Raw genomic sequence first — 72,089 nt, forward strand, 5'->3', positions numbered from 1 at the left:
TGGAAAGGAAGAGGATCATCCTCTTGATTGTATATGTGCATGAGCTGGTTGAGTGAAGTTGTGTGGAGCCGGGACCGAATGAAGTTCTATGTGAAGGTTGTCGGCTCGCTCTTCACTCTTTCCTTCTTCCTTTCTCTCTTTCTCTCTATTTTTTTTAAATCTCTCTTTTTTTCTTTATTTTTATATTTTTTTATCTCTCCCCTCTTTTTTCCCTTTTTTTGACCTCACATTTTTTTTCAAGCAAGCTAGGGCTGACACCTTCTTGAAATAAGGATAGTCTTTTGGATGGCCGGAACTTGCAGTGTGATGCTCAGCGATTTCCCCCACACTTGGACTTTTATGTGAAAGTCAAGTGTGCAATCGGGTCTCCTTTCGAGTGTGTTCCAACTCCAAAGAGCATCAAAGTGTTCAACTGATGCAATCCTGATGTTCTCGGGCATCGTATGTCCCCTGTTCTTCTTAATCGTCACCTGAAATGGTTAGGATCAAGAATACCCGAAGGTGCATACTATGCTTAAAAACATGTTCTTCCTTTTATTGTTTAGGAGAAAGATTTTTTTAAAGATTATTCGGGCTATCTCCCGGTAGTGCTTTGTTTATGGTCGCAAGCTCGACCATAGGGGTTTATCCTGCAGCTATCAATGGTGATGTAGTTCCCAGCTTCACCACCATTTATTGATTTATCGTCGTTCAAGCTGCAAGGTTAGTGCACAAATACAACTACGAGCCCTGCAAAGATGTTATGATAAGTTAAACCAACTACAACCATCGTAAAGGGTGTCTATGATTGGAAACCCTACGAAGATCGTAAGACTCGTAGCGACTTGGTGCAAAGGACAAAAGATCTCGGAGATGTCAAGGACGAGCATGACTTTTGTGAAGAAACTTCATGCTCATGGAGTGAGTAGCTTGATTACCAGATAGAGAAACTTAGGAATGTTCATGGCCCCATAGTGAAAGAGGATGTGTAACTCTATGGGCCAAATGAACAATTCCGAGTTCGGGTCATGAGGGAAATGAATTTCTTTCAACTCATCCCCCTCTTAGGTGGAAAGCCTCACATTTCATCAAAGATGAACGTGGTGGCAAAGCAATCCATCTTAAGCTTCCAATAGAAGTTCATGAAGCGTGAACATAACTTCTATTGGGCATCAATCAAAATCAAGGAATAAGATGTGAACTTTGATTCACTTGATTTGATTGGCATCGATCAATAATCGAGGATATGAATGTGAATTTATTTCACCCGATTTGATCGGTAAGGCGTGAGGGTGAATCTCGTAGCCGGATGAGGAACTAAGTCCAGAAAGGATGGCTCTAAAGACTCACCCCGATGGGGTGGAAGGTGTGTACGAGGATAACCTTCCAAGGGTATCGGGGGTAGAGGTAGAGATAAGAAAAGCAAAAAGATACAAAGATAGAATGGGTAGCAGGGGTGAAAGTAGGGCTAAAGAAAAAGAAAATAGATTTTTTTTGTTTTTTAAAATATACGAGGACGAACAAGATTCAAAGGCAATACAGCAACCGTTCCCCAGCAACGGCGCCAGAAATGCTTGTTGGTATTTCTTAACGTTCACAGAATAATCCGCAAGCGTACGGAGATACCGTTGTAGCACTTCACCCGTGAGTATTCAGGGTATCGTATTTCCACGGGGAACAGAGGTACTAACCTTCTAACAGGTTCGTCCAAGGACAAACAAGAGGTAGGTAGGCAAGGATAGAGAGGATTCCTATGGCTTAGAGTTCTAGTAAGATAGGTTCTACCTCTACTTGCTTACTTCGGGCACCGGCTTATTCCTGGTCTGCCAAGAGTATCCAGCTATTAGCTCTACACCCAACCCTCACGTGGGGGACTACAAGGGACGGATAGGGCTGTCACCACCTGCCGCCTACCCCGACAGACCGTGGAGAAGGTGTGCAAACAAAGGTAACCTCTAGCCTAGACTCCATGTCTACGCTATCGATTACTGCTCTAGCCCCGACTCCATCCACGACTCGAGCCATTAGACTATAGCACCCGTCACGAGGACGGGCGATGATCCCGCAAGCAAATAAAGAATAGAACTTACTTTACTAAAACACTATCTACCATAGAAGATCACGAACACTTACTTAAGAAAGAAGCATCCGTCGAGGTACAAGTTGAGAAGAGCGCCGACAAGCCGGCGTCCCTCCGAACTCCCCCTCACTCTCTCCCTATTTTCTAAGTACTAGGCCTAAGCCTTGGAATGGAGCTCTTCCTCCTCTCTTGTTGTGTGTTTTGAATGGGGAGCTCTCCTCCTCCTTATATAGCCTCTCCAAGGGTGGATCCAAGGTTAGACTTGCGAGGTGGCACTATGCACGTCCGGGATGGATGTAGGAGAGCCATGGGAGACTGCTGGAGAAAGCTGGGCCTGAACGAGCCCAGAAGGGGGTTGGCCGAACCAAGGGTTCGGCCACACCCTTGCTGAGGCCTTTTGGGCTCATCTTCGGCCGACACACTCCTTGTGGGCTCCTTATGTATATTTCTGGGTGCATTCCTATAGATGTGTGGGTTTGGCATGTCATTTGGGTCCTAAGATCCTTGTGCACACTGTTGTTGTTTGTCGGAAGTGTCTTTTCTCTTGGACTTGGGCTAATTTGTTTCAGGATGTGGGCCCTCTAATTCTCGTGCTCGCGTAGAGTGCTCTGATGTGTACTTTTCCCTTTGTATGAGCACAGTTTTCACCCGTATGCAGACATTGCTTCCTGTAAACAGCGATTCACCAAAACTTGTGGAAATGATTAGTATCAAAGTCCTAATTCTAGTTTGGTGTTTGTTTTGGCACAAATCTTTGTAAGAGTTGACGGTCAGATATGACACTTAAGGACCGCCAACAACATAGAAATCTTGTTGGGTATTTTAACGATGCGAATAAATCCTCAAGCATACGGATACCATTGTAGCTTTCACCCGTGAGTATTCAAGGGTATCGTATCCACAGGGAACGTGCGTGCACTAACTTCTTACTAAGTCGGTCCAAGGACACACCAAGATAAGTGGCGGGGATAGAGAGGATTCCTGAGGTAGCACTAAGGATGAGTTAAGGTCGATCTCTCGGGCTAGATACTCACTTCGGGCACCGGCTTACCCCTGAAATGATTAGGAGACTCCGGCCAACAGCTCTACGCTATATTCGAATGTGGAGGGCTACTAAGGACCAACAGGGCTGTCACCACCTGTGGACTACCTCACAGACCGTGGGATATAAGGCAAACGAAGGTAACCCTTAGCCTAGACACCATGTCTATGCTACTGATTACTACCATAGTCTAACTACGTTTGGTACCCCGTAGCAAACTACGATACTCTGTATAAACAGAGCGACAAACCCGCGAGTAAGAAAATTGATCTCACTCAAAGATAAGTACTATGCAAGAACAGAGGATCACAAATACTAACTTATTTTACTCTGAAAGAAGCCAGTATCTGTAGAGGTACAAGCTTGAAGAAGAACACCGACAGGCCGGCGCTTCCCCGAACTACTCCTCACTCCTCCTTTATTCTAAACACTAGCGAACTAGCGCGTTGCCTTTGCAATGTGGCACTACTCTACTCCCTTGGATGGTGTGTGAAATGAGGGGTGAGGGAGGTCCCCTTTTATAGCCTGAGGAGGTCGGTTCCTGCCGTATGCATATATGGAAGGAATCAAGGTTGAGTAGGCGCTACTCCTCCCCAAGACGCACCTGGACGGGTGCCCGTCTGGGTTCGGGTGACCCTAGGGTCGGCTGGCCCCAGACGACACTCCCCCAGGCCCTCCTTCCTCTGGCTAGCTGGCAGGTGGGCCCTAACCTTATCCCTTGGGTGCATCTTGCTTGGAACACCCGTTTCCTATGGTTTGTGGGCCCTTTTTGTAAGTGTAACGCAGGACTGGTTCATCTGTGCATTTCTTCTGCATTCACTTGTCTTTTCCCTTGCATTTCAACTGTGGGTGCCTCCAGACCATGATTCACCAAAACTCGTGGAACTTGATTAGATATAAGCCCTACAACTAAGTTTGGTGATGAAATGTTATGAAAAGCTGCAGGAGTTGACGACTGATTTTAGGACTTAAGGGCCGTCAACAACACCCCCACACTTAGCCTTTGCTCGTCCTCGAGTGAAGGAGAAAGGATTAAGGTGAAACATAACTTCCAAAGGTATGAAACAAGCATAAGAGATATTCCAAACCTCACCTTGCACTTGTGACTTTGAAGTGTCTATCATGCCATCTCGGGTAGTTGAGGAGTAGAACAGTCTTGAATCAAGTCACCTCAACTCCTTATGTCATCTCAAGCTCAAAGTTCAGAGGGGAGCTTACAAGCTAGTCAAGTAGTGTCGAACCACTAGGAGTCCAACCCTTTCCTATGTGGGGGGCTTTCCCTTTTATAGTCCAAGGTGGGGCTCCCATTTAGATATATCTAGTGCTGTATTTTGGCACCGTCGGGGTGTCCTTCATTCTTGTCAGTCGTCGGGGCCCACTCGGTCAGTCGGGAGTGGGGAGGCTTGATCCTGGTGATCTTCTTGGGCAACAGGCTGTTCAAGTGCTGTCCCATCCTAGACCAGTCGGGGCGGCCGGGTCACTCGGATGGTCGCTCGGGAGTTACCTCCAGTCTTGTCCGCCTGGGCCTATGTCCCTTATCTACAGGGCCACCTCATGCCTTCCTTGCATAGCCCCTGCCAGCTAGATGGCATGCCTGGTGAGGGGTGCTTTATCGAGGTCAGGCCGGGGGTGTCTGGTCACACTCGCTGGCGTAATGGGATGGTGCGCAGGGGCAACCATCATTACGGCGAGGGAGGGGACATCCGTTGACGCCCCCCCTCCTGTAGTGTCGCGGGGCCCGCGTGGGCGACACTGTCCCTTTGTCAGGGAGTCCTGTAGCCTATGTTTGCGCTGCAAGATAAAGGAAGCCGTCATCACGGAGCTCGCGCGGAGGCCTAGCTTGTACCATGGAATCTCGAGGCCGGTCACCACATCTCGTCGCCACGCCGTGGACGCCTCGTTTTCCCCCCTGCTCAGGACCGCCTCCTAGTGGTGGGTCACGCGGTGATCGTGTCCCGAGTGGCACGGTGGTCGCTTGGCGAGCTGGCGCCGTCCCGGCGGCATTCAAGAAGGGGTTCGGTTAGGTGAGGACCTTTGGTGTGCCCTGGTTCGGTCGGCCCGCTGAATGCTGGGGCCGTATGCATCCACGTTTGCCTATAAATAGGGGTGTTGTGGGTACTTGGTTCCACACGAGAAAATCGGATCATGGAAATCCTTTTGGTAGTTCTCTTCCTCACACCCCACACCCGTCCTCCAGATGAGAGTGGGCATGGCTTATGTCTCTATTGCTAGAAGAATGCTTGTGAACGGCGGGGGATCCTCCTCAGGCATGAACTCATCAGCGAGTTCATCCCGCCAACCGCTGCCCGGCGCCGAGAAGTTCGAGGGCTTGCTGCTGGAGTTAGATAAGCCAGGCCACTGGTCTGCCAGCTTCCTTGCTAATCGGCGAGGGGGGCTTCCGCCTTCTGGGGGGCCCCTTAGACTCTCTCCTCAGCGTCGGTTCGGAGACCTGGTGGTGGTGGACCAATCCTGCCACGGGGGTCACCCTTCTGCGTCCTTCTTGCGAGTGCTGCTCCCCCGAGACTTCGGGTGGGTGCATCACGAGCTGTTGGCACAGAGCTGCGGATCTGCTGCCTCATCTTCCAGCTACAGCTGGAAGGTGGCACAGCTTAATGCTGCGCTTCGTGGCAGTAGGGGATGATCATGGGCTCCTCTCTCGTCTGGTAGGGTGGTCTTGTAGCTAGGATGGGTCTCCTCGCCTCTGTTCGGAGGCAGGCGGTTTTTTGAGGTGCGACTGGAAGGCGGGTGTGGCCAGGGCAAGGAGATCATGGCCCGTTTTCCAGTGCCTGAGGAAGATACCCAGAAGTGGCACCGGCGAGGGGTTCGGGCTAATCTAAGCCCCATTAAACCCTCCTCGACGGTGTCGTCTGCCTCTACCTCCGCCGGGGGCTCTCGGCACGGCTGGTGCTAGAAGAATGCTAGCGAGGTGCTACAAGAAGTCTTGCGACGTTCTTTGGCCATGTCCTCCAGCTTGCCAGGTAGCAGCCGCCGCCTTAGCCCCTTTTTGTTGCTCCCCTGGTGGGAGTAAATGGATTTGATCCATTGTATCCGCTGTTTCCCCGAGTTGAGGACAGCTAGGTTTCATTTGTTGTAACGGCCTCTGGCCGATCGTTTTAAGGAGATGATTAATGAAATAAAATTTTGCCCTGGGGCATTTTTGTTTGTTAGTTTGCCACGTTGATTTTGCATTTTCATGCCTCAATGATGAATGACTCCACTGCGATCTGTGGCGATCGGAGGAGGTGAACCCTACCACTTGACCTAGATGGCCCGGAATGGTGGGTTCGGTGAGCTCAATACCGGGTACGCCCATTTAAGGACAATCCGAGTGAAGTCCGACCCTGCCGCGGACGACCAGGTCGACGGAGCCCCATTGGGAGCACTCCACTGCTCTACAGCCCGCATCCCAGTCAGATACCCGAGCCGTTAGCTAGCTCGGGGGGCCTAGTTGGCCTCCCCCTGGAGGGGATTCCGTGGAACTCTAGAGGCCGGATCGGACAAGAAAAATTTGAGACGACCCAACTGCAGCCGGGGCAGGTCGGGCTTGGGCCGCTTGGTGCTCGCCACGATTTTTCTTCCCTGGCTCTTTGGGTCAAGGCGGCGTGGAGCCCATAGTGGACTGGCCTTCGAACCTTGAAATCGAATCGTGCGGGTGCGATTCGTTTGGGGCATGGAAACGGTTCGCCGTCTTCCCTGCAATTGAAAACGAATTGACGACGGGCATTTAATAGAAACTATGGAATACGCACCCATGGAGCCGATGCATTGCGCCGGTTGCCACGGAGAGGTCCATCTGTGCTGGCTTGTGTCTCGAGGCGTCGCTTCGCTCGGGAATTGCCGCGGAGTGATGATGATGGCCTTTTTAACCCCCTGCCTCTCGTCGCCTCATCTCTGTGGACATTGTTGCCTGCCCGTTCTCGAAGAAAAATAGAGAGAGAGAGAGAGCAAAGGCACAAGGAAAAAAGAGGAGGAAGAGTGCTAACCGCCTTCGTTGCCATCATCATCTTCTTCGATGGCTGATGGCAAGCGTCCCCGCGATGAGTAGTCGCGTGGACGGCCACGGGTATGCCGTGAGCTTGTTCGGGGAAGGAACTTTTTGACGCCGTTCTCGTTCATCTGTCCCCGCATTTTGCTTGGTTATGTTTTTTGACAATTACCGTGTGCTGGAAGGGTGTCGTCGACGGGTCCCGGAGTGTGAATCGCGAGGCAAGGCGGCGTTGGGCCGTCGGGTGGCCCTGTCGCCTCCGACTCCTCTTCGTCTGGCGAGCCCCGAGCGCAGGGCGGTGCTGGAACGTCTGCTGCTGCTGCCGGTGGTTCAGCGTCATCCACCGTCGCGCCCTCGGCGCCGGTCGTTGCGGCCCCGTCGGTCGCCGCCACTGTTGCGCCAGGCTTGCCCGCGCCGTCCGACGTGTCTTCAGAGTTCCGACCCTGCAGAAGTCCATCCGGACATACCGTTGCTGCATTGGGAGTGTGATTTGGCACGTGGTCGCTTCACGACCGCCTCAGTCGAGATCGAGCATCTGCGGGAGAGCCTGCGGGTGGTCGATGTGGCTCGCGGCGCGGTCGAGGAGGAGGCACGTGCGGCGAGGGATGCTGCCGCAGACGCCCAGGCCCGTGCCTTTGGTGAGTTATGTTCTTGATCATGCCTTCCGTCCCCTGTTTTCCCGCATCTCATACTTTTTACCCGCAGTGCTGGAGGAGGAGTTGGAGGCTGTCCACCGTGAGGTGACAGACTTGCAGCGCCCCCTCAGCGAGGTGGAGGACCAGCGCGTGGCCCTGGAGGACGGCGTGCTCGCTCTCTTCCGTGTGGTGGAGCCACAGGTGCCCATGCGGGTGGATCAGCTCCACACCCTCCCCGAGATCATCCGCTCGTCGGTGAGGCTGGGGATCCGTCGTGGCGCCGCTGCTGCATTCGCCTCCATCCGGCTGCGCACTAGGGTGCACCTCGGGGGAATCGACCCCGGCTTCTCGGAGACCTCTAGAGCGGCGGTTCGTTGGCGGGCCATGCTAGACTTCATCGGGTTCGGGCGGGTCGTTGCGGCGGAGATGGACGTCGACGACCTCCTGCGACGAGGCGCAGACCCGTAGCTGGATGGCCCATAGAGGCCCGGCGGGACAGCGGCGGAGCGCAAGGCCGACCGGCGGCCAACTTTTTATTTTGTTTAATTATGAAATATATGTAAGTGTTGTGCCCCAAGCCGTTCGTGCTGCTTGGGTGAACTTCTGGGGCGTTCACCGTGTGTGTGGTGCCCCTAATTATGTTTAATTTCGTGATTGCTTCTTATGTTTTTGCTTTGTTTTTCGTCTCGCTCGGGTTTGTTTTTTCGGAAAAGTTCTGGCATTTGCTTTTCGATTAGGTTATGCGAGTTTCTGTGTGTTGTGTTGCAGGAGAAGCCGGTGTGCGCGTGCTACATAGTCTATCCTAGTGAGGCCCTCGAGCGCCTTGGCCTGAGAGTGCTCAGGTCAAGGGGCTGTAGAGGCGAAAAACAACATAAAGTAGGATGGTCAAAGACCATGGTCTGGCCCCCGAGCGCTCCGAACCAAATGTGGATGGGTTGGGGCGCTAGAAACCAGAGAGACTGTTTTGTTGCGAGTGAAAAAGATGAAGTGTCTGGCCCCCGAGTGATTCCGAGCTCGGAGTGGCCGGGTCGGGACGCCGGGTGAGTTGAATGTGTTGTGCGCTGAGGAAAAAATTGACAGGTGTCGGGCCCCCGAGTGCTCCGAGCCGGAAGTGGCCGGGTCGGGCGCTTGGGCTGAACCGCTAGTGCTTCTTACGGGAAGAAACGCCGAAATTGTTCTATGTTCCAAGGATTTGTTAGAATGTTACCATTGGGGTCTTTTAGCTTGTAGGTGCCTGGCTGTATCACCTCTGCGATGCTGCAGGGTCCTTCCAATGGCAGCGAGAGCTTGTGCTTGTCCTTCGTCGTCATGACTCGTCGCAAGACCAGATCTCCGACCTGCAGCGTCCTCTCCCGTATGCGCCTCTCGTGGTACCTGTGTATAGTTTGTTGGTAGCGGGCTGATCGGTGTAGCGTTGACAACCTTGCTTCCTCTAAGACTTCCATGGCGTACCTCTGGGCTTCGGCTGCCATTTCTGGGTCAAACGCTTTGACTCTTGGCGCACCGTAGTGCAGATCGGAAATGAGCACGGCCTCGGAGCCGTATGTTAGGAAGAAAGGTGTTAGCCCTGTAGACCAATTAGGTGTGGTTCGCAAGCTCTAGAGCACTGCCGGCAGCATGTCAAAAATTCATGGTTTGAGCCCTTGGAGGATTAGGCCATTGGCTCTCTCAACTTTCCCGTTTATACGTGGGTATCCGACAGATGCCCAATCTATCCGGATCCCGTATCCTTCCGCGAACTCTTGGAAGTAGTGGCCTGTGAAGTTGGTTCTGTTGTCGGTGATGATGGAGTTGGGCATGCCGAATCTGTAAACGATGTCCAGGAAGAACTTGACGGCCTCCTTGGAGTCGATTGTGGTGATTGGTTTTGCCTATATCCATTTTGTGAATTTATCGATTGCGACAAGTAAATGGGTGAACCCTCCTGGTGCCTTCTTTAGTGGCCTGACCATGTCCAGGCCCCACATGGCAAATGGCCATGTTATGGGAATGGTTTGAAGGGCTTGGGCTGGCAAGTGGGTTTGTTTGGCATAAAACTGGCAGCCTTTGCATGCACGGACGATTTCTTCCACGTTGCGTAGTGCCGTTGGCCAATAGAATCCTTGTCGGAAAGCCTTTCCGACCAGGGAGCGTGGCGCAGCGTGGTGTCAACAGATCCCAGCGTGTATCTCGAGAAGAAGCTCCTTGTCCTGGGCAATGGGGATGCACTTCACGAGAATGCCAGTTTTGGAGGGGTTGCATTTGTAGAGCTCGTCGTCGATTACAGCGAAGGATTTGGCTCATCGGGCTACCCGGTGAGTTGCGTTGCGTTCCTTTGGGAGGACTTCGTGTAGAAGATAAGCCAGTAGATCGGATCTCCAATCTGTACTATCTACCTGGTCTGGGTCGGGTTGGCCCATTGCTAAGTAGAGTGGCCCCCCGAGTATTTGGTCGGGGGCTGGGTCGGAGGGAGCGTGCCCAGTTTTTTCTGCACGCCCTGTTTCCTCTGTTTTTGTCTTGTCTGCGGCCGGCTACTTCTCTCGCACAGACGGCGCGTTCAGGTCATTGATGAAAACGCCATTGGGCGCCGGCTTGCGCTCGGTGGCCATCTTTGCGAGAGCGTCCGCATCGGGGTTTTGCTTCCGTGGGATGTGGTGGAGCTCCAGACCCCGGAATCTCCTTTCTAGCTTACAGACTTCCTGGCAGTATGCGTCCATGAGAGGGCTCTCACAGTTGGAGTTCTTCATGACCTGGTCGATTACCGGCTTGGAGTCGCCGTAGACATATAAGTGGGTTGCCCTGATGTCGATGGCTATGCGAAGGCAGTTGATGAGCGCCTCATACTCGGCGACGTTGTTTGACGTGGGGAAGTGGAGGTGGACTGCGTACTGGAACTTGCCTCCTTCTGGGGAGACCAGGACGACCCCGGCCCCTGCGCCGGGTCCCATGACCGACCCGTCGAAGTAGAGGGTCCAGTACTCGTGAGAGATTTCTGGGGTCAAAGCTTGAACTTCCGTCCACTCAGCGATAAATTTGGTCAGCGCCTGAGACTTCATCGCCATGCGTGGCACGAACTTGACGTCATAGCCCATCAGCTCGACTGCCCATTTGGATATCCGCCCCATGGCGTCGCGGTTGCGAACGACTTCACCGAGTGGGAATGAGGTGACGACCGACACCTCGTGCTCGGTGAAGTAGTGTTGCAGCTTCTAGGCCGCCATGACGACGGTGTAGAGGAGTTTTTGTGTCAGCGGGTACCGTGACTTTGTGTCAGTTAGTACTTCGCTGATGAAATACACAGGACGTTGGACCTTAAGGGCGTGTCCCTGTTCTTCCCTTTCAACTACCAGAGCGGTGCTGGCCACATGGTTAGTGGCAGCCAGGTAAAGCAAAAGGGGTTCGCAGGGATCCGGTGCCACGAGCACCGGTGGAGAGGATAAGAGAGTCTTGAGGCGGTCGAGGGCCGCCTGTGCCTCCTCCGTCCAGACAAAGGTGTCTGATTTCTTGAGGAGTTTGTACAGCGGTAGGCCTTGCTCTCCCAGCCGGGCAATGAACCGACTGAGTGCTGCTAGGCACCCGGTTAACCTCTGGACGCCTTTGATGCCGGGGATGGGTCCCATGTTGATGATAGCCGCGATCTTGTCACGGTTGGCTTCAATGCCATGCTCGGACAACATGTACCCGAGGAGTTTGCCCTTATGCATGCCAAATGTGTATTTCTCAGGATTCAATTTGATGTTGAGCCTCTTGAGATTTGTGAATGTGTTGCTCAGGGTGGTAACTAGGTCGTCCGCGCACAGCATCTTGACGACGATGTCGTCAACGTAGACCGCGACCGTCGCCCGAGGCAGACCTGGCCGGTCGGGGTCGATCGGCGGGTTAATCTGGTTGGAGAAGCAGGCTTGCATGCATCGCTGGTACATTGCCCCTGCATTCTTAAGGCCAAACGACATCGACACGTAATAGTACTAGCCAAACGGCGTGATGAAGGATGTCGCGAGCTGGTCGGATTCCTTCATCACTATCTGGTGATAGCCCGAGTAAGCATCTAGAAAGGATAAGATCTCGCATCCAGTGCTGGAGTCGATTATCTGATCTATTCTGGGCAAAGGAAAAGGGTCTTTGGGCAAGCCTTGTTCAGGCTGGTGTAATCGACACACATCCTCCACAGACCAGTTGTTGGCGCCTACCAACGTCACCAGCGATGACGCCCGCAGACGCCAATTTGGGGTGGCAGTATTTCATGAACCACGAATAAATCTGCAAGCGCATAGAATACCGCTGTAGCATTTTACCCGGGAGTATACCGGGGTGTCATTTATATATCCACAGGGAAGGCGATGAGTGAGAAGATATATAGATTAGTTGGTGAACTCTATTTAGATTGGATATTCTCATGCATAAATAGGGGTAAGATAATAAGATGGTAGGAGGTAGTGTGACACACACACAAACTACCCTCTTGGATAAATAAAAGATAAAAAGAAAGATAAAAGATGCTTTAGGCCGGGAGCAAGGTAAAAGTCAGAGCTCGAGTCAGCTATGCTAGGCTGGCTATATCTACACTTTCTCATTAGTTAGCTCATCAGAGATTAAACTACACAACAGGGAGATCGCTATCGAAGTAACGGGAGGAGCCCGTACACCCTGACGACTTTATGTACCTCCTACCCCCCATACCGAATGTGGAGGATTACTAAAAGGCTCGAACAGGGCTGTCACCACCTACCGGCTACCTCTACAAACCGTGGGTATAGTTGACATCCAGCAACTCTTAGCTAATCTAGACACCATGTCTACACTAGTAAGGGATACACTAGTGTCCCGCGTGGAGCCCCCACCCTTCGGATGGACAGACATCACACTAGAGCAATCATACGAATACTGGAGCAGTTGATAGAGTTCTAGGAACAAAAGACTAACCATCTCTAGCACAGGGCGATCATGCAATGCAAGCATTGAATAATAACGCAACCATGACAAGAAGCATATACTCGATAACTCAGAATATACTTCAAGCAGATATCGGTAACCATAGTCTAATTCTATTACAAACGACCGAATATTACAAGAGAGAGCTAGAGATGAACCCATACCAGACTCTCGAGCAACTCCAGCGACTCGATGACTCCTAGACTTATCCTAAACTCCACTAAGGCTAAAGACTATGCAAGGAATACAAGAGAGGAAATGAGAGGTGTGAGGTGTGTGTGTGTCCTATTCTCCACCCCCCTTGTATTTATAGCAGGGAGCCACGGGGTGAACCCTTCACAACCGACGTAGGGGACCAATGGGGAGACGCCACGTGCCCTGGTTGACGCGGTGGGGCCCACAGGCCAGGTCGGCCGACCAGGTAGGTCGGTCGGCCTGCCCGGGCCTCCAACCGCCCCCAACTTCTTCTGGCAGGCTGTCTTGGGCCTCCTTGTCTGATCCATGTAGGGGTTGGCCTGTCTTGACTTATTTGAATTGGGTTCTTGCATCACTTTTGGTCCATCTGAGCCTGAATCAGTGCTCTGATAATTTATGTGATTTTATGTCGGGCCAAAGTGTGCTTGTAACCTGCATATTAGCTTGAAAACACAACTTGCATATTGTTAAAGGTAAAGTGTGGTTTAGGGACTTTATTGGATAAGGATGCGTGTAAGAAATGCAAACTCTCATGATTTTCTGATCAAGTTGATGCCTGAAAATGGTCGTTAGTGAGAGTCAACAAGATCCCCCAAGCTGTCCTTTGCTCATCCCGAGCAAAGCAGGACAAATCATGTTGTTGATCAGAAAATCACTTTGACTCATACCTTACCTGTCATGTCATGGTCTGAAGTAAAGAGATTCATCTATAAGCTTAAATAAGTTGGTTAGCATACCTTTGCTCAATTACCTTACTCCATCATGGGGCTTTTTAGCTGCCTCCTTGTCTTGGGCTGTTGAGAGTTAGAACGGTGCATAAAGTAGTACTTACTTGTTCATAGATCCACAATCCATCTGGAGACACTTTTTTGAAAGATTTTTGAAAACATGGTAAACCTCCCAGGATATCTCTCTCGAGGCATTCATCTTGTATTTCTGTAACACCTGGTTTATAAAAGAACATAAACCGAGCAATCATATACGTGCCAGGATCAAGTCACACGTATATACAACAGAATGAACAGTATATCACAGTACATATCACGAATAAGACATAATAAAATGAAATACGAATGGTATTTATTACATTAATGACAAAATGTCTGATACAACGGAAGCGAAGTACAAATACGGTAAAAACTCTCCAAAGCTGAGCAGGGCGCCACAGGGACATCGACTGGGAGACGAACGCCTAGAAGTCCTCGTAGTCCTGGTAGCGCTGGACGAACTCCCTCGTGTCGGCAGGAACTGAGCAGCAGTAGCGTAGCTGTAACACCCGGTTTATAAAAGAACATAAACCGAGCAATCATATACGTGCCAGGATCAAGTCACACGTATATACAACAGAATGAACAGTATATCATAGCACATATCACGTAAAAAGACATAATAAAGCGAATACGAATGTTATTTATTACAATAATGACAAAATGTCTGATACAGCGGAAGCGAAGTACAAAATACGATAAAGCTCTCCGAAGCTGAAGCAGGGCGCCACAGGGACGTCGACTGGGAGACGAAGCACCTAGAAGTCCTCGTAGTCCTGGTAGCGCTGGACGAACTCCCTCGTGTCGGCAGGAACTGAGCAGCAGTAGCGTATCCAAGAGGAAAAAGTAGAGAAGAGGCAAGGGTGAGTACACAACTTGTACTCAACAAGTATAACACAAACTATGAGGCTCTAAGGTTGGCTGACTCAACTGCATTAGCTTTTAAGTGTTGGCAAAATTTTATTAAAGCTAATTACTACGAGTTGATGATTTACCATTAACCCAGTTACATAGTAATTAATCAGAATTAATTATACTACTACTGAGAACCAAAACCGAAACCAAGCCACCAAGGGTAAACCCCGAGAAGCACCTCCCTCGTCGGAAGGAGATAACTTCACTAATCAAAAGGAGGATCTGGGCCGCTCATAACCGTGAGCACGGCTAGTATACCAGTTTTACACTCTGCAGAGGTTGCACATCTTTACCCACAAGTCGTGAGCTACGCCAGTTGTTCATCACACTTCCTTAGGTGAGATGGCCAGAGACTCACTACGAGGCCTTTAAAAAGAATCTCGTTGGTAAGGCGTAACCGCGAGAGTTAGGTCGGCGACGATGGGGCCCACCTCCGGGGGTACAAGCACAGGTACGCAAACCAAGCACAGACCAGCCGGAGGAGCAGGGACCATTGAAGCTTACTACTCTTGCCCCGCAGGTAAGTTACTCCAAACCAAAAAGATCTAATTATTACGCCAAGTCTATCCCATTCTAGCCTTGTGGTAGCGCTGTTGTCCCAGGTTGTCGCTCTATGAACTGGTCCTTATGGAGAGTGGCCAACCAGGCAGTAAGCACCGTGCTGGCCCCCTAAACCATGTTTCTAAAAAAAACATCTTTTAACGAGAAGTGAGCCACTCAAGCCACACAGAGTGCCACTCTCAGAATTAAGTTCAAGTAAACCATTAATCAATTTAATTAAAAAGGACCAAAGTGTGTTATAGCGCAGCAACCTAGCACAACTAACCAAAATGCAACCCAAGGATATACATAAAGGATATAAAGTGGCTAGGAAATCCTTATAGGCATACAGTATTAAAATGCAGTATGAAATTGTATTTAAAGATGATAGGTTGTTCATGTTATACTTGCCTTCCTCGTACTGCTCTGGCTGCTGCTCAAAGTGCTCGGAAGACGGCTGCTCCGGGTACTGGTACTGAGGCTCCTCAGATGGATCAACGTCTACTCACGAACACATGGCCAAAACAATGCACAAAAATAAGCATACAAGCAAACACTAACAAAAACTAAGAAACAGTACAACAATACATAAAAAACAGCACCTTAAACTAATCTAAAACTATTCTACGCGTTACAACGATCGCGTGGATAAAAAGAACGCTAAAAACAGAGCTAAAACGCATAATCTAGGCTAAAAACAAGGTTCAGGGGCTTATTTGTAAGAAAACTGAAATTCCAGGGGGTTTTCTGCTAAAACCGAGGACTAAAACGTAATTAAACTAAAACTCTGGGGTCTAACTCGCGAAAAGGACAGGTCTGGACGGCGGGTTCGAATTCCAGGAAGCTCAGGGGGCTGCGTGCTAAAAACGGGACTAAACTGTAATTATTTTTCAAAGGCTATGGAGCGCGGGTTGATTGTAGAAAACTTCAGGGGTTCTTTAGCAAAAGTGCGGGGCGAACAGGTAAGTTTGGATCTGGGCGCTTGGATCTGGATCTGGCGGCCGAGATCTAATGCGGCTCCGATCTAATCTGGGTCGTGGGTTTTAGATCGAGCGGACCTGGCGGTTTGGGCGCGTAGGGCGGCGGCGCGGCTCGCCGGAGTCCTGCTCCGCGGCGGCGCTCCATCGGAGCAGGCTGAACTTGCCTTTCCCGGGGTCAAATCGACCCGCGCCTAGTGCTGGGGTGATCTACGCGGAGCATGTAGTCCACATGAGGCCTTTGCGAGCCCCGGGGAGGGGTAGAGCGGCGGGTTCGACCGCGGCGGCGAGTCTGTAGTGGCGGCGCTCGCCGGCGTGCGACGTTCTGGGACCTAAAGCAGCGCGTTAAGGACTTCGAGCTAGTGCACAAGAACGGGTGGGTTGTTGTGAGGCTCACCGAGGGCCTGTGGTGGCCGGAGCTGCTGCGCAGGGCGGCCGGCGACGAGGTTGCGCGGCGGAGGTAGGGCGGAGCTCGCGGAGGAGTCGATGCAGGGCAGTCTCCGGTCTTGCTGATCCCTCGATCTGGTTCGGGCGTGGCCTGTGAAGGTTCACCACGGGTCAGGGCAAGCTAAGGGCCACCGGCGGCGAGGAATCACGGTGACGGACAAGTTTACCCAGGGCGGCGTCCGGGCAAAATTCCGCCGCTGCAGCGCTACCACAAGGCTAGAATGGGATAGACTTGGCGTAATAATTAGATCTTTTTGGTTTGGAGTAACTTACCTGCGGGGCAAGAGTAGTAAGCTTCAATGGTCCCTGCTCCTCCTGGCTGGTCTGTGCTTGGTTTGCGTACCTGTGCTTGTACCCCCGGAGGTGGGCCCCATCGTCGCCGACCTAACTCTCGCGGTTACGCCTTACCAACGAGATTCTTTTTAAAGGCCTCGTAGTGAGTCGCTGGCCATCTCACCTAAGGAAGTGTGATGAACAACTGGCGTAGCTCACGACTTGTGGGTAAAGATGTGCAACCTCTGCAGAGTGTAAAACTGGTATACTAGCCGTGCTCACGGTTATGAGCGGCCCAGATCCTCCTTTTGATTAGTGAAGTTATCTCCTTCCGACGAGGGAGGTGCTTCTCGGGGTTTACCTTGGTGGCTTGGTTTCGGTTTTGGTTCTCAGTAGTAGTATAATTAATTCTGATTAATTACTATGTAACTGGGTTAATGGTAAATCATCAACTCGTAGTAATTAGCTTTAATAAAATTTTGCCAACACTTAAAAGCTAATGCAGTTGAGTCAGCCAACCTTAGAGCCTCATAGTTTGTGTTATACTTGTTGAGTACAAGTTGTGTACTCACCCTTGCCTCTTCTCTACTTTTTCCTCTTGGATACGCTACTGCTGCTCAGTTCCTGCCGACACGAGGGAAGTTCGTCCAGCGCTACCAGGACTACGAGGACTTCTAGGTGCTTCGTCTCCCAGTCGACGTCCCTGTGGCGCCCTGCTTCAGCTTCGGAGAGCTTTATCGTATTTTGTACTTCGCTTCCGCTGTATCAGACATTTTGTCATTATTGTAATAAATAACATTCGTATTCGCTTTATTATGTCTTTTTACGTGATATGTGCTATGATATACTGTTCATTCTGTTGTATATACGTGTGACTTGATCCTGGCACGTATATGATTGCTCGGTTTATGTTCTTTTATAAACCGGGTGTTACAGAGTGGTATCAGAGCCATATCGACTGTAGGACGAAGCCTAGATAGAACTGGTCGAGTTTTAGGACTTCTTCTCTCCAATCCTTGACTGCTGAAACTATTTTACTATTATACCCCTTGACTTCTATGACTTTTTACCCGTCTTGCCTTGATTTCTCTCTCTGAAGAATAGATTTCGTAGATTTTGGCCTGAATCAGTCATCTGACCACCATGAGTTAGCTAGGTGACCCTTTAATAATAAAACGATAGCACGTTCTGCGACGCGTGGTGTTAGTCGAGTCTTTTTGCTAAACTCGGCTAAGTCGTGAAAATTGTCTGCTTGTTATTATGCTACATGTTTGATTTGGGTTTTTGGTTGATTGCATAGCTTAGTAGTTTAAATTTGTTTAAAGAAAATCACTCAGATGTTAAAGATAACTAATTAATAAAATGACTTAGATCGTTGGGGGTAAAACCGTCAACTCTATCCTGTCTACTTTATCATGGCTGAGTCTTTTTCCGCAAAGAGTTATCATATCCATCTGAGTTTATTCTTGCAATATCCTTACTCATGAAATCTTTTGTTCAAATCAGATGGTGAACACCAGGAGCACCGGTTCAGGTTCTGGCCAGCAGCAGGGTCAGAACAACCAGGGTGCTGGGATCCCGATGCCTCCGCCTTTGACTCCGGAGCAGTACTTCCAGCTCCAGATGCAGATGATGGCCACCCTGAACAACACTGTTCAGGCTCTTCAGCACGCTCACACTCAGCCTCCGCCTCCTCCACCGCCGCAGCCTCGCGACAGGCGTGCTGAGTTCCTGAGGGGTCACCCGCCGACGTTTTCTCACACGTCTGACCCTCTTCAGGCTGACGACTGGCTCCGTGCAGTGGAGCGTCAGCTGGACATCGCCCAGTGCGATGATCGTGAGCGCGTCTTGTACGCAGCAGGACAGCTGCGAGGGGCAGCTTTGGACTGGTGGGAGTCCCACCCGGTCTATGACCGCGAGTCTCTCACTTGGCTCCAGTTCAGGGAGCGCTTCCGCAGCCACAACGTCCCCGCGGGCGTTATGAAGATGAAGCAGAAGGAGTTCCTTGCGCTGAAGCAGGTAATCATAAGTATAATCATTCAGCGTTTTCTTTTGAGCTAATGCCCCTTGTTCTATCCTTATGAATCTTGAGTTAATCTTCCGATATCTATCTGTCTTTGTGAATTCAGGGGACTATGTCGGTCACGGAGTATCGTGATCGCTTTCTTCAGCTGGCACGCTACGCCCCTGCCGAGGTTGCGGATGACCGCAAGAAGCAGGAGCACTTCATGGAGGGTCTTGAGGACTACCTCCAGTACGCGCTGCTCAACCTCCGCTTCGACGACTTCAACCATCTGGTTGACAGTGCGCTCAACACTGAGCGTAAGCACCTCGAGATGGAGGACAAGAAGAGGAAGGTTGTCCCCGTTGCTTCCGGCAGCAACACTCGTCCTCGACTCCAGCAGCCCCAGCAGTACCAGCCTCAGTACCGGCCTCCTCAGCAGTACCAGCAGAGGCCACCGCAGCAGTACTCGCCTCGACAGCAGCAGGCAGGTCAGGGCCAGAGGTTACCGGCACCTCCGGCTCGTGCTGCTCCACCGGCACCGCAGGCTCCACGTCCGGCAGCTCCTACCGGACAGCAGGCTCAGGGACCTCCTCGCACCTGCTTTCACTGCGGCCAGCCGGGGCACTACGCCAACGCTTGCCCCCGGAAGGCGCAGGCGGGACAGCAGGGGTGCCCAGCTCAGCCCAGGGCGCCAGCACAGGGCAGGGTGAACCACGTGACGGCCGAGTCAGCGGCCGAGGCTCCCAACGTGGTTATTGGTACGTTCATGGTTAATTCATATCCAGCTACAGTGCTTTTTGATACTGGTGCTACGCATTCCTTCATTACTCAGTCTTTTGTCGAGCATCATGGTATTCATACTAGCACATTAAAGAGGTGCCTGTTAGTATCTTCACCGGGAGGACAGTTGAGGTCTCACACTTACTGCCCGAGAGTCAGTGTTTCTTTGAGGGGAGTAGAGTTCTGTACTGATCTGATGGTGCTAGACACCAAGGGCATTGATGTCATTCTGGGAATGGAGACTCTGGCTAAATGGGGAGTTCGTATAGATTGTGCTCAGAGGACAGTCTTATTATCAGCTTCCAGTGGCCAAGAGGTTGTTATCAGTGCAGTAGAGCCTTCTGGATTTCTTCATCAGATGGAGGCTAGACCCACGGACGGTATTCGCGTGGTGTCTGAATTCCCGGATGTCTTTCCGGATGATCTGCCAGGTATGCCGCCTGAACGCGCCATTGAGTTTTGTATTGATCTCTTGCCTGGCACAGCTCCTATTGCAAAGCGGCCCTACCGTATGGCGCCTATAGAGCATGAAGAAGTAAAGAAGACTATTGATGAGTTGCTAGCCAAGGGCTATATCCGCCGCAGCTTCTCTCCTTGGGCTTTTCCGTTGTTGCTGGTAGATAAGAAGGATGGCTCGAAGAGGATGTGTGTCGATTATCGGGAGCTGAATGCAGTCACTATCAAGAACAAGCATCCACTGCCCCGTATTGAGGATCTCTTCGATCTGCTTCGAGGTGCTCGTATATTCTCGAAGATTGATCTTCGTTCGGGTTATTTTCAGCTGAGGATCCGTCCTGGGGATATTCCGAAGACGGCATTCACCTGCAAGTACGGGCTATATGAGTATACAGTCATGTCCTTCGGCTTGACTAATGCCCCGGCTTTCTTCATGCATCTGATGAACATGGTCTTCATGGATTATCTGGATGTCTTCGTGGTGATCTTTATTGATGATATTCTGATCTTCTCCAAGACAGAGGAAGAGCATGAAGAGCATCTGAGGCTCGTGTTGCAGAGACTTGAGAGAGCATCAGCTGTATGCCTAAGTTCAGCAAGTGCGAGTTCTGGATTGACGAGGTTCCATTCCTCGGTCATGTTATCTCTCAGGGAGGCATTGCTGTTGATCCGAGTAAGGTGAAGGATGTGCTCGAGTGGGAGACACCGCAGACAGTAAAGGAAGTCAGATCTTTCTTGGGCTTAGCTGGATATTATCGGAGGTTCATTGAGAATTTCTCCAAGATCGCGAAGCCTTTGACTTCTTTGCTGGAGAAGAATGTGGCTTTTGTATGGACTGATGAGCGTCAGATGGCCTTTGATGAGCTGAAGAAGAGGTTGACTACGGCGCCAGTCCTGACTCTGCCAGACCAGACGAAGAGGTTCACGGTATATTGTGATGCTTCGAAGGATGGTCTTGGGTGTGTTCTGATGCAGGAGGGCAGAGTGATAGCTTATGCTTCACGGCAGTTACGTCGGCATGAGCTGAATTATCCTACTCATGATCTTGAGTTAGTCGCAGTTGTGCATGCTCTGAAGATTTGGAGGCATTACTTGTATGGGCAGCGGTGTGATATCTACACTGATCACAAGAGCCTCAAGTATATTTTCACTGCAGAATGAGCTGAACATGCGGCAGAGAAGATGGCTAGAGTTGGTCAAGGACTATGATCTGGAGATTCACTATCATCCGGGCAAGGCCAATGTTGTAGCAGATGCTCTGAGCAGAAGAAGTTATGTCAACATGGTCGTGGCTTTCCAGATGCCTCCAGAGTTATGCGAGGAGTTCGAGCAGTTGAGTCTGGGCTTCTTGCATCATACTTCCAGTGCAGCATTTGAGGCAGTACCGACTCTAGAGTCAGAGATCAGGCAGCATCAGAAAGATGATGAGAAGCTGCAGGAGATTCGTGAGTTGCTCAAAAAGGGCAAGGCTCCTCATTTCAGAGAGGATGATCAGGGTACCTTGTGGTACAAGAGCCGGATATGTGTGCCAGACGTGAAGGATCTTCGGAAGTTGATTCTGAGTGAGGCCCATGATACAGCATACTCTATTCATCCAGGGCAGCACGAAGATGTATTATGATCTGAAGGAACGTTTCTGGTGGTATGGGATGAAGCGTTCAGTGGCAGAGTACGTGGCTATTTGTGACACCTGTCAGCGTGTCAAGGCTGAGCATCAGAGGCCAGCAGGTCTATTGCAGCCTTTGAAGATTCCAGAGTGGAAATGGGAAGAAATCACTATGGACTTCATTGTTGGATTGCCTCGTACTCAGAAAGGGTACAACTCCATTTGGGTAGTAGTGGATCGTCTGACGAAGGTTGCTCACTTCATTCCAGTGAACACTACTTACTCCGGTGCTAGACTTGCAGAGTTGTACATCTCTCGGATTGTCTGCTTGCATGGTGTGCCGAAGAAGATTATATCTGATAGAGGGTCTCAGTTCACTTCTCGTTTCTGGGAGCAGCTCCATGATTCGTTGGATACGAAGCTGCGCTTCAGTACGGCTTATCACCCTCAGACAGATGGGCAGACAGAGAGAACCAACCAAGTGTTGGAGGATATGCTGAGAGCTTGTGCTATTCAGTATGGTACTAGTTGGGATAAGTGCCTGTCATTTGCTGAGTTCTCATATAACAACAGCTATCAGGCCAGTCTAAAGAAGTCCCCATTCGAGGCATTGTATGGCAGAAAGTGCAGGACTCCTCTCTATTGGGATCAGAATCGGTGAGAAGCAGCTCTTTGGCCCTGAGATCATAGATGATGCAGAGCAGATGGTTAGGCTGTACGAGAAAATCTGAGGATTGCACAGAGCAGACAGAAGAGCTATGCAGATGGCAAACGGAGGGATCTGACTTTCAGTGTCGATGATTATGTATATCTGAAGGTGTCTCCGATGAGAGGAATCCGCAGATTTAATGTCAAGGGAAAGTTAGCACCTCGGTATGTGGGGCCATTCAGGGTGCTAGAGCGGAAAGGCGAAGTTGCTTATCGCCTGGAGTTACCTCTCAGCCTCTCAGGAGTTCATGATGTCTTCCATATATCTCAGCTGAAGAGGTGTTTGCGAGTACCCGAGGAGCAGGCACCCCTGGATGGAGTCGATGTTCAGGAGGATCTGACTTATATTGAGCATCCGGTAAAGATTCTGGAAACATCGGAGAGGGTCACTCGGAACAAGCGCATCAAGATGTGCAGAGTTCAGTGGAGTCACCACAGTGAAGCTGAGGCTACATGGGAGCGAGAAGATGAGTTGAAGAAGACATATCCAGATCTCTTTGCTAGCCAGCCCAGCTAAATCTCGAGACGAGATTTCTTTAAGTGGGTAGGGTATGTAACACCCTAATTTAAATTTCAGCATTTATTTAATAAATCAATTGGCTTTAGTTAAATTTTCTAAGGTTTATTGTGTTTAGTTGGCATTTAATCTAATTTTTGTTCCTTAATTAATTAAAATTTATCATAAGTTTAAATTTTTGTTGCATTCATGCTGGTGCATAATTTTATTTGAGTGTGGTTTGAATTCAAATTCAACTTTGAATTCAAACTTTGTTTGGTTTAGAAATAGAAAAGGGAGAAATAGAAAAGAATAAGACCCAAACCCAAATCTAGAAACCCAGCCCACCAGCCCAAACCCACCTCAGCCCAGTCCAATCCTCTTCCCCGGCCCGCTTTCCCCGGAAGCCCAAAACCCAGCTTCCCGCGGCCCGCCTCACACCGGCCCAGCTCGGCCGCAGCCTTTTCTCCCGCACGCAGCACCGCGTCTCCCCGCCCGCTGCAGCACGGCCCCACACGCCAGCGCCCACCCGCACGTCGCCTTTCCCCTCGCTGCAGCTCGGGCCCGCCTGTCGGTCCCATCTCCCTCCTCCCGCAACGCTCGCCCGCGATCCTCGCCGAGGAATTCGCCGGCCTTCCAAACCGGGCACGCACGCCCAAGTTGGCCGCCGCCCTATAAGTAGCGCCCCCGCGGACCCCTTCCCCCCATCTCGCCTCACAGCCACCGAACGAAGCCCTAGCGCCGCCCGCTCGCGCAGCTCCGCCGCGCCGAGCCCCTGCACTGCCGTGCACCGCCGCTCCACCGCCTCCAAGCCTTCACCGACCGCCGAAGGAGCTTCGCCTCGGTTCCAGGAGTCTCCCCGAGGTCTCCTTCCCCAACCCCAGTCCCTGACCCACACTCAGGACTCCAGTGAGTTGCGCATCCCGCCCTGAACCTCCCTGACCCAAGCCCGGGTCAGATTGACCCCCGGAGCGCCGGTTTGGGCGTCTCCGGCGAGCCCTCCGCCGCGGGAGCCCCCTCGCCGGCGACAAATCGCCGCCGCACCACGCCCAACCTCCCTGGGCCGCCCGATCCCAGAAGCACGACCCAGATTAGATCGGAGCCGCATTAGATCTCGGCCGCCAGATCCAGATCCAAGCGCCCAGATCCAAACTTACCGGTTCGCCCCGCACTTTTGCTAAAGAACCCCTGAAGTTTTCTACAATCAACCCGCGCTCCATAGCCTTTGAAAAATAATTACAGTTTAGTCCCGTTTTTAGCACGCAGCTCCCCTGAGCTTCCTGGAATTCGAACCCGCCGTCCAGACCTGTCCTTTTCGCGAGTTAGACCCCAGAGTTTTAGTTTAATTACGTTTTAGTCCTCGGTTTTAGCAGAAAACCCCCTGGAATTTCAGTTTTCTTACAAATAAGCCCCTGAACCTTGTTTTTAGCCTAGATTATGCGTTTTAGCTCTGTTTTTAGCGTTCTTTTTATCCACGCGATCGTTGTAACGCGTAGAATAGTTTTAGATTAGTTTAAGGTGCTGTTTTTTATGTATTGTTGTACTGTTTCTTAGTTTTTGTTAGTGTTTGCTTGTATGCTTATTTTTGTGCATTGTTTTGGCCATGTGTTCGTGAGTAGACGTTGATCCATCTGAGGAGCCTCAGTACCAGTACCCGGAGCAGCCGTCTTGCGAGCACTTTGAGCAGCAGCCTAGAGCAGTACTGAGGAAGGCAAGTATAACATGAACAACCTATCATCTTTAAATACAATTTCATACTGCATTTTAATACTGTATGCCTATAAGGATTTCCTAGCTACTTTATATCCTTTATGTATATCCTTGGGTTGCATTTTGGTTAGTTGTGCTAGGTTGCTGCGCTATAACACAATTTGGTCCTTTTTAATTAAATTGATTAATGGTTTACTTGAACTTAATTCTGAGAGTGGCACTCTGTGTGGCTTGAGTGGCTCACTTCTCGTTAAAAGATGTTTTTTTTAGAAACATGGTTTAGGGGGCCAGCACGGTGCTTACTGCCTGGTTGGCCACTCTCCATAAGGACCGGTTCATAGAGCGACAACCTGGGACAACAGCGCTACCACAAGGCTAGAATGGGATAGACTTGGCAGTAATAATTAGATCTTTTTGGTTTGGAGTAACTTACCTGCGGGGCAAGAGTAGTAAGCTTCAATGGTCCCTGCTCCTCCGGCTGGTCTGTGCTTGGTTTGTGTACCTGTGCTTGTACCCCCGGAGGTGGGCCCCATCGTCGCCGACCTAACTCTCGCGGTTACACCTTACCAACGAGATTCTTTTTAAAGGCCTCGTAGTGAGTCGCTGGCCATCTCACCTAAGGAAGTGTGATGAACAACTGGCGTAGCTCACGACTTGTGGGTAAAGATGTGCAACCTCTGCAGAGTGTAAAACTGGTATACTAGCCGTGCTCACGGTTATGAGCGGCCCAGATCCTCCTTTTGATTAGTGAAGTTATCTCCTTCCGACGAGGGAGGTGCTTCTCGGGGTTTACCTTGGTGGCTTGGTTTCGGTTTTGGTTCTCAGTAGTAGTATAATTAATTCTGATTAATTACTATGTAACTGGGTTAATGGTAAATCATCAACTCGTAGTAATTAGCTTTAATAAAATTTTGCCAACACTTAAAAGCTAATGCAGTTGAGTCAGCCAACCTTAGAGCCTCATAGTTTGTGTTATACTTGTTGAGTACAAGTTGTGTACTCACCCTTGCCTCTTCTCTACTTTTTCCTCTTGGATACGCTACTGCTGCTCAGTTCCTGCCGACACGAGGGAGTTCGTCTAGCGCTACCAGGACTACGAGGACTTCTAGGTGCTTCGTCTCCCAGTCGACGTCCCTGTGGCGTCCTGCTTCAGCTTCGGAGAGCTTTATCGTATTTTGTACTTCGCTTCCGCTGTATCAGACATTTTGTCATTATTGTAATAAATAACATTCGTATTCGCTTTATTATGTCTTTTTACGTGATATGTGCTATGATATACTGTTCATTCTGTTGTATATACGTGTGACTTGATCCTGGCACGTATATGATTGCTCGGTTTATGTTCTTTTATAAACCGGGTGTTACAGTAGCCAAGAGGAAAAAGTAGAGAAGAGGCAAGAGTGAGTACACAACTTGTACTCAACAAGTATAACACAAACTATGAGGCTCTAGGCTGGCTGACTGACTGCATTAGCTTTTAAGTCTTGGCAAAATTTTATTAAAGCTATTCACTACGAGTTGTTGAATTACCATTAACCTAGTTTCATAGTAATTAATCAAAATTAAACATGATACTACTGAGAACCAAACTAAAACCAAGCCACCAAGGTAACCCCGAGAGGCACCTCCCTCGTCGGAAGGAGACAACCCCACTAATCAAAAGGAGGATCTGGGCCGCTCATAACCGTGAGCACGGCTAGTATACTAGTTTTACACTCTGCAGAGGTTGCACATCTTTACCCACAAGTCGTGAGCTACGCTAGATGTTCATCACACTTCCTTAGGTGAGATGGCTAGCGACTCACTACGAGGCCGTTACAAAGAATCTCGTTGGTAAGGCGTAACCGTGAGAGTTAGGTCAGCGACGATGGGGCCCACCTCCGGGGGTACAAGCACAGGAGCGCAATCCAAGCACAGACCAAGCCAGAGGAGCAGGGACCATTGAAGCTTACTACTCTTGCCCCGCAGGTAAGTTACTCCAAACCAAAAAGACCTAATTAGTAAGCCAAGTCTATCCCATTCTAGCCTTGTGGTAGCGCTGTTGTTCCCAGGTTGTCGCTCTATGAACCTGGTCCGTATGGAGAGTGGCCAACCAAGCACTAAGCACCGTGCTGGCCCCCTAAACCATGTTTCTACAAAAACATCTTTTAACGAGACATGAGCCACTTATCCACACAGAGGGCCACTCACAGAATTAAGTTCAAGTAAACCATTAATCAAATTAATTAAAAAGGACCAGGGTGTGTTATAGCGCAGCAACCTAGCACAACTAACCAAAATGCAACCCGAAGGTATATATAAAGGATATAAAGTGGCTAGAAATGTCCTTATAGGCATACAATATTAAAATGCAGTATGAAAATGTATTTAAAGTGATAGGTTGTTCATGTTACACTTGCCTTCCTCGTACTGCACTGGCTGCTGCTCAAACTGCTCCGAAGACGGCTGCTCCGGGTACTAGTACTGGGGCTCCTCAGATGGATCAACGTCTACTCACGAACACATAGCCAAAACAAAGCACAATAATAAGCATACAAGCAAACATGTAACACCCGGTTTATAAAAGAACATAAACCGAGCAATCATATACGTGCCAGGATCAAGTCACACGTATATACAACAGAATGAACAGTATATCATAGCACATATCACGTAAAAAGACATAATAAAGCGAATACGAATGTTATTTATTACATTAATGACAAAATAGTCTGATAGAGCGGAAGCGAAGTACAAAATACGATAAAAAGCTCTCCGAAGCTGAAGCAGGGCGCCACAGGGACGTCGACTGGGAGACGAAGCACCTAGAAGTCCTCGTAGTCCTGGTAGCGCTGGACGAACTCCCTCGTGTCGGCAGGAACTGAGCAGCAGTAGCGTAGCCAAGAGGAAAAAGTAGAGAAGAGGCAAGAGTGAGTACACAACTTGTACTCAACAAGTATAACACAAACTATGAGGCTCTAGGCTGGCTGACTCAACTGCATTAGCTTTTAAGTGTTGGCAAAATTTTATTAAAGCTACTTACTATTAGTTGATGAATTACCATTGACCCAGTTACATAGTAATTAATCAGAATTAATTATACTACTACTGAGAACCAAACCAAAACCAAGCCACCAAGGTAACCCCGAGAAGCACCTCCCTCGTCGGAAGGAGATAACTTCACTAATCAAAAGGAGGATCTGGGCCGCTCATAACCGTGAGCACGGCTAGTATACCAGTTTTACACTCTGCAGAGGTTGCACAACTTTACCCACAAGTCGTGAGCTACGCCAGTTGTTCATCACACTTCCTTAGGTGAGATGGCCAGTGACTCACTACGAGGCCTTTAAAAAGAATCTCGTTGGTAAGGCGTAACCGCGAAAGTTAGGTCGGCGACGATGGGGCCCACCTCCGGGGGTACAAGCACAGGAGCGCAATCCAAGCACAGACCAAGCCGGAGGAGCAGGGACCATTGAAGCTTACTACTCTTGCCCCGCAGGTAAGTTACTCCAAACCAAAAAGATCTAATTATTACGCCAAGTCTATCCCATTCTAGCCTTGTGGTAGCGCTGTTGTCCCAGGTTGTCGCTCTATGAACCGGTCCTTATGGAGAGTGGCCAACCAAGCACTAAGCACCGTGCTGGCCCCCTAAACCATGTTTCTACAAAAACCATCTTTTAACGAGACATGAGCCACTCATCCACACAGAGGGCCACTCTCAGAATTAAGTTCAAGTAAACCATTAATCAATTTAATTAAAAAGGACCAAAGTGTGTTATAGCGCAGCAACCTAGCACAACTAACCAAAATGCAACCCAAAGGTATATTTAAAGGATATAAACTGGCTAGGAAATCCTTAAAGGCATACAGTATTAAAATGCAGTATGAAAATGTATTTAAAAGTGATGGGTTGTTCATGTTATACTTGCCTTCCTCGTACTGCTCTGGCTGCTGCTCAAACTGCTCGGAAGACGGCTGCTCCTGGTACTGGTACTGGGGCTCCTCAGATGGATCAACGTCTACTCACGAACACATGGCCAAAACAATGCACAAAATAAGTATACAAGCAACCACTAACAAAAAGCTAAGAAACAGTACATCAATACATAAAAACAGCAAGAAAAACTAAGCTAAAACTATTCTACGCGTTACAACGATCGCGTGGGTATAAAGAACGCTAAAAACGGAGCTAAAACGCGTTTTCTAGGCTAAAAACAAGGTTCAGGGGCTTATTTGTAAGAAAACTGAAGTTTCAGGGGCTTTTCTGCTAAAACCGAGGGCTTAGACGTAAAAACCAGAAAGATCCGAGGGTCAACGCGTAAAAAGACCCTAACTGGACTGCGGGTTCTATTCTGAGAAAAGCCAGGGGGTTAACTGCTAAAAACTGGGCCCAACTGTAATTATTTTTGAAAGCGCCTGGACTGCGGGTTGATTAGCAGAGAGTCCAGGGACTCTTTAGCAAAATGGCCAGGCCGAACCGGTATCTAGGGTTCTAGGCCGTTGGATCACGATCTGACGGATCAGATCGGATCGGGCCACGATCTAATCGTGACCGCTGGGCTCGGATCGGAGGGTCCAGGGCAAAGGGGGCGCTGGGCGGCGGCGCTCAGCCGCCGGAGCAGAGCTCCGCGGCGGCGAGCTCGCCGGAGCTGGCCGAAACTGGCGTTCCAGGGGGTTATTCGAGACGCGGTTTGGCTTGGGAGCACCCTCTTGGTATGCGCAATCCACCTGTGCGCTCCGGGCAGTGGATTGGGGACCGGGGTGTGGTGCTCGCCGGTGATGGCGGGGTTGAGCGGCGGAACATCGCCGGAGTGCGCTGTGCGGACCTCGAAAGCGGGCTAAGGGCCAGAACGACTAGCGCCAAGGAACGGGTGGGTTGTTGTGATGCTCACCGAGGTTCGAATCGGGGAAAAGCGTGGCGCAGGATGCTTGGCGTCGCGGGCCGGCGGCGAGTCGCGGCGGCGCTCGGGAGAAGTCGCTGTGGCGGGGAGATCCGAGCTTCTGGGTGGCACGGGCCGATGCGGGGCGTCACTGTGAAGCAGGCAGAGGTGTTAGCGGGGTTAGGCGAGCCACGGTGGCGAGGAATCGAGCGGAGGCCGACTCACCCACGGCGGCGATGTCTGGAGCAATCTCGGCGCTGCACAGGCCGAAGTCGGAGGAGAAGGGTCTGGAGAGGATCCTGGGCGCGCGGCGGGGACTATTGCGGGGGTAGGCGAGGGCTGGAAAGGCGCGGTATGGCCGGTCCGTGACGGCGCAGAGGACTTGCGCGGCGGAGCGGTGTGGAGCGAGGGGGGGAAGGCGGCGCTAGGGTTTGGATCGGCTGCGGGTGGATGGGAGGGGCGCAGGGGTGAGGATTCCTTTTATAGGGCGGCGAACCTTGGGGTGCATGCTAGGGACGCGGGCGCAGCGCGGGGATCACGGCGAGTCTGTTCCGCGCGGCCGTCGCGCCGGAGAGGAAGGAGCTGACCCGTGGGGTCGTGCTGTTAGCGGCGTGGGGCGACGCGGGCTGAGCGGGCTGTTGCGCGAGTGGGACTGGGCCGTGGGACGCGGGGAGAGGCAGGCCGCGGCGCGGCGACGCTGGGCTGCTGCGCGCGCGCGGTTGGCTGGGCCGGAGTGGCGTGCGGGCTGGGCCGCCCGGGAAGGGAGAGGGGGGAAGTGGGCTTGGGCTGTTGGGTTTGCTGGGCTGGGTTTGAGTTTTGGGTTTTGGGTTTGTTTTTCCTTTTCCTTTCTAAATCTAATTCAAACAAAGTTTGAATTCAAATTGAATTTGAATTCAAACCACACTCAAATAAAACTATGCACCAGCATGAATGCAACAAAAATTTAAACCTATGATAAATTTTAATTAATTAAGGAACAAAAATTAGATTAAATGCCTACTAAACACAATAAACCTTAGAAAATTTAACTAAAGCCAATTAATTTATTAATAAATGCTGGAATTTAAATTAGGGTGTTACAAAACACTAACAAAAACTAGGAAACAGTACATCAATACATAAAAACAGCAAGAAAAACTAAGCCTAAACTGTTCTACTCGTTACAACGATCGCGTGGATATAAAGAACGCTTAAAACGGAGCTAAAACACACTTTCTAGGCTAAAAACAAGTTCTAGGGGCTTATTTGTAAGAAAACTGAAGTTCCAGTGGGTTTTCTGCTAAAACCGAGGACTAAAACACAATTAAACTATAGATCCAGAGTCTAACTCACAAAATTACCAAGCTAGGACGGCGGGTTCTATTCTGAGAAAAGCCAGGGGGTTATCTGCTAAAAACTGGGTCCAACAGTAATTATTTTTGAACTATCCAGGATGGCGGGTTGATTTCACGGAAGGGGAGGGACTCTTTAGCAAGATGGCCACAGCGAACTGGTATCTACAGATCTCGGCCGTAGGATTTTGATCTAGCGGTTCAGATCTGTTCGGACTACGATCTAATCTGGGCCCTAGGTTTCAGATCGGACGGTCACAGGCTTTTGGGGGCGCGGGTGGCGGCGCTGGGTCGCCGGAGTTATGCTCTGCGGCGGCGCCCGGCCGGAGCTAGCGGTTAGGACGCTACCGGGGTTCGTTCGGGGTGCGGTTTGGGGAAAAGAACGAGCTCGGCATGGGTAGTCCACTGGGGTACCTAGGGAGGTGTTGCAGGACTGGGAGCATGGCCCTCGACGGCGAGGGTGGTTCGGCGGCACACCGGCGAGAAATCTCGCACGGGGCAGGGACAACTCGAGGGAAAAGATGGCACGAGGAGATTCGTTACCGCGGCGTGAAGCTCTGGGACCACTTGGCTGGGGAAGGGAAATGACAGAGGGCCGAAACGAGCGCGGCGGAGCTCCGAGCTTGGCGAGGATATGGCGGCGCTCGTGGAGGAGGTCGACGCAGGGGTCTCCCGGCTTCTGATCTTCACGAGCGGGGTCTGCATCGAGCTGTGAAGCCAAGGAGATGATTAGCGGGGTAGGAGGGATACTGGCGGCGTGGAAACTCGACGAGGGGCTCACCGTGGCGGAGATCCGACGTCGGGGCGGCGCTAGGCTAAGGTTTGTGGGAAAAAAAAATGGCGACTGCGGTGTGGCGTCGTGGGGCGCAGAGGGAAGGTTGGGTGTTTAAAGGAAGCGATCCGGGGTCCTAGGCGTGCGTGCCACGACTGGAAAGTGAGCGAGATACGCGGCCGGGATTGGCGCTGCGCGGGGATAGCGGATCGCCCCAACTGCTGGGCTTGATCCGGTCCTAGGGCGGGGCTTCTAGAAGGAGGAGGGGCTATGGATGGCTGGCCAGTGGGCCTGGAGCGCGCGCACGGCGGAGCGGGGCCACGGGCAGCGAGGAAACGCGGCGAGCGCGGAACAGGGGAGCCCAGCCCGGGGAAGGAGATGACCCTGACGTGTGGGTCCGGGCGGTCAGTGGCGTGGCGGGAAAGCGCATGCGGGCGACGCGGGCGCTGCGCGAGCGCGCTGGCAGGTGGGCCTAGAGCGCTGACGCGGAGCTGGGCGTGGCGTGCGGGGGTGCTGGGCCTCGCGCGGGAGCAGACCCGTGCGGCTTGGGCCAGAGCGGGAGGGGGAGTGGGCCGCTGAGCGGGTGGGGGCGTTGGGCCCGAGAGAGAAACAACTGGGCCGCGGGGAGAGAGGAAAAGAGAGCTGGGCCTGGGTTGAGTTGGTGGGCTTCCGGGATGGGGTTTGGGTTGGGTTGTTTTGGGTTTGGGTTTCTTTTCTATTTCTTCTTCTCTTCTATTTCTAATTCAAACAAAGTTTGAATTCAAATACAAGTTTGAATTCAAACCACACTCAAATAAAAAAAATGCACCAGCATGAATGCAACACAAATTTTTAAACCTATGATAAAATTTTAATTATTTTAGGAACAAAAATTAGATTAAATGCAAGACTAACACAATAAACCTTAGGAAATTAAATAAAGCCAATTAAATTTATTAATAAATGCTGAAATTTAAATTAGGGTGTTACAGACCCTACCCCCTTAAAGAAATCTCGTCCCCGAGATTTAGCTGGACTGGCTAGCAAAGAGATCTGGATATGTCTTCATCAGCTCATCTTCTTGCTCCCATGTAGCCTCAGCTTCACTGTGATGACTCCACTGAACCCTGCACATCTTGATGTGCTTGTTCCGAGTAACCCTCTCTGATGTCTCCAGAATTTTCACTGGATGCTCGGTATAAGTCAGATCTTCCTGGACATCTACTCCATCCAGTGGTGCCTGCTCCTCGGGTACTCGCAGACATCTCTTCAGCTGAGATATATGGAAGACATCATGAACTCATGAGAGGCTGAGAGGTAACTCCAGGCGATAAGCAACTTCGCCTTTCCGCTCTAGCACCTTGAATGGCCCCACATACCGAGGTGCTAACTTCCCCTTGACATTAAATCTGCGGATTCCTCTCATCGGAGACACCTTCAGATACACATAATCACCAACACTGAAGGTCAGGTCTCTCCACTTGCCATCTGCATAGCTCTTCTGTCTGCTCTGTGCAATCCTCATATTTTCTCGCACAGCCTGAACCATCTGCTCTGCATCATCTATGATCTCAGGGCCAAAGAGCTGCTTCTCACCAATCTGATCCCAATAGAGAGGAGTCCTGCACTTCCTGCCATACAATGCCTCAAAGGGGGACTTCTTCAGACTGGCCTGATAGCTGTTGTTATATGAGAACTCAGCATATGACAGGCACTTGTCCCAACTAGTACCATACTGAATAGCACAAGCTCTCAGCATATCCTCCAACACTTGGTTGGTTCTCTCTGTCTGCCCATCTGTCTGAGGGTGATAAGCCGTACTGAAACGCAGCTTCGTATCCAACGAATCATGGAGCTGCTCCCAGAACCGAGAAGTGAACTGAGACCCTCTGTCAGATATGATCTTCTTAGGCACACCATGCAAGCAGACAATCCGAGAGATGTACAACTCTGCCAATCTAGCACCGGAGTAAGTAGTGTTCACCGGAATGAAGTGAGCAACCTTCGTCAGACGATCCACTACTACCCAAATGGAGTTGTACCCTTTCTGAGTACGAGGCAATCCAACAATGAAGTCCATAGTGATTTCCTCCCATTTCCACTCTGGAATCTTCAAAGGCTGTAACAGACCTGCTGGCCTCTGATGCTCAGCCTTGACACGCTGACAGGTGTCACAAATAGCCACGTACTCTGCCACTGAACGCTTCATCCCATACCACCAGAAATGTTCCTTCAGATCATAATACATTTTCGTGCTGCCAGGATGAATAGAGTATGCTGTATCATGGGCCTCACTCAGAATCAACTTCCGGAGATCCTTCACATCTGGCACACAGATCCGGTTCTTGTACCACAAAGTACCCTGATCATCCTCTCTGAAATGAGGAGCCTTGCCCTTCTTGAGCAACTCACGAATCTCCTGCAGCTTCTCATCATCTTTCTGATGCTGCCTCTAGAGTCGGTACTGCCTCAAACGCTGCACTCGAAGTATGATGCAAGAAGCCCAGACTCAACTGCTCGAACTCCTCGCATAACTCTGGAGGCATCTGGAAAGCTACAGCCATGTTGACATAACTTCTACTACTCAGAGCATCTGCTACAACATTGGCCTTGCTCGGATGATAGTGAATCTCCAGATCATAATCCTTGACCAACTCTAGCCATCTCCTCTGCCGCATGTTCAGCTCATTCTGCGTGAAAATGTACTTGAGGCTCTTGTGATCAGTGTAGATATCACACCGCTGTCCATACAAGTAATGCCTCCAAATCTTCAGAGCATGCACAACTGCGGCTAACTCAAGATCATGAGTGGGATAATTCAGCTCATGCCGACATAACTGCCGTGAAGCATAAGCAATCACTCTGCCCTCCTGCATCAGAACACACCCAAAACCATCCTTCGAAGCATCACAATATACCGTGAACCTCTTCGTCTGGTCTGGCAGAGTCAGGACTAGCGCCGTAGTCAACCTCTTCTTCAGCTCATCGAAGGCCATCTGGCGCTCATCAGTCCATACAAAAGCCACATTCTTCTCCAGCAAAGAAGTCAAAGGCTTCGCGATCTTGGAGAAATTCTCAATGAACCTCCGATAATATCCAGCTAAGCCCAATGAATGACCTGACTTCCTTTACTGTCTGCGGTGTCTCCCACTCGAGTACATCCTTCACCTTGCTCGGATCAACAGCAATGCCTCCCTGAGAGATAACATGACCGAGGAATGGCACCACGTCAATCTAGAACTCGCACTTGCTGAACTTGGCATACAGCTGATGCTCCCTCAGTCTCTGCAATACGAGTCTCAGATGCTCCTCATGCTCTTCTTCTGTCTTGGAAAAGATCAGAATATCATCAATGAAAATCACCACAAAGACGTCCAGATAGTCCATGAAAACCATGTTCATCAGATGCATGAAGAAAGCCGGGGCATTAGTCAAACCGAAGGACATGACCCGAACGAAGATCAATCTTCGAGAATATACGAGCACCTCGAAGCAAATCAAAGAGATCCTCAATACGGGACAGTGGATGCTTGTTCTTGATAGTGACTGCATTCAGCTCTCGATAATCGACACACATCCTCTTTGAGCCATCCTTCTTATCTACCAGCAACAATGGAAAAGCCCAAGGAGAGAAGCTGCGACGGATATAGCCCTTGGCCAGCAACTCATCAATAGTCTTCTTGACTTCCTCATGCTCTATAGGTGCCATACGGTAGGGTCGCTTTGCAATAGGAGCTGTGCCAGGCAAGAGATCAATACAAAACTCAATGGCGCGTTCAGGCGGCATACCTGGCAGATCATCCGGAAAGACATCCGGGAATTCAGACACCACGCAAATACCGTCCGTGGGTCTAGCCTCCATCTGATGAAGAAACCCAGAAGGCTCTACTGCACTGATAACAACCTCTTGGCCACTGGAAGCTGTTAGCAAGACTGTCCTCTGAGCACAATCTATCCGGACTCCCCATTTGGCCAGAGTCTCCATTCCCAGAATGACATCAATGCCCTTGGTGTCTAGCACCATCAGATCAGTACAGAACTCTACTCCCCTCAAGGAAACACTGACTCTCGGGCAGTAAGTGTGAGACCTCAACTATCCTCCCGGTGAAGATACTAACAGGCACCTCTTTAATGTGCTAGTATGAATACCATGATGCTCGACAAAAGACTGAGTAATGAAGGAATGCGTAGCACCAGTATCGAAAAGCACTGTAGCTAGATATGAATTAACCATGAACGTACCAATAACCACGTTGGGAGCCTCGGCCGCTGACTCGGCCGTCACGTGGTTCACTCTGCCCTGAAGTGGTGCCCTGGGCTGAGCTGGGCGCCCCTGCTGTCCCGCCTGCGCCTTCCGGGGGCAAGCGTTGGTGTAGTGCCCCGGCTGGCTGCAGTGAAAGCAGGTGCGAGGAGGTCCCTGAACCTGCTGTCCGGTAGGAGCTGCCGGACGTGGAGCCTGCGGTGCCGGTGGAGCTGGTAGAGCAGTACGAGCCGGAGGTGCCGGTAACCTCGGGCCCTGACCTGCCTGCTGCTGTCGAGGCGGGTACTGCTGCGGTGGCCTCTGCTGGTACTACTGAGGAGGCCGGTACTGAGGCTGCTGGTACTGCTGGGGCGGCTGGAGGTGAGGACGAGTGTTGCTGCCGGAAGCAACGGGGACAATCTTCCTCTTCTTGTCCTCCATCTCCAGGTGCTTGCGCTCAGTGTTGAGCGCGCTGTCAACCAGATGGTTGAAGTCGTCGAAGCGGAGGTTGAGCAGCGTGTACTGGAGGTAGTCCTCAAGGCCCTCCATGAAGTGCTCCTGCTTCTTGCGGTCATCCGCAACATCGGCAGGGGCGTAGCGAGCAAGCTGCAGAAAGCGATCACGATACTCCGTGACCGACATAGTCCCCTGAAGTGACAAGGACAGATACATATCGAAAGATTAACTCAAGATTCATAAGGATAGAACAAGGGGCATTAGCTCAAAAGAAACCGCTGAATGATTATACTTAAGATTACCTGCTTCAGTGCAAGGAACTCCTTCTGCTTCATCTTCATAACGCCCGCGGGGACGTTGTGGCTGCGGAAACGCTCCCTGAACTGGAGCCAAGTGAGAGACTCGCGGTCATGAACTGGGTGGGACTCCCACCAGTCCAAAGTTGCCCCTCGCAGCTGTCCTGCTGCGTACAGAACCCTCTCCCGATCATCGCACTGGGCGATGTCCAGCTGACGCTCCACTACACGGAGCCAGTCGTCAGCCTGAAGAGGGTCGGACGTGTGGGAAAACGTTGGCGGGTGACCCCTCAGGAACTCAGCACGCCTGTCGCGAGGCTGCGGCGGTGGAGGAGGCGGAGGCTGAGTGTGAGCCTGCTGAAGAGCCTGAACCGTGTTGTTCAGGGTAGCCATCATCTGCATCTGGAGCTGGAAGTACTGCTCCGGAGTCAAAGGCGGCGGCATCGGGATCCCGGTCCCTTGGGTGTTCTGACCCTGGTTGTTCTGCCCCTGCTGGTCAGAACCACGCCTAGTGTTCACCATCTGATTTTGGAAAAAGATGTCACGAGTAAAGATATTGCAGGAATAAATTCTGATGGATATGATAACTCTTTGCGGAAAAAGACTCAGACATGATAAAGTAGACAGGATAGAGTGGACTGTTTTACCCCCAACGATCTAACTCATTTTATTAATTAATTAACTTTAACATCAGAGTGATTTTCTTTAAACAAATCTAAACTACTAAGCTATACAATCATTCAAAAATCCAAATCAAACATGTAGCATAATAACAAGCAGTCAATTTTCATGACTTAGCCGAGTTTAACATCCGACTTGACTAAGACAACGCATCGCAGAACGTACTACCGTATTATTATTAAAGGATCGCCTAGCTTACTCATGGTGGTCAGATGATTGATTCAGGCCAAAATCTACGAAAACTATTCTTCAGAGAGAGAAATCAAGTCAACAAGGGTAAAAAGTCAAAGAAGTCAAGGGGTATAATAGTAAAATAGTTTCAGCAAGCAAGGATTGGAGAGAAGAGGTCCTAAAACTCGACCAGTTCTATCTAGGCTTCGTCCTACAGTCGATACGGCTCTGATACCACTCTGTAACACCCGGTTTATAAAAGAACATAAACCGAGCAATCATATACGTGCCAGGATCAAGTCACACGTATATACAACAGAATGAACAGTATATCACAGCACATATCACGAATAAGACATAATAAAACGAAATACGAATGGTATTTATTACATTAATGACAAAATGTCTGATACAGCGGAAGCGAAGTACAAATACGGTAAAAACTCTCCAAAGCTGAGCAGGGCGCCACAGGGACGTCGACTGGGAGACGAACGCCTAGAAATTCTCGTAGTCCTGGTAGCGCTGGACGAACTCCCTCGTGTCGGCAGGAACTGAGCAGCAGTAGCGTAGCCAAGAGGAAAAAGTAGAGAAGAGGCAAGAGTGAGTACACAACTTGTACTCAACAAGTATAACACAAACTATGAGGCTCTAGGCTGGCTGACTGACTGCATTAGCTTTTAGGTCTTGGCAAAATTTTATTAAAGCTATTCACTACGAGTTGTTGAATTACCATTATCCTAGTTTCATAGTAATTAATCAAAATTAAACATGATACTACTGAGAACCAAACTAAAACCAAGCCACCAAGGTAACCCCGAGAGGCACCTCCCTCGTCGAAAGGAGACAACCCCACTAATCATGTTACACTTGCCTTCCTCGTACTGCTCTGGCTGCTGCTCAAACTGCTTCGAAGACGGCTGCTCCAGGTACTGGTACTGGGGCTCCTCAGATGGATCAACGTCTACTCACGAACACATAGCCAAAACAAAGCACAATAATAAGCATACAAGCAAACACTAACAAAAACTAGGAAATAGTACATCAATACATAAAAACAGCAAGAAAAACTAAGCCTAAACTGTTCTACTCGTTACAACGATCACGTGGATATAAAGAACGCTTAAAACGGAGCTAAAACGCACTTTCTAGGCTAAAAACAAGTTCTAGGGGCTTATTTGTAAGAAAACTGAAGTTCCAGGGGGTTTTCTGCTAAAACCGAGGACTAAAACGCAATTAAACTATAGATCCAGAGTCTAACTCACAAAATTACCAAGCTAGGACGGCGGGTTCTATTCTGAGAAAAGCCAGGGGGTTATCTGCTAAAAACTGGGTCCAACAGTAATTATTTTTGAACTATCCAGGATGGCGGGTTGATTTCAAGGAAGGGGAGGGACTCTTTAGCAAGATGGCCACAGCGAACCGGTATCTACGGATCTCGGCCGTAGGATTTTGATCTAGCGGTTCAGATCTGTTCGGACAACAATCTAATCTGGGCCCTAGGTTTCAGATCGGACGGTCACAGGCTTTTGGGGGCGCGGGTGGTGGCGCTGGGTCGCCGGAGTTATGCTCCGCGGCGGCGCCCGGCCGGAGCTAGCGGTTAGGACGCTACCGGGGTTCGTTCGGGGTGCGGTTTGGGGAAAAGAACGAGCTCGGCATGGGTAGTCCACTGGGGTACCTAGGGAGGTGTTGCAGGACTGGGAGCATGGCCCTCGACGGCGAGGGTGGTTCGGCGGCACACCGGCGAGAAATCTCGCACGGGGCAGGGACAACCCGAGGGAAAAGAAGGCACGGGGAAATTCGTTACCGCGGCGTGAAACTCTGGGACCATTTGGCTGGGGAAGGGAAACGACGGAGGGCCGAAACGAGCGCGGCGGAGCTCCGAGCTTGGCGAGGATATGGCGGCGCTCGTGGAGGAGGTCGACGCAGGGGTCTCCCGGCTTCTGATCTTCACGAGCGGGGTCTGCGTCGAGCTGTGAAGCCAAGGAGATGATTAGCAGGGTAGGAGGGATACTGGCGGCATGGAAACTCGACGAGGGGCTCACCGTGGCGGAGATCCGACGTCGGGGCGGCGCTAGGCTAAGGTTTGTGGGAAAAAAAATGGCGACTGCGGTGTGGCGTCGTGGGGCGCAGAGGGAAGGTTGGGTGTTTAAAGGAAGCGATCCGGGGTCCTAGGCGTGCGTGCCACGACCGGAAAGCGAGCGAGATATGCGGCCGGGATTGGCGCTGCGCAGGGATAGCGGATCGCCCCAACTGCTGGGCTTGATCCGGTCCTAGGGCGGGGCTTCTAGAAGGAGGAGGGGCTATGGATGGCCGGCCAGTGGGCCTGGAGCGCGCGCACGGCGGAGCGGGGCCACGGGCAGCGAGGAAACACGGCGAGCGCGGAACAGGGGAGCCCGGCCCGGGGAAGGAGATGACCCTGACGTGTGGGTCCGGGCGGTCAGTGGCGTGGCGGGAAGCGCGTGCGGGCGACACGGGCGCTGCGCGAGCGCGCTGGCAGGTGGGCCTAGAGTGCTGACGCGGAGCTGGGCGTGGCATGCGGGGGTGCTGGGCCGTGCGTGGGAGCAGACCCGTGCGGCTTGGGCCAGAGCGGGAGGGGGAGTGGGCCGCTGAGCGGGTGGAGGCGTCGGGCCCGAGTGGGAAACAACTGGGCCGCGGGGAGAGAGGAAAAGAGAGCTGGGCCTGGGTTGAGTTGGTGGGCTTCCGGGATGGGGTTTGGGTTGGGTTGTTTTGGGTTTGGGTTTCTTTTCTATTTCTTCTTCTCTTCTATTTCTAATTCAAACAAAGTTTGAATTCAAATACAAGTTTGAATTCAAACCACACTCAAATAAAAAAAATATGCACCAGCATGAATGCAACACAAATTTTTAAACCTATGATAAAATTTTAATTATTTTAGGAACAAAAATTTAGATTAAATGCAAGACTAACACAATAAACCTTAGGAAATTAAATAAAGCCAATTAAATTTATTAATAAATGCTGAAATTTAAATTAGGGTGTTACAATTTCCTTAAAATGGCAGTGTTTGCCTTTGATCTTCCCTACTACTACAAGCCTTTGTGGAGCTCAAGGTAGGATAAGAACATGGCACACTTGTATTCTATTTATTGTAAAGTCAAAGAGAGGATCCATGGAGAAACAAGTCATGCAATCTCAATCAAAAGGTGCAAGTGTATGAGTGGATGGATGGATGGATGAATATGGCTTACTCCTTGAGGTAATGGCTTTTCTCTCTCGAATCATCCCTATCTCTCTCTCTCTCTCTCTCTCTCTTTGAGACATGGTTACCCCTTTTTCTCTCTCTACTTTTTTTGGGTCATGCTTCTTTGGCATGCCATCTTTCTCTTCTTTTTGGGGCAACCATAATCTAACTTTATTTTATTTCAGGGATGTTCTATGAGAGAGATCACAGAGACATGGAGCATTTATTGATGTGGAAGGGATGGTGGTGCTAATTCAAGTGTAGGAATATAGCAAATGGATGGGATGTGTACGTGCTTATGATCGAGAAAGCATGAAGAGTATCTCACTAGGGTCACCCAATTTGACAAAACTCAACAGAACATCAAGCAGCATATGTATAAGGGTTTTTTCGTGGAATATGGCATATGGCTCTGGTAGGACATTGCATATCGCTAGGGAACTTGCCTTTTTTTTCAAAAACAACTTCAGACTTCAAGCATCACTAGAACAAGCTTTCATAACCTTATTTACTATATCTGAACTCACAACAACTTAGACTCGGATCAAGCATAGGCAACCCACAGAACTTTCAGGTTTATTGGCAAGATATTTGTATAACCAACGAATATAAACTCAAGAGAACTCTTATTTTCAAACTAGGCATAACAGACATGATAGAGCAAAGCAAAACTCATCCTTTCAACTTATCAAAAGGGAGTTAAAACATTCTTACCGCGCATCATGGAAAAGGGAAATAAAACAGTAAATTTTTATTTTGTTTTTAAAAGTTTTTATCAAATTTTATTGAAAGCAAATAAAGGGACACAGTTGACTTAGGGGAGGGAACCTCCCCCAAGCTAGCTCTTGGTTTAGGGTCCGAAAAGCAGGACCTTTCTCCATACCTGATCAGGTTGAGGTCGTTTCGTCCATACCTGGAGAAGTAGTAGCGGTCGATGGCGTCTTGTTCTTCTTGCGCCACACCTTCTTGGTCTTCTTTGGTGGCGTAGGCGGTGCAGGAACAGGATCCTCGGATGTAATAACCTTTGATTTATCCTTCTTCTTAGATCTTTTTGTGTTCGTTGGATCTTCTTTCATAAGTGTCTTCATAAAAGGTATAAGACTATCTTTCTAAGAGGGTGTGACTTCGACTTCTTTGATTTTATGAGGATTTGGCCCAAATTTGACCCGGATCATCAAGCATTGCTCTCTTTTGGGTCGGAAGTCAAATTTCTCCTCTTTACCATTGATATGGAGTCGGATTTCTCCGGCCCCAACATCAATATGTGCATCAGCTGTATTGAGGAACGACCGTCCTAGAATGAGAGTAGTCTCCTTCTGATTATCCATATCAAGTACCACAAAATCGACTGGGATGAAACAGTCCCGTACTCTCACTGGGACATCCTCAGCGATTCCTTCTGGGTGCCGTACTGAGGAGTTTGCCAATTGCAACTGCATGGGTGTTGGTGTCAACTCTGTGTAGTTGAGTTGGTCGAAGACCGCCTTCGGCATCACACTAACATTGGCTCCCAAATCACATAGGGCTTTGTCGAAGTTCTATGCCCCTATCGAACATCTGATAGTTGGGAATCTTGGATCCTTCTTCTTCTCGGGCAATTGTTGAAGTATAGCTGCACTGCATGCCTCAGTGAGCTTGATTACTTCGGTAGTTGGCAGTGTTCGCTTGTTGCTGATTATGTCCTTGATACAACGAGCATAGGTCGGAACCTTCATCACATCCATCAAGGGCACATTGATGTTCACTTGTTGTATTATCTCAACAAAGCGGCTGAACTGCTCATCTGTACTTGGCTTCTTTGCCCTCATAGGGAACGGCAATACTTGGGTATCATAAAATTCATGCGGAGCCGTCTTCCCTTCTTGAACCTTCTCGGGTTCCTCCTCCCGAGGTGGTTCTTCTGCCACCGGGCTTGCTTTCTTCCTATTAACATGGTTAGGATAAGGCAGGTCTTGAGTAGTTTTACCTCCTCGTGTGGTTATCGCCTTAACGTTCTCCAAAGCAGGGGGCATGGTAGCAGCCACTTGAGCTAGTTGAGTCTCAATCATCTTGTTGAAACTCAAATGATTCTTGATGGTAGTGGAGAATCCGTCCATCTTGGCATGGATGGTCTCCATAGATTTGTCTATAGCGGCCAACTTTTTCTGAAGGGACTCATTGATCTTCGTTTGGTTGTAGATGAGATCTCTCAAGGTAGGCTGGTTAGGACCGAAAGAATTCGAATTCCCATTACCTCCTTGGTAATATGGGGGTGGTTGATTCCACCCCTGACCTCCTTGTGGATGAAACCCATTGCTGCCATTGAGGAATAGAGCTTCTTCTTGGGTTTCTGGGCAATTGTCGCCCGAATGTCCAACATTCCCGCAGACCTTGCACGTCATGCGAGTTTCCAAGGCTTGAAGTTTTTGCATCTGAGCCTTATCTTGGGAATAATCCTCAAATTTCTTGAGGAGATCAATCTTCATAGCGAGCATGTCGGCCTCCTTAACGGAGTGCATACCTCGCTGGTGCGGTTGAGGCAATCATCGCTCCAACTTTGGTTGGAAACCATCTTCTCGATCAATGATGTAGCTCTTTCAATGGTCAGCGAGAAGAAAGCTCCACTCGCAGCGGCATCCACATTATCACAGGATGACTGTGTCAACCCGTTGTAGAAGTTATGTAGAATGAGCCAATTATCCATTCCATGATGCGGACACGCCAGAATGTACTCCTGAAGCCTCTCCCATGCTTCCGGAATTGACTCATTTGATGCCTGCTGGAAGTTCGAAATCCGACCACGAAGAGCATTGGTTTTGCCCGTCGGGAAGAACTTCGAGAGGAACGCCTTGGCACATTTGTCCCAAGTATCCACAGCAGCCTTGTTAGCATAAAACCATTGCTTCGCTCTCCCCAAGAGAGAGAACAGAAACAGATAGAGCCGGATTGCATCTTGCGATACACCCTTGATAACAAAAGTACTGCAGAGCTCCAGGAACTGCTGGAGATGAGCGCTAGCATCCTCATTGGCCTTGCCACAGAATGGGTTGGCCTGCACCATCGTAATGAGATCCATCTTGATCTCGAAATTTTCTCCTCCGGTGTTAACCTTGGGCCCGATGGGGACCTGGTTAGCAGACGGAGCAGAGTAATCATGGAGTGTCTTCTGGGTCATAGCTCTAGGAGCTGACGACGATGCGATGACTGGGTCAACTGCCGAGAGTGATCTCCGAGGTGATACGAGACGAGCTCGCATCCTCCACAAAAGTGACTCTAGATCGGAAGGAAAGTTTTACGGCAAGTCGAAACCGGTCATACACTACCCTATTTTCATATCAACAAAGACAAGAAAACAAAGCCAAGTTAGCCTGTTTAGCAAGCGAATACCAATTTCGATTTTGTTCACAACTTTGTCTATATATTTCACTTTGTGCCTTCCCCGGCAACGGCGCCAAAAATGCTTGTTGGCGCCTACCAACATCACCAGCGATGACGCCCGCAGACGCCAATTTGGGTGGCAGTATTTCATGAACCACGAATAAATCCGCAAGCGCACGGAATACTGCTGTAGCATTTTACCCGGGAGTATACCAGGGTGTCATTTATATTTCCGCAGGGAAGGCGATGAGTGAGAAGATATATAGATTAGTTGGTGAACTCTATCTAGATTGGATATTCTCATGCATAAACAGGGGTAAGATAATAACATGGTAGGAGGTAGTGTGACACACACACAAACTACCCTCTTGGATAAATAAAAGATAAAAAAAAGATAAAAGATGCTTTAGGCCGGGAGCAAGGTAAAAGTAAGAGCTCGAGTCAGCTGTGCTTGGCTGGCTATATCTACACTTTCTCATTGGTTAGCTCGTCAGAGATTAAACTACACAACAGGGAGATCGCTATTGAAGTAACGGGAGGAGCCCGTACACCACGGCGACTTTATGTACCTCCTACCCCCCATACCGAACATGGAGGATTACTAAAAGGCTCGAACAGGGCTGTCACCACCTGCCGGCTACCTCTACAAACCGTGGGTATAGTTGACATCCAGCAACTCTTAGCTAATCTAGACACCACGTCTACACTAGTAACGGATACTCTAGTGTCCCACGCGGAGCCCCCACCCGTCGGATGGACAGACATCACACTAGAGCAATCATACGAATACTGGAGCAGTTGATAGAATTCTAAGAACAAAATACTAACCATCTCCAGCACAGGGCGATCATGCAATGCAAGCATTGAATAATAATGCAACCATGACAAGAAGCATATACTCGATAATTCAGAATATACTTCAAGCAGATATCGGTAACCATAGTCTAATTCTATTACAAATGACCGAATATTACAAGAGAGAGCTAGAGATGAACCCATACCCGACTCTCGAGCAACTCCGGCGACTCGATGACTCCTAGACTTCTCCTAAACTCCACTAAGCCTAAAGACTATGCTAGGAATGCAAGAGAGGAGATGAGAGGTGTGTGGTGTGTGTGTGTGTGTCCTATTCTCCACCCCTTTGTATTTATAGCAGGGAGCCATGGGGTGAAGCCTTCACAACCGACGTAGGGGACCAATGGGGAGATGCCACATGCCATGGTTGAGGCGGTGGGGCCCACGGGCCAGGTCGGCCGACTAAGTAGGTCGGTCGGCCTGCCCGGGCCACCAACCGCCCCCAACTTCTTCTGGTAGGCTGTCTTGGGCCTCCTTGTCTGATCCATGTTGGGGTTGGCCTATCTTGACTTGTGTGAATTGGGTTCTTGCATCACTTTTGGTCCATCTGAGCTTGAATCGGTGCTCTGATAATTTCTGTGATTTTATGTCAGGCCAAAGTGTGCTTGTAACCTACATATTAGCTTGAAAACATAACTTGCATATTCTAAAAGGTAAATTGTGGTTTAGGGACTTTATTGGATAAGGATGCGTGTTAGAAATGCAAACTCTCATGATTTTCTGATCAATTTGATGCCTGGAAATGGTCATTAGTGAGCGTCAACACCAGTTTTCTTTTTTATAAGGACTGGGTTAGAGAGCTAGTCAGAGTGATAGACTTCTTTTATGAAGCCAGCGGCTAACAGCTTAGCAATTTCTTCTCCTATGGCTCTATGCCTCTCGTTGTCGAAGCAACGCAGGCATTGCTGGACGGGCTTGGATCCCGGCAAAATACGAAGCTCGTGCTCGGTGACCTCCCTTGGTATGCCCGGCATGTTGGACGGCTTCCAGGAAAAAGTGTCCTTGTTGGCTCGGAGGAAGTCGACGAGCGCGTGTTCCTATTTGGCTGACAGCTGGGAGCCGACCCGCACCGTCTTTGTTGGATCGGCATCGTCGACCACGACCAACTTGGTCTCATTGGTTGAGACGAAGGCCGGTGCCTGGCTGGGCTTGCTAGGGTCAGGACGGCACTCGGGAGTGGTGGCGCGAAGCTGGCCAAGCTCAGCCGAGTTCGCCGCAGTGGTGGCGAGGTCGAAGTACTCGCGGCTGCTGGCGTAGGCCTGCTCGAAGGAGCCGCTCACTTTGACGACCCTGTTCGGGCCCGGCCGCTTGAGCTTGAGGTAGGTGTAGTTGGGCACCGCCATAAACTTGGCGTAGGCGGGGCGCCCGGGAATGGCGTGGTACGCCCCCTTCCAGTCCACCACCTCAAACGTGAGGGTCTCGGTGCGGAAGTTGGCTTTGCTGCAGAACGTGACCAGCAAGTCGATGTTACTGACCGGGTACGCCTTCATGCTCGGCAAGATGCCGTAGAAGGGGAAGAGAGACGTCCGCAGGCAGGCTCGTTGGATCCCCATGGCCTCCAGGGTGTCGATGTTGAGGAGGTTGAGGCTGCTGCCCCCGTCCATCAACACCTTGGACAGGCGCATGTTGCTGACGACAGGGTCGACGACGAGAGGGTAGCTCCCAGGCCGAGGGATGCTGGCCGGATGGTCATCCTGATCGAAAATGATGGGCGTGGATGCTTGTTGGCAGTCCTTAGCCTAACAGAATAAATCCGCATGCGTACGGATACCGATGTAGCATTCACCCGGGACTATTCTAGGGTATCGAATCCACCCGGTAACTAACCAAGTCTAGGTACCACACCTACACTATCGAGTCACTGACTTCCGCCTCACGTTAAGGCAAGAAGAAACCCCAAACAAGTAGAACTTGCTACTTACGCATACAAGGGATACCGCAACTAGAGAGATCAAGTATTCAAGTACTAATAAAGTAAAGGAGAGAAAGTAATACTAATGAAAGAAGAGGAAATTACTCGAATCGAAGCTTCATTCCTCGGAGGCACCAAATTGGAGAGGGGCTGACACTCCGGCTCCTCTCCGGACTCTCACCTCTCCTCTCTCCCTATTTCTAAAGATATGTGGAGCGCTACACTTCAACTTGGACTTGCTCCAATTCACCGTGGCTTGAAGTGAGGGGTGGGGGTCCCTTTTATAGTGCTTCCAAGGCAGTTATCACGAGATCGCCTACACTTCACGCAAGGAGGTCGGCATCGTAACTTCCACGCGAAGGCTGGATGTGTGGCGCGAAAAAAGTTAGGCTGACCGGCCTCCCTTAGGCCGGCCGTCCTATGATCTCCGTCATTTGTCCACCGCCTTCGAGTGGACGCTCCTGATGCTCTCTGGAGGTCGGTGCAAAAGGCGGTTTCCTCAACCGATGTAGTTTGGGCCGGGCAGCCTAAACTTAAGCCGGGCGGCCTGGCTCTGGAAGACTTTTGGCCCTCCGTTGCACCGACACACTGCTCAACGGCTAGAGATCACTCCTGGATGGGTAGTTATCTTGTGCTCTGATCATGGCAAAGAATTCCTCCGTTTTGCCTAAGGGTTCAAGTCTTCCGATTCCAACTCGTGCATTATGGGAAACCACCCATTGGAATGGCTTGATTTCTCCCTCTAGATGATACTGGTAAAATCTCGTGCCAAGATTCCATAGAAAGTATGCCAGTCGGCCGGATTCAGGCCTTCCGGTCCAAACAGTGTCCGTTTTGGGTCAATTTTGGATATGTTGTTCCTGAGATCAAATATGCACCAAAACTTGTGGAAGGCCCTTGAATTAGAACAAGCATGACTTTGGATCAAAGTATCATAAGGGTCAATAAACAAAAGATCTGATGATCCTAACAAAGTTAAGTTCCAAAGGCATGTAAATACTTGCATTAGAAATAAGACTTAGGCAGATGTTGATTTTCATGAAATGATTTCATCTTTCTCTAAGTTCAGGTTCAAAATTTTAGTTTGTATTAAACCAGGCATAGTTTGAACTGATCTTTTAGAGAAGTGAGCTAAAGGACTTGCAAACCTGCAGCACGAGAAAGATCTCGGCATTTCGCTGATAGTGGGGCCGGGCGGCCTGATCCTTCACAGTTTTGTAAATGGCCTATTGCGTTGTGTCTGTTGTGTTGCGCGTGTCACAAATCCATTGGGCGTTGCTGCAGATCACAGAATTGGTATGCCGGTCGGCCTAGATTTGGCCTCCCGGTCTTTTCTGCAGTGAATTGCTCTCAACTTTTTCTGGTACTCTCCTTTGGTTATGTGTACTGTAATTTCCTAGGTACTTCACAAAATGTGAGAACAGGGGTGTGGTTGGCACACAAGTGTACCCCAACCACATACCTAACAAGAATACCCGAAGGGAGGGAGTCCTAGAATTAAGTCGTGAAGCTCTTTTCAAGTTTATTTTATTGGAAGGTAAAGATTTAATTATTTATTTTTTTGTTTTTTTGAAAAAGGAAGAAGAAAATAGAAGACTGTAAAAAATACGGGTTACCTCCCGTCAGTGCTTGTTTATGGTCAAAAGCTCGACCTTGGGAGCCTCTTCTTGATGTTGCAGCTAGCTTGGTGTTGTGGCTCCCTCCATCACCAATATGTGGATTAAATTCATGATATCTAGCTGCAAGATGTGCACAACAAACCACAATGAGATTTACAATATTTATGATAAACAAATTCATCCACAACCACCCTTTCGAAATTTTTCTGATGCAAGGGCATGGGATGGTTGGACTCGATGTGTGTGCTATTAGCGAGAGGAGATGGGGTCTCATCTAAAGAGTATGTATCTTGTGGTCCTTCAAAGACGAAACTTCCATATTCCTCATTGACTTCCGAATCCGAGATGGAGTCCACTACCTCAAGAGTATCCATAGAGCAGACATTTTCGACATTGGGCTCTAGCCTATAGTATTCTTGAGGCGCATCAAAATCAATGCCTTCGATATTGAAATCCTTTGATTGCTCCGGGTCAAGAAGACAAGATTTTTCCTCGGAGTCACAAAATGGATCAAGGCATTGATATGATTCTTGGGGATCGGAGGAACTTGAAGAGATGGAAGCTTTGAACTCCTCATTAGAGAATCCAAACTCGTCCTCCGAGAATTGGAACTCCATGTTAGGAAATATTGAATCCTCCTTTACTTGATCAGTTTTGGGCAAGGATTCTTCCTCAGGATCGGGAGTTACTACCTTAGATTCTCCATCAGCATCACTTTCATCCTTTGGTGATGATGAGACATCACCGTACATTGTTGATTCATCATAGTCAAACATGGACAAGAAGAAAGGTCGATGATTTTCGCTGGAGGGCTCAGGCTTTGAGGTGGAAAATTTTGGTTCGGAAATCTTTTGTGGGCAAGGTGTTGGAGATTGGGTGGAAGGTTCCGCTCTTTGAGTGGCCTCTCGAGATTCTTCAGGTGGGTCTTCATATATTCTGGTATACTCGGTATTCTGAAGAATCCTATTAAGGATGGCTTTGGCTTCACTCATGGTTTTGTACAAGAAGGACCCTCCGGAGGCTTGATCTAAATAGGTCGCGCTATCTGTTCTAAGGCCATAGGAAAAGTGTTGTAACTGCATAGCCTCGGGTATACGCAAGTCTGGTCCTGAAGAGATCAGCTTGATATAACGAGCCCATGCTGCTCCTAGCGATTCTTCCTCCCGTTGCTTGAAGGTTAGAACTTCTACACGAAGGGCAACAATCTTCTTTCCGTGGAAGTAGTGGAGTCAAAACTTGTCTTTCAGAATATTCCAATCACCTTCTATGCTTCCTACAGTCATGTAATACCATTCTTTGGCACGACGAGTCAACGAGAATGGGAAAAGCTTCCATTTCACGGTTTCATGGTGCCTGCCTGGTATTGAAATGATAGAGCAGTTCTGCTCGAATTCACGTAGGTGAGTGTAAGGATTTTCATCCTTGTTCCCAGAAAAAGACTGTGATCGAACCATGTCTACGATGCAAGGGTGGATCACATAGCCTGGTGTAAGGATGTGATGACGTGAAGGTGGACGCTCACCATGATGACTACTACGGCTTGGAGCCGAGAAGTCATGAAGGGTCATGGAGTCCATGGGAAAGGTGGATGATACAAGGATAAACTTGAATCGATACTAGTACAGCTGCCGTTCCCTGGCAACGGTGCCAGAAAGCTTGTTGGCAGTCCTTAGCCTAACAGAATAAATCCGCAAGCGTACGGATGCCGATGTAGCTTTCACCCGGAAGTATTCCAGGGTATCGAATCCACGAGGAATGAGAAGTGTACTGAGTAGTGATTCATGTTTATTCCGGGGGTATGACGGCAGTGAAGAGGTCCAGATAAGATAGGTCGAGGTAGTTTAACGTCATGTTACTAACTACTCCTATCAAGAATACTTGACTTGTACTCTAGTTACTTCAGCGGCCTAAGCGAAGGGCGCATACAGGGGTGAGAAGGGGCCCAACATACTTTTGGCAATCCTACTACTATGAAAACACCCGAACGTGGTGGACGACAAAGGACGGACAGGGCTGTCACCACCTACCGCCTACCACTGCAGTTCCGTGGGGTGGAACACAACCCAAGGTAACTAACCAAGTCTAGGTACCACACCTACACTATCGAGTCACTGACTTCCGCCTCACGTTAAGGCAAGAAGAAACCCCAAATAAGTAGAACTTGCTACTTACGCATAAAAGGGATACCGCAACTAGAGAGATCAAGTATTCAAGTACTAATAAAGTAAAGGAGAGAAAGTAATACTAACGAAAGAAGAGGAAATTACTCGAATCGAAGCTTCATTCCTTGGAGGCACCAAGTTGGAGAGGGGCCGACACTCCGGCTCCTCTCCGGACTCACCTCTCCTCTCTCCCTATTTCTAAAGATATGTGGAGCACTACTCTTCAACTTGGACTTGCTCCAATTCACCGTGGCTTGAAGTGAGGGGTGGGGGACCCTTTTATAGTGCTTCCAAGGCGGTTATCACGAGAGCGCCTACACTTCACGGAAGGAGGTCGGCGTCGTAACTTCCACGGGAAGGCTGGACGCGAGGCGTGAAAAAGTCAGGCCGACTGGCCTCCCTTAGGCCGGCCGGCCTATGATCTCCGTCATTTGTCCATCGCCTTCGAGCGGACGCTTGTTTGGGCCGGGCGGTGCAAAAGGCGGTTTCCTCAACCGACGTTGTTTGGGCCGGGCGGCCTAAGCTAAGGCCGGGCGGCCTGGCTTTGGAAGCCTTTCGGCCCTCCGTTGCACCGACACACTCCTCAACGGCTGGAGATCACTCCTGGATAGGTAGTTATCTTGTGCTCTGATAATGGCAAAGAATTCCTCCGTTTTGCCTAAGTGTTCAAGCCTTCCGATTCCAACTCGTGCATTCTGGGAAACCACTCATTGGAATGGCTTGATTTCTCCCTCTGGATGATACTGGTAAAATCTCATGCCAAGATTCCACAGAAAGTATGCCGTCGGCCGGATTCGGGCCTTCCGGTCCAAACAGTGTCAGTTTTGGGTCAATTTTGGATATGTTGTTCCTGAGATCAAATATGCACCAAAACTTGTGGAACTCTTTAGTTATAATGGTTATGGCATGGTTATGGCCTATATTTCATGAAATATGCACCAAAACTTGTGGAACCCACGAATGTATGGATGTGGACAAAGCTAAGCTTATGATTCAATCTAATCGGGTTTACAAGGTTTGTCGTGATAAACAAGGAGCTTACAGCCGATTAAACAGATCACTAAGCCAGGTAATTTGTGAATGAATCTAAATGAGAAAACAGCGATGCGCCCGAGATCAAAGCTTATATAGATTCGGTAAATTTTGAATAGATCTGAACGAAGCGACAACGATGCGCCCAGAAGCTAAAGCTCAGATTTACTCGGTAAACAAAATCTTACCAGCAAACCAAGTCGCTCGAATGTGAGGCGTCCTTGATCAGCTTGAAAGAACTCGCAGAAAGAAAAAGATGTCGAAGCAACCGACGAGAAAGTAAATTGCATGTAGAGTAAAGTTTGTTTGTTGGATGTGTATCAATCTTTACAATAGTCCGGGGGCTCATATTTATACCCCACGCTAACACAATCCTAGCCGATTATGGTAAAGCACAATTCTATTCTAGGGAATAAAAACTACTCCTAAATTAAGATAACTCTTGCCAAACTGAAGCCGAAATATCTGGTCAACTTCCCCTTCTACGGTCAGCAAAATCTTTTGACTGTGGTACACGATCACCCCTCCAAATCTGCCGATCGTATAATGTAGAACCTTTTCTCCTTCGCAACACGCCTCCTTGACATGTGCCAAAATCTGGTGTCAACACATGCCCCCTGTTGACGATCCTTAAATCAGGAATAAAGCCGTCAATTCCTGCAGCTTTTCATAACATTCAATCACCAAATATAGTTATAGGGCTTATTGTTAACCATTTCCACGAGTTTTGGTGAATCTTGGATTGCAGGCACCCATACGCGGAATAAGACAAAAACATACAAAAGACACGACACAAATGCACTGAATATCCGATCCTGCATCACACTTACAAAGAGGGCCCAATTGATAGAGCAAACCGACGTACACTGAAGAGCACCCACATGTCAGTCACCCAGCCAAAGACGGTGGCCAAAGGTGGCCAAGTGGGGTCGGCCGAACCACTGGTTCGGCCGAACCTGGACTGGCACCAATCCAGGTGCGTCTTGGCCAGTGATCCTCCCTTATCCTCCCAAAGGCGGTTATCAGCGTTTCCATATCAGAAGATGGCGGGAACCAACCTTCTCAACCTATAAAAGGGCCTCCACTCACCCCTCTCAAGTCATTCCCATTCTATTCTCATACACTTCAAGGAGGAGAAGTAGTAGTAGTGTTCCACTTGTATCTTTAGAGTAGAGAAGTAGTAGTAGAAGTGCTACAACGGTATCTTCCGTGCGCTTGCGGATTATTTTGTGAATGTTAAGAAATACGAACAAGCATTTCTGGCGCCGTTGCCGGGGAATGGTTGCTGTAGTTATCTTCGAACCTAGTTTGCTTGTGTATCTTTTCTTTTTACCTTTCTCTTTATTTTATCCTTATTCCATGGATCTCCTTTCTATCCACCAATTCTCTGCTCCCAAGGGCGAGTTCGTAGAACCACCACAATCTTCGAAGCCAATCACAGCTTCCAACTTTGAACTTCGCCCTGGCTTCATAGCCATGGTTCGGGAACAATCCTTCTCGTGTTTTGATGATGAAAACCTCTACCACCACCTACGAGAGTTCGAGCAGCTGTGCTCATGTCTGTCAATCGCAGATATGGCACAACAAACACTTCGGTGGAAGTTGTTTCCTTTCTCACTTATTGAGAAAGCAAAACAATGGTACGCCCATAACGTAGGGAAGGTAAACAGAGAGTGGGAAGAGCTAAGAGACAGGTTTTGTCTTGCATTCTTCCCGATTTCTCACATTGCTTCCCTACGAAAAGAGATCCTCAACTTGTAACACCCGGTTTATAAAAGAGCATAAACCGAGCAATCATATACGTGCCAGGATGTGACACCCCGGCCTACAGTTAGTACAAGAGAAGTTGAGAATCTCTCAGATGAAACCGAAGGGTTATGCTCTAGTTCCTAGTTCCCGGATTTATGTGACATTTATCGGGAGTTATCAGCAGTAATGCCTGAGCAGTGTTATCTAAATAGGATAGAACCTTAAATAATGGAGTTTTTCTCTCTTCCTTGACCTTACCCATCTGTGTTTCCTTTTGCCCCAGCTCAGATGTCGGCAGAACAAAAAGACCTTGGAGACAGTGCAATGGGTGATGGTGAGAAAACTTGCCAGTGTTGCCAATTTTATGGTGTTCCTTGTCGTCAAATTCGTGCGACTGAAGATGAAGCCACAACTAAAAGAAACCAGAGGTTGTTCTCCGGTACAAAGAGAAAGATGCCTCATCAAGGGCAGCTAGCGGAGGATTCCCTTTTCCTTGACGGAAAGCTACAGACCATGCCAAAGAGAAAGGATCCTAAGTGCTCTAGAGTTACACAGGTCGAGAATCAAGCTCTCCATGATTATGTTGATGGGTTGACTATCACTATGAATGTGATCCAGCCACGCGGTCGCAAGGAGTCCAAAGAGCAAGCAGCAGAAATAATGCAAGATGTGAAGATAAGTTCACAGGGAGGTCGACGAAGAAGCGCCATTCACCGCCACCGCATGTGCTACAAATGCGGACAGAAAGGTCATTATGCTAAAAGTTGTCCAGCACCTCAGGCTCCACGGCAGGCAGGACAGCAGGGGCGCCCAGCCCAACCCAGGGCACCACGACAGGGGAAGGTGAACCACGTGACGGCCAAGTCAGCTGCTGAGGCTCCTAATGTGGTTATTGGTACATTCATGGTCAACTCTTATCCAGCTATGGTGCTTTTCGATACTAGTGCTACCCATTCTTTCATTTCCAAGTCATTTGCCGAGCAGCATCGTATACCAATTTCTTGTATGAGGACAGCTATGATAGTTACTTCACCTGGGGGCCAGATACACACATGCTCTATATGCTCCAGAGTTAGAATAGTTATAAGGAGGGCAGAATTCTGCACTGGTTTGATCGTCATTGATTCCTCAGAGATAGATGTGATTTTGGGCATGGAGACCCTTACCAAATGGGGAGTCCGTATTGATTGTGCTCAGCGGACAGTTCACTTGTCAGCATCTGATGGCCAAGAGGCGACAATCAGTGCTACAGAGCCTTCTGGCTTTCTTCATCAGATGGAGGCTAGACCCACGGATGGTATTCGCGTGGTGTCTGAATTCCCGGATGTCTTTTCGGAGGACTTGCCAGAAGAAGGAAGAAGAGTTGATGAAGACCTATCCTGATCTCTTTGCTAGCCAGCCCAGAATCTCGGGACGAGATTCCTGTAAGGGGGTAGGATTTGTAACACCCTAATTTTAAATTTCAGTATTTTTTTATAAATTAAATTGGCTTTAGTTAAATTTTCTAAGGTTTATTGTGTTTAGTTGGCATTTAATCTAATTTTTGTTCCTTAATTAATTAAAATTTATCATAGGTTTAAATTTTTGTTGCATTCATGCTGGTGCATAATTTTATTTGAGTGTGGTTTGAATTCAAATTTTGATTTGAATTCAAACTTTGTTTGTAGTAGAAATAGAAAAGAGAAAGTAAAATAGAAAAGGAGCCCAAACCCTAGAGCTAGCCCAAAACCCAAAAGAACCCAGCCCGGCCCACTTACCTTTTCCCCTTTTTTTCCCTCCCTGGCCCAGTGCACCGGCCGGCCCAGACTCCCTCTCCCACCCGTGCTCGGCCCAGTTCGCTCCGCTGGCCCAGCCGGCCTCTCCGCGGGCCCAACGCGCGCGCCCGTTCTCAGCCCGCTCGTCCCAGCGCGTCACCCTCTCCCTCACCGCGCCCCCGGGCCCACCTGTCGGCACCTAACCCCGCAACGCCCGCAAGCGCCCGCTGCCGCTGACGCCGTGGCCCCACACGCCAGCCCCCTTCTTCCCCGCCGCGCTGCCGAGATCCTCGCCGCAGTTTTCGCCGGCTTCCCAACCGCGTGCGCGCACGCCAAGGCCTCCGCCGCCCTATAAGTAGCCCGCGCCGCACCCCCCTGCTCCCCCATCCGCAGCCGCCTCCCCACAAACCCTAGCGCCGCCGCCTCCGCGCTGCTCTGTTTCGCCGCGCCCCTGCTCCGCCGTGAGCCCACCGCTCCGCTGCACCGCGAACCTCCGCAAGCCCCGAAGTAGACTCGCCGTAGCCCCGGGGAGCTTCCCAAGCTCTCTGCCCCGAAGCCCAGGCCCCACCCCACCGGAATTTCACCCGAAGTCATCCCCGCGGGTGAGTGGCCCACAGCCCGAATTCCTCGCCGCCGGCGACTCCTGAACCTCCCCTGACCCGTGGCACCTTTGCAGCATCCCCCGGAGTCAGCCTGTGGGACCAGGACGCAGGAAACCGCCCGTCTTCGACCGCGTCACCACCCCCGACCGGCCGGCTCCGCTCGACCTCGCCGGCGACCCCCTCTTCCACGACGCCCCGCTGTCCCAAGACCCGGTAAGAATACCTCCGGCCGCGCTTCCTTTTTGGCCTGTTAGTGTAGTCTGTAGCCCCTCTAGCGGCCCGAACCCCGTGCTCCGGCGTTCCCCGCCGCCTAGATCCGCCATGACCGCCGAACTCAGTGCTCTGAGCCTCCCCGGGCCCAAATAACCCCCCAGGTGGACAACGCACATCGCGTACACCCCCACGATCAAACCGCAGGCCTAACCGTGCCCCGTAGCGGCCAATTTGGCCGATTCCGGCGATCCCCCGCCGCGGGAAATCTAACTCCGGTGGCGCGCCGCCGTTCCCCGTGCCCCTTCACTCCAGCCGTCGGATCCGCAACCAATGCACAAGATTAGATCGCGGCCATACTTGTTCTGAGCCGCCGGATCTTGATCCAACGGGCCATATCTGCGCGTACCCCTTCGGCCCGGCTCTTTTTCTAAAGAGACCCTGGGGTTTTCCTTATTCAACCCGCAGTCCATCTCTGGTGAGAAGTATTTCCAAGTATGCCCTTCCTTTTACGCTTTAGCCCCTGACTTTTCCAGTTTTTGAACCCGCCGTCCACCCCTGCCATTTTTGCACGTTAGACCCTAGATTTAGTCTTTAATTACGTTTTAGCCCTCGGTTTTAGCAGAAAAGCCCCTGGAACTTCAGTTTTCTTACAAATAAGCCCCTAGAACTTGTTTTTAGCCTAGATTATGCGTTTTAGCTCCGTTTTAGGTGGTTTTTGCGCTCACGCGATCGTTGTAACGCGTAGAATAGTTTTAGCTTAGTTTTTCTTGCTGTTTTTATGTATTGATGTACTGTTTCTTAGTTTTTGCTAGTGTTTGCTTGTATGCTTATTATTGTGCATTGTTTTGGCCATGTGTTCGTGAGTAGACGTTGATCCATCTGAGGAGCCCCAGTACCAGTACCCGGAGCAGCAGCCGTCTTTCGAGCATTTTGAGCAGCAGCAGGAGCAGTACGAGGAAGGCAAGTATAACATGAACAACCCATCACTTTTAAATACATTTCCATACTGCATTTTAATACTGTATGCCTTTAAGGATTTCCTAGCCAGTTTATATCCTTTAAATATACCTTTGGGTTGCATCTTTGGTTAGTTGTGCTAGGTTGCTGCGCTATAACACTCTGGTCCTTTTAAATTAAATTGATTAATGTTTTACCTGAACTTAATTCTGAGAGTGGCACTCTGTGTGGCTTGAGTGGCTCACTTCTCGTTAAAAGATGTTTTTTTAGAAACATGGTTTAGGGGGCCAGCACGGTGCTTACTGCCTGGTTGGCCACTCTCCATAAGGACCGGTTCATAGAGCGACAACCTGGGACAACAGCGCTACCACAAGGCTAGAATGGGATAGACTTGGCGTAATAATTAGATCTTTTTGGTTTGGAGTAACTTACCTGCGGGGCAAGAGTAGCAAGCTTCAATGGTCCCTGCTCCTCCGGCTTGGTCTGTGCTACGTGCTTGTACCCCTGGAGGTGGGCCCCATCGTCGCCGACCTAACTCTCGCGGTTACGCCTTACCAACGAGATTCTTTTTAAAGGCCTCGTAGTGAGTCGCTGGCCATCTCACCTAAGGAAGTGTGATGAACAACTGGCGTAGCTCACGACTTGTGGGTAAAGATGTGCAACCTCTGCAGAGTGTAAAACTGGTATACTAGCCGTGCTCACGGTTATGAGCGGCCCAGATCCTCCTTTTGATTAGTGAAGTTATCTCCTTCCGACGAGGGAGGTGCTTCTCGGGGTTTACCTTGGTGGCTTGGTTTTGGTTTGGTTCTCAGTAGTAGTATAATTAATTCTGATTAATTGCTATGTAACTGGGTTAATGGTAATTCATCAACTCGTAGTAAATAGCTATAATAAAACTTTGCCAACATTTAAAAGCTAATGCAGTTGAGTCAGCCAGCCTAGAGCCTCATAGTTTGTGTTATACTTGTTGAGTACAAGTTGTGTACTCACCCTTGCCTCTTCTCTACTTTTTCCTCTTGGCTACGCTACTGCTGCTCAGTTCCTGCCGACTCGAGGGAGTTCGTCCAGCGCTACCAGGACTCCGAGGACTTCTAGGTGCTTCGTCTCCCAGTCGACGTCCCTGTGGCGCCCTGCTTCAGCTTCGGAGAGCTTTATTCGTATTTTGTACTTCGCTTCCGCTGTATCAGACATTTTGTCATTATTGTAATAAATAACATTCGTATTCGTTTTATTATATCTTTTTACGTGATATGTGCTATGATATACTGTTCATTCTGTTGTATATACGTGTGACTTGATCCTGGCACGTATATGATTGCTCGGTTTATGTTCTTTTATAAACCGGGTGTTACACAGGATCAAGTCACACGTATATACAACAGAATGAACAGTATATCATAGCACATATCACGTAAAAAGATATAATAAAGCGAATACGAATGTTATTTATTACAATAATGACAAAATGTCTGATACAGCGGAAGCGAAGTACAAAATACGAATAAAGCTCTCTGAAGCTGAAGCAGGGCGCCACAGGGACGTCGACTGGGAGACGAAGCACCTAGAAGTCCTCGTAGTCCTGGTAGCGCTGGACGAACTCCCTCGTGTCGGCAGGAACTGAGCAGCAGTAGCGTAGCCAAGAGGAAAAGGTAGAGAAGAGGCAAGAGTGAGTACACAACTTGTACTCAACAAGTATAACACAAACTATGAGGCTCTAAGGTTGGCTGACTCAACTGCATTAGCTTTTAAGTATTGGCAAAATTTTATTTAAGCTATTTACTACTAGTTGATGAATTACCATTATCCCAGTTACATAGTAATTAATCAAGATTAAACATGTTACTACTGAGAACCAAACCAAAACCAAGCCACCAAGGTAACCCCGAGAAGCACCTCCCTCGTCGGAAGGAGATAACTTCACTAATCAAAAGGAGGATCTGGGCCGCTCATAACCGTGAGCACGGCTAGTATACCAGTTTTACACTCTGCAGAGGTTGCACATCTTTACCCACAAGTCGTGAGCTATGCCAGTTGTTCATCACACTTCCTTAGGTGAGATGGCCAGCGACTCACTACGAGGCCTTTAAAAAGAATCTCGTTGGTAAGGCGTAACCGCGAGAGTTAGGTCGGCGACGATGGGGCCCACCTCCAGGGGTACAAGCACGTAGCACAGACCAAGCCGGAGGAGCAGGGACCATTGAAGCTTACTACTCTTGCACCGCAGGTAAGTTACTCCAAACCAAAAAGATCTAATTATTACGCCAAGTCTATCCCATTCTAGCCTTGTGGTAGCGCTGTTGTCCCAGGTTGTCGCTCTATGAACCGGTCCTTATGGAGAGTGGCCAACCAAGCACTAAGCACCGTGCTGGCCCCCTAAACCATGTTTCTAACAAAACCAGTTTTAACGAGAAGTGAGCCACTCAAGCCGCACAGAGTGCCACTCTCAGAATTAAATTCAGGTAAACCATTAATCAATTTAATTAAAAAGGACCAGAGTGTGTTATAGTGCAGCAACCTAGCACAACTAACCAAAATGCAACCCAAAGGTATATATAAAGGATATAAAGTGGCTAGGAAAGTCCTTATAGGCATACAGTATTAAAATGCAGTATGAAAATGTATTTAAAAGTGATGGGTTGTTCATGTTATACTTGCCTTCCTCGTACTGCTCCTGCTGCTGCTCAAAGTGGTCAGAAGACGGGTGCTCCGGGTACTGGTACTGGGGCTCCTCAGATGGATCAACGTCTACTCACGAACACATGGCCAAAACAATGCACAGAAATAAGCATACAAGCAAACACTAACAAAAACTAAGAAACAATACATCAATACATAAAAACAGCACACTAAACTAATCTAAAACTATTCTACGCGTTACAATGATCGCGTGGACATAAAGAACGCTTAAAACGGAGCTAAACCGCATTTTCTGGGCTAAAAACAAGTTCTAGGGGCTTATTTGTAACAAAAACAGGGTTCCAGGGACTTTTCTGCTAAAACCGAGGGCTAAAACGTAAATAAACATTAATTCTGGGGTCTAACGTGCAAAAACATCAAGGGTGGACTGCGGGTTCTAATACTGGAAAAGTCAGGGGCTAAAGCGTAAAAGTAAGGACAGTTTTGTAAATACTTTTCAACCGAGTTGGACGGCGGGTTGATTTCAAAGAAAGGCGAGGGCTCTTTAGCAAATGTGACAGGCCGAAGGGGTACGGTTGGATCTCAGCCGTTGGATTCGGATCTGAGGGTCCAGATCTGATCGGGTTGGGATCTAATCTCAGCCACGGGTTCTAAATCGGATGGCTCAAGTGCTCCGCGGCGACGGCGGCGGCGCGGGTCGCCGGGAAATCAATTCCCGCGGCGGCGCATCGCCGGAGAAGTCCGAATCCGGCCTTCCCGGGGTCGAATCAAGCGGGATTCGGGTCGCGAGGGGACTACGCGACACGCGTGACGCACCTGGGCACTCAGCTGGGCTCGGGAAGGACTGCAACGGCGAGCGTGGCTACTGCGGCGGGTCTGCTCGGCGGGGCTCACCGGAGCTGTGCGTTCTCCCCACTCCGGGTGCGTATCTGGGCAAAGTTTGGCCTGGGAGCGAGTACGCGCGATAGAGAACCCTTCTGGGCAAACCGGGCGGCGGATTGGGGCTCGGTCGTGGCCTGCGGCGGTGCAGGGCGGCCCTGGGTCGCCGGCGTGCCACATGCTAGTACTTAGAGGGTGCTATGGCCCACGGCCTCTAGCGCAAAGGAACAGGGGGGTTGGAGTGGTGCTCACCGTGCCCGGAATCGGACGGAAAAAGTGGCGCAGCGGGGTTGTGGTGCGGTAGCGCCGGCGGTGGGATCCGAGCGGCGGCGTTGGGCGGCGCTTGCGGAGGGAGTCGTTGCAGGTCGTAGTCGGGGAAGGAGGACTTGAGGAGGATCCTGGCGCCAAGGAGGAGCTCCGGCGGCGACTCTTGGTGGCGGAGGTGGCCTGGGCGTGCTGGACCTCGGCGGCGAAGGGGTTCTGCGCGGTGCGGTGGTGGCGCGGTGGCTAGCTTGGGGCGGCGCGCTGGTGGATGGAAGGGGGCAGGGGGGTTTCGGTTCGGTTTAAAGGGGGCGCCCGGGATCTCGGGCGGGCGTGCCCCGGAAGGAAAGGCCGGCGAATCCGGCCGGATTCCGTTGCGCGGACGGAGGGCGCGGGGAAGACGGGGCTGCCATGTGGGCCCGGGCTGTCAGCGTAACGGGGTGCGCGGCGCAGGCTGACAGGTGGGCCTGGGCAGCGAGCGCGGGGAGCGGGCGCGCGGAGTGAGCGGCGCTGGCGGGTGGGCCCGGGCGCGGGTGAGAGGGACGCGAGGCGTGCGACGCGCGCGGGCTGAGAGGCGACTGGCTTGGAGGGGGCCACTGGCAGGGGCGGGGTGCGTCGCGCGGCTGCCTGCTCGGTGGGGTCAAGGCGTCGGGGAAGCGCGCGGGTGCGCGGGCCGGCCTGGTAGAGAGGGAGCGTGGGGTGCTGGGCCGTGCGCTGCCGTTCTGGGCCGGGAAGAGAGAGGGAGTGGGTGAACCTGGGCCGTGTTGGCCGTGGGGGTTGCTGGGCCCGCGTGAGAGGAAAGGTGGGAGGGCTGGGCTGCTGGTTTTGGGCTGGGGAAAGGGGAGTGGGCCATGGGCCGGTCTGATGCTGTGTTGGGTTGGAGTTTTGGTTTCCTTTCTGTTTCTAACTCAACTCAAGTCTAAAGAACTCAAACTAATTTGAATTCAAAAACAAACTTGAATTCAAAACCTTATTCACTCAAACAAATAAAAGAGATGCTCCAGCATGAATGCAACAACATAAAATTAAACCTATGATAAATTTTAATTACTTAAGGAACAAAAATTAGATTAAATGCCAACTAAACACAATAAACCTTAGAAAATTTAATAAAGCCAATTAAATTTATTATTAAATACTGAATTTTGAATTAGGGTGTTACACAACTTTCATCAGGATAAGAAGGAGTCCATAGGTGCAGCCTGGGCCAGGTTTTCCAAGCTAACTCATGTTGGCCCAAACTTGTCTATCCCTAACCACGTGTTGCTTCAACACTTCTGGTTAGGGCTTAGCAAGGAATCTGCCCTACAGCTTGGTATGACCGCAGGAGGGTCGTTCACACATAAAACCACTACTGAAGGAGAAGCTCTCTTAGTATTCTAGAGAATACATCCTTCACCGAAACCCTTCCAGTAGCGGGATCCTCAAGCCATGAGAAAGTTCCGTTGGTTGATTCTACATCCCGATCTCCCACTCACCTAGAGCCAACCACCGAACCTTCCCCCGAACCAGAAACAATGGAGGAAGAAGAAATTCAACCTCCAAAGTTTCCTTTCAACATCGAGGAGGACGTCTTTCAAAACTTTGGAAACACCTCGATGTATCTTCGTGAGAAGAGACCACCAGTTCCTAAAGAACCCATACCCCCTCCGGATAAAGCTTCCCTGAAAGAGGCAGTCAAAGGGGTAACGGCTGTCATGAACAGTGATCGGGTACACGAAGGAGAAATGTCACCCGAAGCAATTCGGATCCAAAACCCCTCGTACTCCCTTCCCTGTTTCATCCAAGGAACTGCTGTCTCAGTTCTCTATAGCCCTACAGTTGGAGCAAACATCATGTCTGCATCTTATGCGCTTAGCCATCTAAGCGACAACCCTTTGCTCCCAACCTCAAGATCCCTATGGATTGGACCATGTTCCACCATTGAAGGGATCGGAATCTTGCATAACGTACCCGTTTGGTATGATAAAGATGAGATTGCAATAAACTTCCATGTCTTCGAATTCCTCCAAGACTTTGATGTCTTAATCGGGCAACCCGTCGAGAAGTTGTTCCAAATCATCTCCTCATCAGGAACCCTCGACGTAACTCTTGGGGGTCAAGATTTTAGCTCGCCGATCTTTCGATCAAAGGATTCCTTGGCCGAACCTATGCCCCAAGAAGAACAAGATGACGAAGTGCAAGCCTTTTTCCCTGCCGAAACTCCTGAGTCTTCTTTAGAAAAAGATTCTAGACTTTTCATTCAAGAAGAAAACGATCAGGAAGAAACCTTTGAGTTACCAACATTTCTCCGAAAATCTTCACAAAGAAGCCTCGATGATGAATTTAGGGAAAACGCTTTTGCCACTCCTATCCCTTGCTTAGAAACTCCAGTGGACGAGCTTCATGTTGACCATGATCTGCTCAAGGAAGTGAAGTTTGTATCCTTGTTCGTTTCATCTAGCCCTATCTCTCATCTTTATGAAACTGAACGACCTCCATCACCCTCGAGTGAGTTTAAGCCTTATCCCTCTAGCCAAGCATTTCACATTGAATCTCTTGAAGAAGAGGACTTTTGTGCCATGGACCTTCCTTATACATCAACTCCGGAATCCAAGAGAGAGAATTCGACAAGTTGGCACGAAAACTTTGAATTTACTCAAGATTTGTGCTCACATAAGTAGACTACAGAGTCCATCTCTCCTAGCGCCACGTGCTCCCACCAGAATTCCAACCACCTCTTGAACTCTCCTAGTAAAATGTATAGAAGGGTGGTTGTAGATGCTTTCGTTTATCGTAAGCATAGCAGGTTTCGAGGAAGCACTATGGCACTAACCTTGCAGCTCAAACACAATCAACGAATGGTGGTGAAGGTGGGAACTACATCACAATATTAGCTACAGGATGAAGACCCCATGGTCAAGCTTATGACCTTAAACAAAGCACTACCGGGAGATAACCCGACTATTAAAAAAAAGAGATAATAAGAGCATGTTTGTAGGGCAGTATGCACCTTCGGGTATTTTTGGTCGCTAGCCCTTTCAGGTTAAGATTAAAAAGAACGAAGGACATGCGAAGCCCAAGAACATGGGAACTGCTCCAACTGGATGCTGGGGATTACTCTGAAGGAAACACCAAAACCACACACTTAACTCTTGGTGTCCCGACACACAAAAGTTCAAGTGTGGGGGAAGTTGGTGGGCAAATTACTGCAAGTTCTATTTAAAGAGTATCCTAGTTTATAGAAGGACCAGCTCTGGCTTACTTGAAAAAAAGGGAGAGAGATGAAAAAAAATATAGAAAGAAAAAAAAAGATAAAAGAGAGAAAAAAAGAGATGGAGCCAAAGAAAAAATTATGAAAAGAAGAAAAGAAAAAAAATAGATAAAAAAGAGAGAAGGGAGCGAGGAAGGGAGTAAGAGTGAAGGCCGGTGATCTCCACATGAATCAGAGGCTGCCAAGTGTACATACCTCCTACCCGTGGCAGTATACTTAAGCAAAACCCAGTTTTGCTGCCTTGCTCCAAACCTTGGTCTCGCGCGCGCTTGCAAAGCCTCGCCATAGTCCTCATCTGCTTCTTGCTTTGCAAAGCGCCATTCTAGCAGGCCAAGCTCTCACACCAAAGGAATGATCCTTTTCTGGCCTGGGCCTTTGCTACTCCAGTCCATGTGGCACTCACTCGCACACATGAAAGGAGACGTATTTTGCGCCTCCAATCATCGTGCCAATGGAGCATGCCAGCAAGGCCCAGGGTTCCTGCACACTAATCGTGTGTATGACCCAGCCTTGCAGTCACCTGAGACAGCATGGTCTATGTGTCCTCCTTTGCTTGCATCAAACATGGAGGAGTCAACGACAACCAAACATGACCATGCCACCTCTGCAGCAATATCAATACATCCATCCCCACATGCAGATGGTAAGTGCACTCAGGTATGTAACCCGAATTCACCAATCTCCATTTGAACATAGCTTGATCTTCGAAATTCATGCTTCCTTTGTTTTTGCTCGTATGCTCCGGTTTGGGTGTATCAACGTTGTGCATCCATAGGCTTTTTGAATTAAGCATGGTGCTTAGGTTAAAATAGCCTCTCTAATCAAATTAGACATGGTGTCGAGTTTGGTTAATGAACCATTGAGTTAATACTATCACAGACTTTGGATGCATATCTTTTTGTGGACTAACCCCTGTAGGAAATTTCAAAATTGATGGATAAGTCCACAAGTTCATGCTGGAGAAAAACAAAGGCGCAGGAGGCACGTCATCAAAAATTGCACAACATGCAAGGGAAGCACAGATCACCTTTCCAAGGTGCACTGTGAGTATATTGTCAAAATACTCCTTCCCGTTTGTGCAAGTTTTATCGCAGCCTTGTTTAAGACGCAAATTTGGTGAACAACAATAAAAAGAAAAAAACCTTTTGATAAACCAAAAAGGGAAATATCTTTCTTAAAAAATGAATGAAATAAAATAATGGTCAGCAACATGGGATCCTTGCAATTTGAACTTTGGATTATGATTTTAATTTACCATGGATGTGGACAACAAATCAAAAAAATGATGGAATACTTTCATAGAAAAAAAATTCTTTCGGCATTTCTCGAATATTTGTTGTCACCAACCTTTTGCAGGGAATGAAAAGAATGCAACCAAGGAGCAGCGTGAACACCCTAACACTCATACAACCCTCCTTGGTCCAAGAGGAGACAGATGCACAAGGAGCCAAGCAGAACGAAGTGCAAAGTTTGGCTTTATGAAGATAGAGCTTAACTCTTGCATCTTTGTTCAGGGATTGGTAAGTTCCATCAAGTAAAGATTCCACATACCTTGTGCACCCTCGTTAATTTCTTCACCCTACAAAGTTACCCATGATGCCTAGCTTGCCATAATAAAAAGAATATACATATAATGAAAATAATAATAAAAAGAAACTTAGCCACTTAAGCATTTCATGCACCTTGCCTCAATAAAAAATTTGACACCCCGGTAATTCAAAACCGGTAGAGTCCTTGTTTCTATTGTCTTTCTTTTGAATAAAAGCAGGTACAAGAATAAGTGTCGGGGAGATCTTTTAAAGACACCATTTGCAAACTCATTCAAGATCTCTCCCCCAACATGTTGCACAACATCGATGGTCCAGCACGCTGAAGAACAGGACAGATGGGATCTAGAGAAGGTTGACCGAACCTCTGGTTCGATCAAACCAACTCTGATTTCCCTCAGTCACCTCTTCTTCCTCTTTAAACGATGGTTTGTGCAAACACACTCCTCATACTCCCTAAGTCTTTGAGTTTAATTGATTTTAATGCTAATCACTAAAAATTGAACTCAACAAACCTTGCTAATCTCATGCCTTCCATGCACTTCATGATAACCTTGCATACTCTTTATTCCTTGACTTTCACCTTGTTATTGTGAACTAAAAACATGATAGGGACCCCATGCTATCTAATAATTGAATTTTGAGATATGGTTAAAACGAATGGTTAAAACTCAATAGCAGGGCTTCTCAGTTGACATGAAATTCCTATCCAAGGCCATATGATATTTAAAACTGAAAACCTTCCACATATGCAACTTGTTTTCTCATTGAGCTTTGTCAAATTGTTGTGACCCTTTGTGAGATACATTTCATACTCCCATGATCAAGATCACGTACACTCCACTTATATTTTGCCAACTTCTACATTGGAAGTTGCGCAAGAACATCCATCCATATCATCCCACAAAATAAAACTCCATGTTATTTATGACTACTCTCTCCAAGTTATCATTTCAAGATAAAGGACATGGGCTATGCAAAAAGAAATAAAAGACATGCTCAAGAAAGCATGATGAAAAAAAAATATTTTGGACACATGAAGGTCCAAGTATAAAAAAAATGAAGAGAAGAGATAGCCCATGTCCAAAGAAAGAAAAATGGAGAGAGACAGCTCATGAAAGGAGTTCATACACCATCCACACAAAAATCCACACACATGCACATCTTGATCAAGGTTTATGACTTGTTTCTCCTATGGATCCGGTCTTTGGCTTAGCAACAAATGAGGAGCAAGTATGCCTTTGACTTTTTCCCGACCCTGAGCTCCACATAAACCTTTTAGAGGTAGGTGAAAAAGAAGGCAACAATTTGCCTTAGTGAGGAAACCAAAAAGCAAAAAGAGAGATTTGAGAGAACAAACTGAGGAGCTAGGCTATGTTTGATTTTAAAAATTCATAAAACCCAAGTTTCTGAGCAAGGGAGACTAAGGAACCTGAAGTTTAAGTCATTCCAAATTTCAATTACCATGATAAGTATGGTAGACACATAAAAGTTCACAAGTCTAGGAGAAGCTTGGAATAACTTGTGTGCAGGTTATATCAAAGGAGTTGCATCCACCTTAGTCTTCGCCTCTTTGCTCGAGGACAAGCAAAGGCTAAGTGTGGGGGTGTTGTTGGCAGTCCTTAAATCAGGAATAAAGCCGTCAATTCCTGCAGCTTTTCATAACATTCAATCACCAAATATAGTTATAGGGCTTATTGTTAACCATTTCCACGAGTTTTGGTGAATTTTGGATTGCAGGCACCCATACACAGAATAAGACAAAAACATACAAAAGACGCGACACAAATGCACTAAATATCCGATCCTACGTCACACTTATAAAGAGGGCCCAATTGACAGAGCAAACCGACGTACAAAGCCCCGGCACCGACCTACACTGAAGAGCACCCACATGTCAGTCACCCGGCCAAAGACGGTGGCCAAAGGCGGCCAAGTGGGGTTGGCCGAACCACTGGTTCGGCCGAACCTGGACTGGCACCAGTCTAGGTGTGTCTTGGCCGGTGATCCTCCCTTATCCTCTCAAAGGCGGTTATCAACGTTTCCATATCAGAAGATGGCGGGAACCGACCTTCTCAACCTATAAAAGGGCCTCCACTCACCCCTCTCAAGTCATTCCCATTCTATTCTCATACACTTCAAGGAGGAGAAGTAGTAGTAGTGTTCCACTAGTATCTTTAGAGTATGGAGTGTGCGAGGAGGAGGATCGGAGAAGAGCCGGACTTGTCGGCCTCTCTTCGTCTTGTACCTCGACGGGTACGAATCACTTGAGTAAGTATCCGGAGTTCATCTTCTGTTAAGTTCTTGGTTAAGTATTCTTAAGTTATTTATTCATTTTCGGGTTCATCGTACATTCTTGTAATGTATACTCTAGTAGAGGGCCCCTGGTAAAGACGGGTAACCCTGTACGCCGCTAGAGTAGTAATCGAAGGATTAGACGTGGTGTCTATGCCCTAGATTGCATTTGTTTGCCTCATACTCTACAGTATTGCAGGGTAGACTGCAGGTGGTGACAGCCCTGTCGGTCCACTATGAAGCTGCTTCGTGGTTAGTGCACTCCCCCCCGTCCGGGTACGGCGTAGAGCAACAAGCCGGAGGTTCCCAACAGTACCTGGGTCAGACCGGTGCCCGAAGTAAACGAGTGAAAGCCTAAGTCTACCTCACCTTGATCCTTATCTTTAGATAAACCACGCTACCCAAAGCTCTCCTACTTCCTGTTCTCCTGGGTTAAGCTAGCCAGAAGGTCGTTACACATCCGTTCCCTGTGGAAATTATGATACCCTGAATACTTCCGGGTGAAGTGCTACAATGGTATCTTCCGCGATTGCGGATTATTCTGTGAACGTTAAGAAATACCAACACCCCCCAATTTCGGAGTGAAAATGCCATTTTACTTTGAAATTAAACCTTGTCATGATTACGCTGCCGAACGATCTCTTCACTTACTGCCGTCTCGTTTGCTGTGCGGGTGGCGAGTGAAAATCTCTTCTTTGCCCTCAACCCTTCGCCTTCTCGTCCGTACAATGGGAATCTGCCGATTCACCTTCCGTCTTTTTACCCATATGTCCCTCGATTAGACCCAGGAGTAAAGGCCGCGCCGGTGCACGCAACCGATTCATCTCCCCAATCTTGGGCTATAAATCAACCCATCGGCATTGTAGTCTCTTCATCGGCCAGAGCTTCCTTTGCCTTCTTTTTCCTCAAGCCCCAAAAACCCTAGCCTTCTTTCTCCCTTCCGAACAAATGGCCATCAACAAGCGCGCCGGCGAGGGATCTTCCGATGCTCCTCCGCCACTCCGTCCCCGCCTCGGGTAAGATATTTTACTTATCTACCAATGTCGCATCTTAAATACCCATTTGACTTTATTCCTGCATAGACGCCGCTGTCGAGCTTGCTGCCAACTTTCAGGCCCTAGACGATGTACCCAGGGCTACATCCGTGACCTCCTCCATCAACTCGCTGAGGCCCGCCATGACCTGGACCGAGCGCAGACGAACCAAGTCGTCGTACGCGGCCATCTCACCAACACCGACACCAAGGTCGCAAGTAAGTCTTCCGGCCATGTCCTCTTTGGTGATTTTCACCAAATCCTTTACTCTAATCTCTTCTTTTCTCAGACCTGAAGTCGCAGGTCTAGACCCTTCTGGAAGCTTCCCGAGTCACCATAGACTCGGTGAACGCGAGGGGGAGCACCGTCGCCGCACGCCTCCGGAACGTCCCGACTCGCGTCATGGAGGTCGTTGAGCACGGGGTCCACGCAGGCGCCGCCAGGGCCATCGCTATCATCTCCACCATGTCTAGGGCGGACTACCGGCAGTGGGAGCTGGTCTTCCCCGATTGGGGAGAGGCGCGGAATGCCTTCGACGAGCTGGTTGATGATCTCAGCCTTCCCGCCGACGCCATAGTCGCTGACGTGAGCTTGGAGGGGGTCGTCAGCAACCTCTTCGGAGGAGAGTCAGATTAGGTTGTAGCATGTTACAGCCTATCTGGCTCTTTTGTAAATATAATTAATGGACTGGCTTCCCCCTCTTTGCCTCTATTCTTTGTTTTTGCTGTGTCTTGTGCTACTTTCTGCTTTGCAACTATCGCCCCGAGCAAAACAAAACACCTCCGCGATCCAAAATCGAACAGAAAACCAAGTCAAATCTGAACCACATGTTTTGGATTTGATTTTTCGATCTAAGGGCAATACATGTCATATCGGCCATGAAAACACTTGAACGCATTATGATATGATCAAGTCTTTTCTTATTTTGCACTAAAGGCGATACACTTTCTGTATCGGCTATTTAAAAATCAACCGATCTTCTCGAGTAATCGGCTATGCATCAACACAAACACTTGGGTAATATTTCTTCAAATATTTGCCATTGAGTGCGCTGAAAAATTCTTCTCCTTCCAACGTTTCCAAAATGTATGCGTTCCCGGGAACACATCTGCTAATGTTGTATGGGCCTTCCCACATTGGAGACCACTTGCCGAATTTGGGGTCTTTTGTTCCTATCGGCAAGACCAGCTTCCATACCAAGTCTCCTTGGTCAAAAGATTTGGTTTTGACTTTCTTATCATACCATCGGCCCACTCTAGCTTTATTAGCCTCGATACTGATGAGCGCGTTCAACCGATGCCCAGCCAAGTCCTCCACCTCATCCTTCATCAACACAGCATAATCCTCAGCTGTCAGCTGATCTTGAAATGTAACCCATCTGGAACTGAGTCTAGTTTCCCAAGGAAGCACAGCTTCATGTCCATAAACTAGCTGATACAGAGACACTTTAGTAGCCCCATGGCAAGACATTCTGTAGGCCCACAAAGCTTCATTAAGAGTCGTATGCCATCTCTTTGGTTGTTCTTCAATTTTCTCTTAATTAACTTAATAATCCCTTTATTGGAAGCTTCTGCCTGACCATTAGCTTGAGCATAATACAGAGAAGAATTCAATAATTTAATTCCCATACTTGCAGCAAACTCCCCAAATTCCTCTAAAATAAACATACTGCATTGATCGGTCATAATAGTTTGCGGAGTACCAAACCGACAAACAATATGTTCCTTCACAAATTCAATCATCTCTTTGGATGTCACAGTCTTCAGAGGAGTTGCTTCAACCCATTTTGTGAAGTAATCAGTCGCCACTAGTATGAACTTGTGATTCTTGCTGAATGGTGGATAAATCTGTCCAATTAAATCAATTCCCCATCCTCTGAATGGCCACGGCTTAATAATAGGATTCATAGCCGATGCCGGTGCTCTCCAAATTTCTGACACCCTTGACAACCTTTATAATAAGTGAAGCAATCCTCTAACATGGTTGGCCTAAAGTATCCATTTCTCCTGATTACCCACTTCATTTTGTATGTCGATTGATGCGAACCACAGACACCCTCATGTATCTCTCCCATCAATACTTTAGCCTCCTCTTTGTCAAGGCATCTGAGTAAAACTCCATCAATCATTCGATAATATAACTCTCCTTCAAGCAACACATATTTAGTTGCCTGAAATCTGATCCTTCGGCTTACTTTCATGGAGGGATTTTCCAAGTACTCCACAATTTCTCTCCTCCAATCATCAGCAGGTAATCCTAAAGTCATCACACTTTCTATCGGCTGATAACCAGAAGCGTGTTGTGCCAATCGATTAGCATCTTCATCAACATTCTTCATGATAAACTCTTAGGATATCATCTTTACATTCATATATGCCGATCAACTAATTAACCACTAACATGGAATCCCCAAATATTTCAACTGCATCAGCTCCAATTTCTTGCAATAGCCGAATTCCCTTAAGTAAGGCCTGGTATTCAGCCTGATTATTTGTAGTAGTAGCTTCTATTGGAAAAGACAACTCAAATGTTGCCCCCCGAGGCGACACCAAGACAATGCCAATACTAGATCCAACTCCACATGATGAACCATCAAAGAACAATGTCCATGGAACGAGATCAACAATTCCCAATTCTGGCCCACAATGCTGAACAACAAAATCGGCCATAACTTGTCCCTTAATTGCTTTAGCCGATTCGTATCTCAGATCAAACTCAGACAAGGCTAGAATCCACTTTCCAATTCTCCCACTCAAAATTGGCAATGAAAGCATGTATTTAATGACATCATCTTTGCTCACCATAACGCACTCAGCCGATAATAGATAATGTCTAAGCTTGGTACAAGAAAAGTATAAGCAGAGACATAATCTTTCAACAGGAGAATATCTGGTTTCAGCATCCAAGAGTCTTCTACTGACAAAATATATCATGTGTTCTTTTCCTTCAAACTCTTGAATAAGGGCCGATCCGATAGCACGCTCATCAGCCAATAAATATAACTTAAACGGCTTGTGCTTTTGTGGTGGAACTAACACAAGAGGCGATGTTAAATATTGCTTAATTTCATCCAACGCCTCTTGCTGTGCTTCTCCCCATACAAATTTATGATCGGCCTTCAACTTCAATAGAGGACCGAACAACTGTATTTTACCGGATAGATTAGTAATAAATCTCCGAATAAAATTAATCTTGCTGATCAACGATTGAAGTTCAACTTTGTTTCTGGAGCCACTACTTTGTTAATGGCTGCAATGGTCTTCTGACTGATCTCGATCCCTCTTTCATGAACCATAAACCCAAGGAACTGACCAGCCGACACGCCAAATGCACTTTTGTTAGGATTCATCTTTAGTCCATGTCCTCTGGTACATTCCAAAGCTTCGCGTAGGTCGACTAACTATTCTTGGTACCCCTTGGATTTCACCACAACATCATCAATGTAAATATCAACAATCTTTCCGATGATCTCATGGA

At 49.0% G+C, this 72,089-nt stretch overlaps 1 non-coding gene across 1 annotated transcript; it reads left to right on the forward strand.

Annotated features, from left to right (window-relative positions):
- Window positions 1-43,175: 43,175 nt before the first annotated feature.
- Window positions 43,176-43,282, forward strand: LOC120680399. Its single transcript, XR_005677665.1, has one exon. It is a non-coding gene; the product is annotated as a small nucleolar RNA R71 (small nucleolar RNA).
- Window positions 43,283-72,089: the final 28,807 nt, after the last annotated feature.

Source organism: Panicum virgatum, chromosome 6N (genome assembly GCF_016808335.1).
Source record: "Panicum virgatum strain AP13 chromosome 6N, P.virgatum_v5, whole genome shotgun sequence".
Taxonomy (NCBI): domain Eukaryota; kingdom Viridiplantae; phylum Streptophyta; class Magnoliopsida; order Poales; family Poaceae; genus Panicum; species Panicum virgatum.